This window comes from Nicotiana tabacum, chromosome 13, assembly GCF_000715075.1.
Source record: "Nicotiana tabacum cultivar K326 chromosome 13, ASM71507v2, whole genome shotgun sequence".
Classification (NCBI taxonomy): Eukaryota; Viridiplantae; Streptophyta; class Magnoliopsida; order Solanales; family Solanaceae; genus Nicotiana; species Nicotiana tabacum.
In genome coordinates, this window is record NC_134092.1 from 15,996,543 (window position 1) to 16,068,631 (window position 72,089).

Below are 72,089 nucleotides of genomic sequence, written 5' to 3' on the forward strand. Positions count from 1 at the left end.
TGCGTATCGATCCTCTAAACTCTACTAAGCCTGCTCGTGACACATGAGACCTAGGCAATCTAGTGCTCTGATACCAACTTCTCACGACTCAGAATTTTTACCTTCGGGACCGTGATGGCGCCTAACATTTCACTTGCTAGGCAAGCCAACGTTAGAGAAATTCTTAAACCAATTTCTTAAAATAGTTCAAATAAATAAACCAATTAAACTGAGATGAAACTAAAATGAAGTACGAAGTAGCATAATAACAAGCATATCTAAATACAACCCGGATCTAAAGTCATAAGTACACGAGCTTCTAGAAGTTCTACAAATAGAGTCCGAAATAAATACAACTGTTTCGAATGGAATGAACAATAAATACGAAAAGAGGAAGGGGGCTTCAAGGTCTGCGGACGCCAGCAGAGATCTACCTTGAGTCTCAAAATATGCCAATTCGAGTTAATGCACCTCACGTACAGCTGGGGCCATTACCAAAATCTGCACAAGAAGTGCAGAAGACAATAAATTACAAGGAAACAAGTCCCACCCACATGCTTTAACCCAACAACAACGCATAGGTACTTGTCACCTCACATATATGTTGTACCCACACATTTAAACACTTAGCAAATAGGCAAACAAAACCTAATCCCTCAAGTCAAGGTTAACCATGACACTTACCTCGCTCTGCAATCGACTCAAAGTCTAATCACGACCTTGCCTTTCGAACAAGCCTCCGAACCAACCAAATCTAACAAATTATTAACCAAACGATTCAAAATAAGCCTTAGGAACTACCCCACGAATGAAAGATGTTCAATTTAGGTCTTTATTTAAAAAGTCAACAAAAGTCAACTCCGAGCCCACTTGGTCAAACCCCCGAATTCGGACCAAAACCCGATTACTCATTTACCCCCGAGCCCGGTTATGTAATTTGTTTCGAAATCTGACCTCAATTCTAGGTATAAATTCCAATTTTACAAAAATTCCTAATTCTATCCAAATTTCCAATTTCTACCATGAAAATCCTAGATTTAAGGTTGAAATCTTATGAAATGTAGTGGGTAATCGAAAGAAAGTAGGTTAGAGTCACTTACCAATGAATTGAAGAAGAAAATCTCTTGGGATAATCGCCTCTAAGATTTTTAGGGTGGAAAATTTGAAAGAATGAACCAAAATTCCGTCTAACTCAGCTTTTGACTAGGCGCAGATGTCGCAATTGCGAACCCCGCAAATGCGAGATTTTCTTCGCAAATGCAAAATAACCCACACCTCTGCTAGCATCGCATTTGCAATGATTTGTTTGCAAATGCAAACTAGACCTTACCCCAAATGCGACCAAATTAATCGCAAATTCGAACTAGCTTCGCCCCAGTCCCCATCGCAAATGCGACCTACTTGTTCGCAAATGCAAACCTGCCTCAATCACAAATGCGATAGAGTACTCCCAAATGCGAGAAACCAGCCCCTTAGCCCATGCTCGTAAATGCAAAGTCTTCTTTGCAAACAACATAAACTAGAAGCAAAAAAGGCATGAGCTATGATTCTAAGTCCAACTTCACTCCGTAGCCTATCCGAAACTCACCCGAGTCCTCGGGGCTCCAAACCAAACATGTACACAAGTCCAAAAATATCATACAAACTCGCTCGCGTGATCAAAGCACCAAAACAACACCTAGAACTACGAATCGGTGTCACGACCCCAAATTTCCTCTGTAGGATGTCGTGATGGCACCTAATCTCTAAAACTAGGTAAGCTTAACAATGCGGAATAAAAATTTAAATCTGAAATAAATAAACTACAATTCAAACAATTTCAACTCCCAAAACCCGGTAGAAATAAGTCATAAGCTTCTAAGAATTTATCCTTAATGTCTCTATATAACAGAGTCTTAAAAAAAAATAAGGAAGCAACATAACAATAATAGAAGGGGACTCCAGAGTCTGCGGACGCTGGCAGATATACCTCGAAGTCTCCGTGCAGAGGTACTCACTGATATTTGGGCAGGTAAGAAGTACTTGGATCTGTACAAAAGATGTGCAGAAGCGTAGTATGAGTACACCACAGCAGTACCCAGTAAGTACCAAGCCTAACCTCGGCAGAGTAGTGACGAGGTCAGGTCAGGCCCTACTGGAGAATAGATAATGACATGGAAAAAAAATGTTTAAACAATTTAATAAAATAAAATGACTATGGAAATGAATCAAATAGTATGTCACATTTAATGACACCAAATAATTGCAAATAATATCTCATGGAATCAAAACAGAATTCCTTTCAACTTTATGAAAATCACAACAATTAATCAAAGGCAACTATGGCCATAAATCAATATCAACAAGGGCACTACCGAGGTACCGCCTCGTAGTCCCAAATCATAAATAAATTCACAATATCTCATTTCCTTATCTCACCGGGGGAGCCTTCACAATTTATTTTAAAGAAATTATTTTTCCCGAAATAGCATCTCGCGTTTTAGCCATCCTTATCACACCGCGTGACTTCTAGTAGTTTCCCCTACTAGTCACGCGTATCAAGCCACCCTTATCTCACCACATGCGTTTCAATACCCAGACCTTATACCACCGCATGCATATCAATATCACAATATATCACAATTTGCACTTCAAGTGCCCAAATATTTCAATTTGCCAAAATCAACGATATTTTTCACAATAAAGAGCTCACGGCTCATGCCAACATAAATCAACAATAATATTTTTTCACAATAAAGAGCCCACGACTCCATCACAATGAGTACAAAAATCTTACAAAAATATTCAGGAATAAATAATTTAGCAAAATAATATTTCAAAATCTTTATAAAGTTGCTTCAATACCAAATTTAAAATGTCAAATACTTCATATTAATAAGATTTAATTTAAAGAAAATCAATTTCAAATAATACACAGAATAAAAGAAACCAAGTTTCAACCAAACAGGTAAAACAATTAGCACGGAAATGTCAAGCAAATTTAAAGTATACAAATCAAATCAATGATAGAGAATATAACAAGATTTAATAAATTAATTAATATGAAATAGTGATCTTCACAATTTAAAAACATAATCCTTCACATTTAGTCCGTGTACACACTCGTCACCTCGTGTACACGACTTTCATCACGTTACAATTAATGCCAATCCTAGAAAAAAAATTTCCCACACAAGGTTAGACAAGTCACTTACCTCGACTTGCTCCAATTTAAGCAAGTAGTATACTTTTTCCTCGATTTTTCGATTCCGGTCGACTCGTATCTAGTCATAATTAATTCGATACAGTCAACAAAAATTATAGAATTAATTCTGTAAGAAAATACTATATTTTTCAATAAAAATCCGAAATTAACTGAAAAATGGCACGTCTCGGAGCTCGACAAAAGTTACAAAATCCGAAAGCCCATTTAACCACGAGTCTAACCATACCAATTTTATCAAAATCTGACCTCAACTCGACCCTCAAAGTTTCAAATCTTATTTTCAAATCCCTAAGTTCTAACCCCCGATTTACACCTCAAAAATATTAATCTAGTCGGATTATTTGATGATAATTCAATATTATGGAGTAAAAATAATCACAATGAACTTACCTCAAGTTTTCCCGTGAAAACCTTGCTCAAAATCGCCCAACCAGAGCTTGAAATGCCCAAAAAATGGCAAAAGCTCGGAACCCCTATGTTTTTGTACTGTCCAGGGATTTTCGCATGTGCGGCAACTTGGCCGCTTTTGCGCCAACCGCATGTGCGGAAAAAGTCTCGCATCTGCGCCTTTTCCCGCATCTGCGCGCCTGTTTGCGCTCCTGCGCAGGCCGCTTTTGTGCGCGTCCCTCCGCATCTGCGCTCACGCACGTGCGGAATTTCCCTCGCACCTGCGACCATTGCCCCATAGTCTATTTGCGCATCTGCGCTTGCCAGGCTCGCTACTGCGAGCTCGCACCTGCGGTAGAATTTCCGCAGGTGCGAATGCAGCAGAGGGCACAAACTTCAGTTATTTCTTCTAAGTCCGAATTTGATCCGTTAACCATCCGAAACTCACCCGGGGCTCTAGGGACCTCAACCAAATGTACCAACAAGTCCTAAAACATCATACAAACTTAGTTGAGCCTTAAAATCACATCTAACAACACTAAAACACGAATCACACATAGATTCAAGCCTAATGAACTTTAAAATTTCTAATTCCTACAAATGACTCCGGAACCTATCAAATCACGTCCGATTTACCTCGAATTTTGTGCACAAGTCATAAATGACATAACAGAGGTACTCAAATTTTCAGAATCGGATTTCGATCCCAATATCAAACAGTCAACCTCTCGGTCAAACTTCCCAAAAATTCAACTTTCGGCATTTCAAGCCTAATTCTACTACGGACTTCCAAATAAATTTTCGATCACGCTCCTAAGTCAAAAATCACCATACAGAGTTGTTGGAATCATCAAAATTCTATTCCGGGGTCGTTTGCACATAATTCGACATCCGGTCACTATTTAAACTTAAACTTTTAATTTTTCATCAAAATTCCATATCTCGGGCTAGGGACCTCGGAATTTGATTCCGGGCATACGCCCAAGTCCCAATTCATGGTACGGACCTACCAGAACTGTGAAAACACTAATTCGAGTCCGTTTGCTCAAAATGTTGGCAAAGTAAACTCAGTTAAGTTTTAAATCTCTAATTCATATTTTAATCTATTTTTCACATAAAAACTTTTCAAAAAATTTTACGGACTGCGCACGCAAATCGAGGAATGATAAATAGTGCTTTTTGAGGTCTTAGAATACATAATTAATTATTAAATTTAAAGATGACATTTTGGGTCATCACAATCGAACACCAAAATGAATGAAATTTTCAAGGAAACTTAAGAATTTTTGTTTTAACAACTGGACATCCGAATCACGTCAAATCAACTCCATTTTGCACCAAACAAGTCATAAATATAGTAATCAACCTATACCAACCTCCGAAACCAAAATCCGGACCCGGTAGCAATGAAGTCAAACTTCGGTCAAATCTATAAATTCTTTAAACTTTTAAACTTCAAATTTTTTAATAAATTATGATAACTCGAGCCAGGGACCTCCGAATTCGATTCCGGGCATACGCACAAGTCCCAAATCACGATACGGACCCACCGCGACTGTCAAAATATGGATCCGAGTCCGTTTTCTCAAAACGTTGACCGAAGTCAAGTCAAATAAATTTTTAAGGCAAAAATTCATATTTTAATCAATCTTTCACATAAAAGCCTTCCGGAAAAAGACACAAACTGCGTACGCAAATCGAGGAAGGCTAAAAGGAGCTATTTGAGGTTTTGAAATACAGAATTAAGGGTTAAAATTCTAGATGACCTATCGGGTCATCACACCTACCAATGAGGATGATAACATAAGACTATTAATTAACATGTTATATAAAAAGTATTAACAAATATTTTTTCCAAAAATAATAACTTACAACTTGTTTACACATCTAACGTCTGCGAACTATATTGCAATTTGACCAACATGGCTTCAAAATCGTACGTTTGCCACAGTAACACCTTGGTACGTCATTGCGTCCAGACATGTCGTAATGCTCGAAAATGAAAAATTAATCGAAAGTTGTTCTATTCGTTTCGTTACAACGCAAATAATAACTAAAATGCGCGAGGTTTTTATAGGCAGCTAAGAGTGATTTTAGGTACATAACACATATTGGTGAAGCGCTATGTATCAGGTGATAATGATTCTTTAGGGTACAAATGGGTGCAGCTTTTCAGATGGACAACTTTTTCAGGTTGACAGCTTTTTCAGGTCGACATGACAATATACATAACGCATATTGGTGACGCGCTATGTTTCGCGTGATAATGATTCTTTAGGGTACAAGTGGGTGCAGCTTTTCAGATAGATAGCTTTTCCAGGTCGGAAGTTTTTTCAGGTGACAGCTTTTTCAGGTCGATAGCCTTTTCAGATTGACATGACAATACACATAACGTATATTGGTAACGCACTAATATTTCGCATGATAATGATTCTTTAGGGTACAAGTGGGTGCAGCTTTTTAGATTGACAGCTTTTTCAGGTTGACGTGATAATACACATAACGCATATTGGTGATGCGCTACGTTACGCGTGATAATGATTCTTTAGGGTACAAGTGGGTGCATCTTTTCAGATCGACAACCTTTTTAGGTCGACAGCTTTTTCAGGTCGACATGACAATAAATATAACGCATATTGGTGATGCGCTACGTTTAATATACAAGTTCGTGCAAATTAGTTCTTCTTAAGTTGAACCAAGAGATCAGTATTCAAAGATCATGTGAAAAACCATTACAAACATCCATATCATAAATGCCACTAACATTTAATAAGTGGCTTAAGAAGAGGCAAAAAGGTGAAGGTAGTTCAACAGATTCACATAGAACACGTCATAACACAATCAATCCTTACCTTGAAAAAAATATTCTTGGTTGCTATACTGATTTGGTTGATGACAAGTGGTATGGTGTTCTACGTCCTTTGAAAAATAAGCCTATCAATATACAGACTGATCTCAAAGTTGCAGGGCATATTATTGAGGGCGAAGCGCATTCTACAAAGCCTGAAGGTATGCGAATTTGGGGCGAAAAACTGCAATAGGTTCCCCTTTACTCAAAACGGTGTGATGCACACCAGTGCGAACTTCAAAAATATTTCGCTCGCTACAATACTACAAAAATGTATGTCACTGTGCTCGCTTCCTATATTTCTCAAATCGTTTCATTGGTTATGGCATAAATTCAACACCCATTTCCATCAATAAAGATTCACCTCTAGATTTTTCAACAAATCTCTCCGCCATCTGCTTGAATGACATCTGAACTATGGTAGTGACATACAATCCACGTGCAGATTTCAATAACTCGTTGAAAGAATCTAACACATTTGTAGTCAGAATTCCCAATCTTCTACCACCATCCTTGTGCAGAGTCTATTTGTCAAGGCTTCTGGATCTTCCTGCCTAATCGCCTCCTGAATTTATACTCTTGGTGATCTGTTGTAGCCATCCATATTAAATTATGTAAGTCCTTGTTCGGATAAGCCCTCTGGAAGTTGGCCTTCAAGTGCCTAACACAGTAACAGTGGTAGGCGTACGGTTCCTTTCATGCACACAGATTCTGTACAAAACTTAAAATACCGCCATACTGATCAGATATTAGACGAATACTTGAACGTTGTCTGACAACGTGATCCTTCAAGTGGTTCAAAAAAAATTTCCACGTCTCTTGCCTTTCACTGGCACAAATAGCAAATGAGAGGGGAAATATGCTTCCATTAGCATCTACCGCAACGGCGATCAACAACTTAATATCATACTTTCCATAGACATGAGTGTCGTCTATGGATATTACCGGCCGACAATGCACAAAACCATCAACAGCTGGTTTAGATGCACAGAACACATATCTGAAGATGAATTCTTGTATTCCTGGACTCAGCTCAAGCTTCCATTCAACAACAGTTCCGGAGTTAAAGTATTGCAATGCAGCCATGTACCTGGGTAGAGCGGCAAAGGACTAATCCCAATTACCACAAACAATCTCAAACGCATGTTTACGCCCGAAAAATACCTTTCTTTTGGTAATGGTACATCCATATTACTGGTGGACAGATGTTATACACTCTTTAATCTTGTACCTTATGGATGATTCAATGTGTGAAATCAAGACAAGAGAAATCAAGTCAACATTCAAGTTAAAATTATTCCCACTGAATGTGTCCATTTCACAAGTGTGGGTGCCAATGTATTTTTCCACAATCCACATATTTGTTTTTAACTTTCTCGCACACAGCATCCATGTACAACCTTGAAACCATCTATGACAAATAACATTATATACTTCCGGAGATGACTCATGAACCACGATCTTACGACACTCTTTTATGTTATACATTCACACCGCCCTGCTTAGGCACGCTTTATCAGCAAAAAGCATATTCTTTGACAGCACTGTTGGTCTAGATACATCCCACATTGTTATCTAGATGTCGTCAAGATCCCTTGTGAGGGCATCCACATCCTGCATACTGGGTAACTGATCAAGGTAGGGAATATCCCTTGAATGAAACGACACATGGGATTCGTACACTCTCGGTCTAACGGGGGTGGAGTCTGCATATATGGAGCATGCTCATTGGTGGCATCATGATCCCTCGTCAAAGCAGGTTCATCATTCTCGTCCTCATCATCATCACCCTTATCGGGAAAAGGGTGTGTCATCTCCAGACTCATCATCATTATTGTCATAATCACTATCATCTTCTTGACTATGGGCATCTGTCAAATCCCGATTAAATATATCGTCTTCGGAAAATTGAGTAAGGACAGGACCTTTAAGTTGCTCGTTTTCACTATACAACCAATAAAATAATGAGTTTCTCAAATTCATCCAAACATTAAATATAAACTTTATCACTTAACTTATAAATCATAATCTGTTGTTATCCCATGATGCACATTATCCTGTTGCCGATGACTCTCGGATGGACCACTAAGATCCAACACACCAAAACTAGGCATATTCCAACTGCCTGTTGGTTCATAACTTATAAAATTCATATCTGGACGGTACCCCCTTTGGAATATATGAGTGTTAATATAAATACAATACATAAAAAAACATCGTAATACAAAGGAAAATTAAAATTTACCACTCGGCTTGTGGATTATGTAAACTTGGGGAGAAATTATGTCCTCGCTCCTCATTCGTCCGTGGAGATAAGTTTAGATTTGGCCATACTCTTTCAAACGGAACATATTCGGATAAAACTGCTCCATAAAAACCACCCGATGATTGAGGGTTATCCCTATTTTGCAGAACCTCAATATTATGAACGTCTAGCCTTGACGTACATTTCCAATATTTTTATCACAAAAAGTTCCCGGTGTTCTTCCGAAGTCCTCAAAAAATCTGTCAGAGTTTCATCGTCTTCGATGTTAAACTCAGCATAACAAGCAACCCCTTGCGGAGTAACAGAATACAGATATCTTCCTGTTACTTTAATATTAACCGAATATTTTCTCACACCTATTTTTTTACATAATAACGATATTAATCTATCGTACTCCATTGTAAGTGGCAACTTAACATGACACTGTGGAGAACAACTATATTGTACTGATTTATTTTCACCACAACCTCACCTCCCCCCAATATGATGAAACCCTAATTTTTCGCTCTTCGGACATTATGACAACATGCAAAATAAGTTAACGACCAAATATTTCGGAAGACCTGAAGGATCCTGAATGGATTTTTACCAAATGCTGAAACTCCTTATATAAGAGAAAAACTAGTGCCGGGGTACAATAATTGAAGGTATAGCGCATGCATAATAGGCGCTATATATGTAGCGCCTATTATGAATGCGCTATACCCTCAATTATAGGTGGATCAGTAAAGTTAGATAAATTATTGGTGGGATAGTAAAGTTTATATATAGCGCATGTATTACCGCGTTATACTTTAACGGATAAACGTACCGTTAAAATATAGCGCGGTGATTAACCACATTATATGTAAAATGGTACTCATATGTTTTTTTCACTTATTTTTGTGGACAACATTTTGATTCCGAACTCCAATTTTACTTCCTTTTGAATGTTCCAAATGGAACATGTGGGGTCTACAGCAACACAGTAGTCTCATGCATTATAATATTCCTACATGTTTGTTTTTCTTGTACTCCTTTGTAGGTGCATTTTTGTTGTGGCTATCTGCGTTTCACGAGTCCCCGCATAAATAAGGAATATCTCCGCGACCAAATAAATAATATGGAGTAATACTAGTAATATAATAAGTAAAGAAAAGAATTCAAGCATTTAAGAGAAGTTTTATCAGATGGAACGTTATGTTTGTATCAAAATGCTTACCATCATGTCAAAATTATAGTTGATAATAAAGACATAACTTTATTTCTTAATTGAACCTGTCAAGCAAGCGTCATATTCGATCATGACTCCGACCTAGATTCCCCGATCGATGCAAAGGCAGATTCAAAATTTCAAAAGAATGGGTTAATTATTGCGAAGAGACGAATCTAGAATTTACAGTTGACAGTTTTAAATTTAGTCTCTTACTCTAAATCCATTACATTTTTAATATTAAAGGTCCAAATTATATTCTTTTTAAAATTTTACTGATTTTGACATATATATCTATACTCTATGTCAAAAACAAAACCATTTAAAGTGGGATTTGAAGAGTCAGTTTTACTTGTAGAGGTAAACTCAATAATTACTGTACCATAGGAGTCTTTGAACATAAGTGCACGCACATATATTTAAGTAAATTTGAAGAAATATAACATAATATGTGATTTAGAAAGAGAAACCTAAGTTCAGGTGAACCCATATTTTAAGACCTAGATAAGCCCCTACATCACTTAGGCCTCATCATAGGCGGGATGCTGCTGGCGTTACACTCCCAGCACTTTTCATGCACAGCTAATAGTAAAGGCAAAAATTCATTTTTTAACCGAGCTCATCAAGCAAGCATTATAGTCAATTTTGCCTTGGACCCTGGTCATCCCCAACCCATCACATGGGCCTCGTCATACATAAGCAGGATGTTGGGCTTATGCATGTGAAGTGTAAAGGAAATTTTACCTCTTATAGTAAAGGTATACACCTTATTTATTATAAATTAAAATTATTTTCAAATATTATTTTTTATAGCTAACTTTTATATTTTATAGCAAAATAAGTAATTTATGGTATTTACTATCATTGAGACATGAAATACACTATTTATGTTTTTTCTCTCTCTTAGATAGCTGGACATACCTATTTTTAAGGGATTGCCGTTAATGTGTTCATGAATACATGGCGCGACTACATGCGAATACATGCGCGTACAGCTGTATTCATGAATACAGCAGCGCGAATACATGTGAATACATGTGTGTACAGTTGGATTGTCCTGATTTTAGGCGCTTTTTGCTGTTGTATTCATGAATCCATGTGGCGAATACATGTGAATACATACGCGTACAGCTGGACTGCCCTGATTTTAGGCGCTTTTTACTGTTGTATTCATGAATATAACAGCGCGAATACATGTGAATACATGCGCGTACAGCTGGATTACCCTGATTTTAGGCACTTTTTATTGTTGTATTCATGAATACATGGTGCGAATACATGTGAATACATGCGCGTACAACTGGACTGCCTTGATTTTAGTCGCTTTTTGTGAATACACTACCATAACAACTGAATAGTAGCTATAGGAAGTAATTATGTATATGGTAGTTATAAAAAGTTAATAGCCACTAAACAATAGTGGTTTCTGAAACTTTCTCAAGTGTAAATAGCTCATGCGTGGAAGGAAAGAATTTCAAAAATGGAAAATGATAAAATTCAAAAGAGAAAGATGAGATGGTGTGAGATTTAAATTTTTTAATTTTTTTTTTTTTACTTTCCATTTGGTGTCCGCATTTGAACTCCGACTAATTCGAATTCGTGCTGCATAGGAACTGTTAAAGGGGTAAAATTGCTCGCTACCAAGAATTTTTTCCATTACTAGGCTCAATCCAAGATTTCTAATTAAGAGAAAATGAATCATATTCATTCCACCATAATTTTTGGTGGTGAAAATTAATTATTATCTAATGCCATGACACTCAACGTACAAATTCAACCTCAACCAATTATAGTTGCTAGTAGGAGAAATAGTAGTTTAGATGTGCCAATTCATGTTTTACTATGCTTCCTTGTTGTTGTAATAATATCACTTTTTTATTGTGATGTTACCAACTTACCATTGGAATAAAGCTTCCCAACACACTACTTTATTGAAAGAAAAAAGCTCATTTATTTCTTTGAGTAGGATACTTATAAAAGCTTAAAGAACACAAAATCGATGTACTTGCTGTTCTCCTATAATAGGTAATCAATCATGTTTTAGAAACTTGTGGTATATATAATAAAGCTTATCGATCTTAGGCTTTTCCAAAGTTGGATATTTGACTTTTATTCCACTTAATTTTGGTTGGAACTTTGTTTATTTGATCCGCAAACTTTGGAAGTTGAAATCATTGCAAATTGAACATATTGCTTTACTAAGTTAATGGCGTTGTTTTTAAAAAGAAATTCAAATTTCGTTTTTTTTTTCGGTTCTTCGTAAAACTTTTTCAACCAAAATAATTACAGCAAATGTGATTGCACTCACTTTTTCCAATTCGAGATATATACATATGTAAAATTTCGTAGTAATGGATGTTATAGTGCTACTCTAAAGTTAATTACTTCAAACTCTAAATCTATTTTGGTCTTTGAATTGCTTCTTTTCTACATTGGTCTTCTCTTCTTTTTTTTTTCACCTTAATTTTGGTTATTACATGATTTCTTTTTTACTTTTCAGACAAAGGGAATTTCTAGTACTGTTTATTGTGTATCTTTAAACTGCATAGTGTAGGCTTAGTATAAATTTAAATAAAAAATTATTATCAGTTATAATCAATCCAATTTATTTGGGATCGAAGATAAAGTTGTTGTTGTCGACTAGTGTACGTGTCGAGATTCCAACCTACAAACCCCTTATAGGGTGTACCTTTAAACTTGAGAGTTAACTTTATCTTTGGGTCATAGGTCAAATTCTACTTCCTACACATGTTATACTAGAACTACAAGTAAAAAGGGTTGCAGACGCAAGATACAGGAAAGAGTCGTATATTAATGGGCAAGATATAAACAATTTACCCAAATACAAATATTAGTGATTGCTTTCACGGCTCAAATCTATAGATCACACGTAGAGATGTTAAATGGGCGAGTTGGACTGATTTTGGGGGGTCAAAATGGGCTGAGTCAATAAATTGACCCGCACAAAAGTAACATGGGTTGAGATGAGTTGGGTCAAGTTGGGCTAAAATTTGGGTCATACCCAAACCCGTCCAACTCTTACCGAACTTTAACTAATATGTACTATTTTTTATGAATTATTTAATAATCAAATAAGAATTTTTTTTCTTTTGTTATGGTCATATATAACATATTAAAAAAAATTGAGATATTTTAGCAAAGTTACTCATAGATTAATTTGGGCTAAAAATCAGTCTAATTTTTGATGTGTTGAAATGGATTGGGTCAAGATAGACTGAGTTCAACAAATGGGTGGATTAATAACCAGCACAACCTTGGACGGGTCAAATAGATTTGGGCTCAAATTGGCACCCCTATTCACACGAATACAACTTTACGGTTGCTCCAATGCTCCAATTATACTACTAGTACTACAAGTGATTAAAGGAATTCTTGGATATTCCGTTGTTTACTTATGTGTGTGGGTTCAATCCAACTAAATTTAGCCACTTGATTTTAGAAGAGAAATTTTAAGAAACTACTATTGTTTAGTGGTTATTAACTTGTTATAGCTACCATTTACTTAATTACTTCCTATAGCTATCTTTTCAGTTGTTATAGAATGTAATCGATGTATTCAAGTTATTGTATTCATGAATACAGTAGTAAAATTCGGCGAAAAAATAGGGCATGTCAGCTATCATTCACTATATTCATATGTATTCGCGAGCTGTATTCATGAATACAGAAAGGCATTTACGTAAAAATAGGTCTCTCCCGTTGTTTAAAAACGGAAAGTGAATCAATTAACGTGATAGACTCCTAATATAACTCAACAAACTCAATTATAATACGCAAAATTATTAATTCAATTAATGAAAAGATTTCTCAGGCGAAAAACACCCAAAAATCAGAGCAATATTCAGAGATTCAGTTCATCCTTGTTTTCATGGTATATTTCAAGGAAATTTTATCCTGCTGATATTGTTCGAGGTTCTGCTAGGAATTCATACAAGTACCTACAGAAATAGACTGAAATTTGATTTTCCAGATGGCAAGTTTAACTGTGCTACTGCGTCATTCTGGCAAATGGAACATTGAGAATAGCTATGTCGATTATTCGATTGATGGGATACTTATAAAGGAATATGCGTCGTACAATGATTTGGTTACTTCAATTTCGAAGCAACTTGCCATAGATTTGAGCTCAAAGTAAATTATATGAGATTTTCGAACCGGAAAGGGATTTGATTATTTCAAAAACTAATCAAAGAGAGGTCATGGCTGGATAAGTATATAAGGATAATTCCATATTGAAGGCGGTGATAGAGCAATATGCAATTGCTGAAAGGTTTCAATTCCGGGTTGATAGGTCTAATGCTATCAGGTTTGAGTGTTCTTACTTACAACCTCTTCACCAATATGTTGTATTCAACTATATGGATATGTATTCTGGCTAGTTGTATAATGTATTCATGGTAGAATTTTTAAAAATACAGCATGTATAATGTTGTATTTATAATATATGTTTTCCTTCATGCTATGTTTCTGTATCAGTATTTTTTGTAATTGAATGTTCTGAAATATTTATATGAGAACTTAAATATTTATATTAATGTATGTTTATACAATTTTTTACGCAATGTATTCAACAAAATTTTATAGTATATTCAATAAACATACATTGTATTTCGTTGTATGTTTTTATGTACAAAAATTTGTTGGCAAATGAAAATGATGTGTGTATGTAGCCAAATCAGTTGTAGGATCTGTTTGTATTTTATATCCATACATAACCAATCATATGTATAACACCAACGTATTTGTAGCTATACATTGTTATGTATTTTAGAGGATTGTGAATGGAGATTTACGGCTTCTAGTATTAACAAAACACAAATGTTCAAAGTGAGGGAGTTCAATGATAAGCATATATGTCCGTTGAAGGATAAGGTGTATGAGCAACGTCAAGCAACTAGTAGGTTAATTGGTGGTATGATTAGGTCCAAGTTTACTAATCATAAGAGGAAATACACGCCAAAGGATATAATTGATGATGTGAAATCAGACTTTGGTGTAGATGTTAGTTACATGTTGGCGTGGCGCGCTAATGAAAAGGCAGTGAATATTTTGAGAGGTGAACCAGTTGAATCATACAATAAATTACCAGGGTACTTGTATACACTGGATATGACATATCCTGATTCGCATATTAGAATGGTAAAATGACTGAAAAATGAGTTTATATATTTGTATATATCGCTGTATGCTTTTATAAAGGGGTTCGATTACTATAGACCCATCGTGGTTGTGGATGACAGACACCTAAAATTGGCATACACATGGACATTCGTCTCGGCTAGCACGTTGGATGGTGCAGGTGAGTCAGTTAAAAAATAAAATATATACGGATTAACATATAATATTGTAATTTGACTTCTTAATAAACCTTGAATGAAATGTTTTTTGTATGTATTCAATTATATTTACAAGACATATATTGCCACTAGCATATGGTGTTGTTGATTCAGAGAATGATGCTGCTTGGTTGTGAATCTTTGAGCAATTCAAGGTAGCTTATGGTGAGCGGAAAAATATGTGCATCGTTTTAGATAGGAATGAGAGCATCACCAAATTTGGATCGAGAGTGTATCCTACGGTACCCTATTTTGCTTGTATATGGCATCTATGGAACAACGTATATAAGAAATTCAAAAAGAGTCATGCAAAGTTGAGTGAGATATACTTCTCGATGGCAAAAGCATACACTCATGATGAATTTGATAGTCTAATGGAAAAGATAGAGAAGGTAGATATTCGGGTGAAAGAATACCTGGAATTAGCTGGATACAAAAAGTATGCTAGGTTGTATGCACTTGTTAATCGGGGATGGACTATGACATCAAATATTGCTGAGTCAATCAATTCAGCACTTGTATCAGCAAGAGAATTGCCAATATACGACTTCCTAGAAGAAGTTAGGAAGATGTTTGGACGTTGGAATTGCAGCAATCGGAAAGAAACTTCACACACGTACACAACGCTTGAGAAAAAAATACCAGGAGATCCTTACTTTGAATGAGGCACTGTCTACACGAATGATTGTAAGCTTTTTTTTGGTTATAAGTCCTTACATCATGTATTTTCGTCTGATATATCATGTATTTATGTCTGATACAATATCTACTTTTTTTTAAAAAAAATTCAAATTTCGTTTTTTTTCGGTTCTTCGTAAAACTTTTTCAACCAAAATAATTACAGCAAATGTGATTGCACTCACTTTTTCCAATTCGAGATATATACATATGAAAAATTTCGAAGTAATGGATGTTATAGTGCTACTCTAAAGTTAATTATTTCAAACTCTAAATCTATTTTTGTCTTTGGATTGCTTCTTTTTTACATTGGTCTTCTCTTTTTTTTTTTCACCTTAATTTTGGTTATTACATGATTTCTTTTTTACTTTTCAGACAAAGGGAATTTCTAGTACTGTTTATTCTGTATCTTTAAACTGCATAGTGTAGGCTTAGTATAAATTTAAATAAAAAAATATTATCAGTTATAATCAATCCAATTTATTTGGGATTGAAGGTAATAGTTGTTGTTGTCGACTAGTGTACGTGTCGAGATTCCAACCTACAAGATAGGGTGTACCTTTAATCTTGAGAGTATAACTTTATCTTTGGGTCATAGGTCAAATTCTACTTCCTACACATGTTATACTAGTACTACAAGTACAAAGGGTAACAGACGCAAGATATAGGAAAGAGTCGTATCTTAACGGGCATGGTATAAATAACCTATTCTAATACAAATATTATTGGTTATTTTCACGGTTCAAACCTATAGGTCACACGTAGAGATGTCAAATGTGCGAATTGGACTGATTTTGGAGGGTCAAAATAGGCTGCGTCAATAAATTGACCCGCATAAAAGTTACATGGGTTGAGATGAGTTGGGTCAAGTTGGGCTAAAATTTGAGTCATACCCCAACCCGTCCAACATTTACCGAACTTTAACTAATATGTACTATTTTTTATGAATTATTTAATAATCAAATAAGTTTTTTTTTTCTTTTGTTATGGTCATATAAACATATCAAAAAAATTGAAATATTTTAGCAAAATTACTCATAGATTAATTTGGGCTAAAAATCAGTCTAACTTTTGATGTGTTGAAATGGATTGGGTCAAGATGTGCTGAATTCAACAAATTGGTGGGTTAATAACCAGTCCAACCTTGGACGGGTCAAATAGATTTGGGCTCTAATTGCCACCCTTATTCACATGAAGACAAACTTTACGGTTGCTCCAATGCTCCAATTATACTACTAGTACTACAAGTGATTAAAGGAATTCTTGGATATTCCGTTGTTTACTTATGTGTGTGTTCAATCCAACTAAATTTGGCCACTTGATTTTCGAATATGTCAATTTTATGATATCGAGTATCTGAGATTACTTCGTTAAAGTATCTTGAAAATTTACCTTCACTTGTGACTTGTGACCTTTTATAAGCATTTGAACGATAACTTTCTATATATTAATGACGTCACAACTATAGATAAAATGGAACCTTGTGAAACATGAAGGAAAAGAAACATTTTAAAGGAAAAAAAAATCTTCTTTATCTCATTCCCACTTCTCGTTTGTTGTTTCCTTTCTGGTATACTTGGTCAGAAGAAACTGTTTTCCATAAGACATTTTTGCAGAAAATAATTCTCTATAAATCATCATTTTAATTACATTTTTGGTATTTGATCGAATATAAAAGTAGGTAACAATCATACAAGGTGCATATTGTGATCTGAATCATCAGTGGCCCATAGGCTTGGGCCTACACTAACTTCTGCGGTAGCAAATGTGATCCTTACACAAATAGCCGATCATATTCATTGTATACTTTTTTTAGCCATATATATAATTTATATATTGATTATACATAATTATATACATATAATACACAAATTATACATATACTACACATCCACTAGATATGTTTAGTTTAAGAAGTTGGGTGAGCGGTTATTTGGGTTAATTCTTAGTAGCGGAAATAGCAACAAAGCCCATTTGGTCCACTAATTCTCTTTGTCAGTTTGGACTGGATTGCATATCTATAAAAACGTAATACATATTGGGTTGGACACATGGGCGGACCTAGAGCATTGAATACGGGTTTTTGGGAACCCAGTAACTCTTGTGTAGACCCTGTATTTATATTAAAAAAGTCGCTAAATATTTGTAAATACCTAACTGTGAACCCAGTTATTATTGCATATTAATTTGAAATTACGGTAGGAACTCATAAGCCTCAAATCCTGAATCCGCCTCTGGTTGGACAGTATAGTGGTTAACACATCACACTTTATCTGGACTCGGGTTCAAATCATACTTATTTTTGGTCAATAATTATACACAACTAAAATTCAGTAGCTTAATTAACTTCTAAGAAGTGTTAATGGAATAGTGCGGTGGTTAAACACATCGCATTTTGGGATTGACTCTGATCACTCTATTGCAAGTGGTGCCAAATCCGGAGTGCATTAGATTTAGTAAAATGTCGTTATCCCTTCTTCTTTTTTTTTTTTTTTTTTTTTGCAGCTAACGAAAGGCAATGTTATTGAATTGAAAGCTAAGTTAAATTATTACATAATGGCGTTATCTTTAGGGCGAAGTGTATCAATAGCTACTTTTAAGCCTGTTATTTAAAGTATATCTACAATTTACAATGTATTTAAAAATTAGTCAATTCACCCAAATTTCAGTACTAATTATCCTGAATTTAAAAATTCAGGACTTAGTGTCCTGAATTTTTGAGCTGCTAATTTGAAATTCAGGACTAAGTGTCCTGAATTTTTGAACTACTAATTTAAAATTCAGGACATAAGATTCGAACTTGTGGACATGATTTTCGAACTTTAGGAAACGATGTCCTAAAGTTTGAGTTTTGAAGTTTAAACTCTAGGATGTCGTGTCCTGAAATTTAAGATAAATTGGATAATCTTTATATACATTGTAAACTGTAGATATATTTTAAATAGCATGCTTTAAAATGGCTACCTAGTGTCATTTTCATTTATCTTTAAGACCTCCATTGGCCCATCAGCTCCAGCCTATGCTAACTTGTTGGGTTGCAAATACAAGCCAAGCCCAATGCGTTCCACATGGTTTTTTTTTTCAGATTTTACATCCCGTGGCCCTTGGGAGGGAGATTTGCATAAATAGAATGATTTAAGGTCACATTTTATATTTTGTCACCATTAAACGAGGTTTTGCAAAAATAGCCATTTTCGGAGTATTATGTTGCTTTACTTACAAGTAAGATGTGCAGAATTTCTTCCTTGAGGACAAGGAAGCTGTTAGAGAGGGAGAACTGATACAATTTTAGGCTACAGGTTAAAATTAAAATAAGAGTTTATTTTAATTTATTTAGTGTAAATCAAATATATACATTTTATATTATATTCGTATATCCCTTCTTTATCTTTAGTCAATTGAACTAAACATCTACCAATAAAAATATATTAATTAAATACTTATGTCATTATTTAATCCCCATGTTATAATTACGTAGTAACTGATTATCTAACCAAGCAATCTCTTATAGTATTACATTTCCTTTCCTTTACAGTTTAGTCATTAAAAATGACAGCCTGATGCAAAAGATATTTCGTATTCGTACGGGATTCGAGAAAGAATTGCACCTTCCAAGCGCATGTTACGTAAGCAACCTACCTACCATGATTATTGTTGATTTAAAGGCTCGAACCCTGAACTATTTTATAGTTTAGTCTTTCTTTGTTTCTTTTAAATTTAAGGTTATAGTACATATTTAGAGATTAGGCCTAATAGATGTCCTTGTAGTTACTCTTTAAATCCTCTGTCGTGTATGATAAAAATTAAATAAAAAACAAAAATCCTCTGTCAATTCTGTTACGTGAGGTACCGTACGGTTGTCAGTCCAGTCCTTGACCACTACCAAAAAGGAACACTGAGCAGCTGGAATTGGGAAAATATATACAGTATATATAAATATCCCTTGTATGTAAATGTTTTATCTAAAGGCAATGATAGAATTTACTCGAATTTAGTTCGCCTTTACAAAATTTCTTCTTACTATTTTAATGGAGGTCACTGAACAGTTAATTCCTCAGCAATTTAACACTGATAAAGAGGAATCAGCTGAAGTGACGTTTATTAGGTCAAGGAAGTCAACTAAAATAGCTATGGAGAAATTAAAGGGAATTAATCAGCAAATGGCTGAATGGGATGAAGAAGACAAAAATAGAGGTAGAAAAAGAAGGGGTAAAAATGAGAAAATTGGGAGTGAAAAAAAGTGTAAAAGCCAGAAGCTTGAGGGAGAAGAAACAGTAGAAGCAGGATCAGAATCTGGAAGATATTCTATGCTGAAATCAAATATCAGAAACAGAAAGAGGAAGGATGAAAATGTACAAATATCTTAACCTTCTTAATACTACTACTAGATTCGAAAATATGATCATTTAATTTATGAATCTAAGTTATATATATATATGAATACTTTTCCAGCACGTTACTTGCTATTTATTCTAGGTTACAAATCCATGCTTATTAAGTAGAGCTACCTTTAATTTCATTTTAGGTGACCTAATAGTACAAATTATTTTACACCGGCAGTGCTTAGAACTAGATTACGCTGTTACATTTAATGGTATGATCATTTAATTTATTATTCCTCTATGTATGAGTATTAATAGGGGCGGAGCTATGTAGAGCCAAGGGGGTCCAACTGTATTGTGTGCAAATAGGCTATATATAATTAAACCGTTGAATCTCCTAAGATTTTAGCATAGTGGAATATGGGGTTCAAAATTTGCTTTTGGTGTCACACGTTCAAGTCCCAAGTGCGACATTCTAGTAATTTTTTAAAATCCCCTTGCATAAATTTCTGTCTCTGCCACTTAGTACTAATGGTGTATTGTCTTCGTTTTGCATTCAAAAACACGGGCAGGGGAATGAGATTGAATCAAATATGTGTCATCAGTGCCAGAGGAATGACAAAGGGAGGGTTGCTCGTTGCACCAACTGTAGAACAAAGCGATATTGTGTTCCTTGCATGACCAGATGGTACCCAAAAGCCTTGTATCCTCACTACGTTTTTAAGTGTCTTGCTTTCCTTTTTGGTCTGTTTTGGCAAGACTGTCACATTTCTATATTTAGTTAGTTATTAGTGCCCTTAATAACGCTCGAATATCATATGCTTAAGACCACAAGAAAAGGGTATTTTTGGTATATTATACACACCTTTAGTTTAAGAGCAAAAGATTCAAAAGTCTTCTGTACATTCTTAAACCTCATGCCTAGTCAAACTAAGAGACATTAAATCAAATGGAATATATTATTGGCTTTCATTTACATGAGTAATCTTACTGAGATTTTAAATGAAAGTTAGACTTGCGAAGAGCACTCTACACCTTGTGGCTTATTTGAGCAATTTTGTCTCTTGATGAGATATTGCAATTGTCACAATTGATAAGATGCTAAGCATGAAGAGCATTTTAACAACTTGAAGCTTCATATTGTCATATTCAACACCAATTCTCAATTGTGTAGTTTTCTTTTTGTGTTTCTCATGACTGCCTTTTCCCTTTATGATTAATAATAGGTACCATGGGATGCCTGAGGAGGCTTTTGCCGAGTCTTGTCCTGTTTGTCGTCAAATCTGTAATTGCAAAGCATGCTTACGCCTAGATGGGCCTATAAGGGTTGGTTTCTTTTGTTGTTTCCACTTTTATTAAGATACAAGTTAACAGTACATGCTGCACGCTTATCCGGAGTTTTGTTGCAGGCTTTGAAGAATTTACGATTTGAGATAAGTGAAGAAGAAAAGGTTCAGTATTCAAAATTTATCTTGCAAAAACTTTTGCCTCTCTTGAGAAGAATCATTGCAGAGCAAGTGATGGAGATGGAGATTGAAGCTAAGATTCAAGGTTCTATAATCTTGTTCAAAGATCAGATGCCATAACATATATATTTTTCATTCGATATGCAGTATACTTCTCATTTGGGAAACCTTAGTACACATTTTAGATTCTGCTAGGTGATATATAATGGCGCAGCTAGTAAAGATAACAAAATAGTTATATCTCTTCCATTTATTTGCACAGGGTTGAGTTTAAAAGGATTTGAAATGTTAAATAGAGTATGTTTAACATACTTTCTGTTTCCTAGATAAGGAAGAATAGTTCCATGTAGTGGTAGAGAGATACCAACTTCTTCCAAGAAAAACCGAAGGCATCATGCATCTTCATCTGTTTCCTATTGTAGCTAGAATTTCCCGTGTTTACTTGGGCAGGAATACGAGTGTCAAATTTAAAGCTGCAGAAGGAAAAGTGTCATAGGAATGAGCGCGTGTACTGGTAAATATGAAGAACCTCTTTTTTTCCATATCAATTCTCTTGGCATGATTTCCAAATAAACCGAATTGAGCAATGTTTGTGCAGCGACAACTGCAAAACATCCATTGTTGATTTTCACAGATTTGTTCCAGCTGTTCGTATGATCTTTACCTTACTTGTTGCCGGGAGCTTAGAGATGGTCATCTTAAGGGAGGTGAAGAAGTCATCATCGAATTCACAGACAAAGGGGATGCTTATTTGCATGGTGATATGACAGCTATAAATAGAACTTCAAGAAGGAGTAGATTTTCCCAGAACAAGAAGGTTGAAAATGATCCCGTGGGAGATTCCAAGTTTGCATATGAAATGGAGCCTAGGGATAATGGAGGGCTTCCGCCAGAGAATTCTGGTGGTCGTGCTGGTGAATGGAAATCCAATGTAGATGGCAGCATCCCTTGTCCACCGGAGAATTTTGGTGGCTGTGGTTAGGGAATTTTAGAGCTAAAGTGCCTGCTGTCAAATTCAAAGTATCCGGTCTCTGAGTTGTTGGCAAAGGCTGAATATATTGCCAAAATATGTGAATCGGAACACATGCCTGAAGTATCTCAGGGCTCATGCTTATGTATAAAGTTAGTTGATGAAACTGATATGCAGAAAAGTAAATTGCGCAAAGCAGCATCTCGTGAAGATTCAGATGACAATTATTTATTCTGTCCAGCAGCTAAAGATCTTCAGGAGGAGGATCTGAAGCATTTCCAGTGTCATTGGCTGAAAGGTGAGCCTGTGATCGTCAGTAATGTGCTTGAGACTGCGTCAGGGTTAAGCTGGGAGCCCATGGTTATGTGGCGAGCGTGTCGCCAGATGAAGAACTTAAAACATCCCCTTCTTTTAGATGTCAGCACCATCAACTCCTTGGATTGGTGTGAGGTCAGTTTAATACTTCACAATGATACATGAAGCAAAATTATGTACCCTTTTAGGGCGGGGAGGAGGAGGAGGGTTATTTACGTGCGTCTTAGTAATATCTATTTACCGTCTCAGTGTACTTCGTGAAGCATCAATTTATAGTTTTCCTTTCTCTAAATTTAGCTAGACAATGAAATATCTTAGTAAAATTGTTTTACTCTAGTTGCATGACTATATTGAAGAATCTCTCCGTCCCTTTTGCGTAATCTGTGGTTCTGTGGATGACAATATAACTGGGTTGCAAACTGAAATACAAATCAATATACAGAATAGATCAAAATCTAATGCTTGATACAAAGTTCAATGCTATGATTGTAACATCAATGCTAGGGGTTTTAGATCATTTGATGATACTAATTTAGGGTGGGATTTTCAAGCATCCATTTTGGATGTGCATCCTTTGTGCTTCCTTTTATGATAGATGATTCTTTTTTGCTTTTTGTACTTTTTTTTTAACTCATGAAACCCCTTTTTGTGTGAACCAATTATTGTAATAAACTTCTTGACAATGCATTGGAGTTGAGCTGGGAACGTTTGGTTATGTGGCGTGTTTGTCAATAAACAAAGAAGGTTTATCCAGTCATCTATTCTAGAACTGTGAGCGACAAGCTAACATTGTTGCACCTTATGCTATGCCTGATTATCCTAATAACCGCATGACTATGCAAGTTTACTAATTTCTCCATTCTGGTATGGATCTATCCATAGTTTTATAGTTCAAAGTCTTCGTAAAACACAATCGTGGCCCTATTATAGCTTAAAATTTTCAACTTCGTTTGACCAGAAGTCATGCTTGGGATCTTATTGAGTAGTTTTATAAGTGATCTCTTTTTGCTCTTTGGCAAGTGGTATTTGATCTAGTTCCAGAACTTGATCTCATTGTTGTATTTGTCAGCTGTGTGTCTTGTTCATTACATTATGCGAGAGTGAAGTGGCCAAATCAACAAATTGTTGCAAAATGGTTTGAAAGTATTTTAATACTTTCATCCCAAAAGAAAAATGCTTATCCAAAACTTGAACTATCTGCAACTGCATTTACAAGTAACCTCATTGTACGTTCTAGTTACTTCTCTGGATGAGTTTGAGGGTTAAAGGAACACGTCAACAAGAAGGCTTACTTATTGCACAGATTAATGGTGTTCAGTGTAATTAACCCTTAATGTTATAAATAGGATTGGGTGAAAGCCTTGGAGACCAGGGTTCAAATTCCAGTAGAGACAAAAACACTAGGTGATTTCTTCCCATGTGCCTAAGCCTTGGTGGACAAAGTCACCTGGTATCTGTGCTGATGGGAGGTAGTTGGTACTCAGTGAAATAGTCGAGGTGCGCGCGTTAGCACTGCACCACCATTTTAAAAAAATTAATGATATAAATCATCACCACTCTTACAAATCATCTAAATTACTTTGCACAGTAGTTAATCCTGTTTCTTGACATATTGCTTTCCGTTAAGTCTGTTTTAGCTCAAGTGCAGTGTCTCATTTAAAAATTCTAAGTCATATGTAATTAAGAATTTGACTATTTGAGTTTGTGTAAATATGGTTTGTGATAGGTGGAAATAATTGAGGCCTAGATTCTGGTAAATTATATTCTCCATGTTATCTTAAATTACTTGATCCTGGATACCATGCAGCTGGAGATAAATATTCACCAGTTTTTCAAAGGATACATGGAGGGTCGCTTTGACAGTTGTGGGTGGCCTCAACTCTTAAAGTTGACTGACTGGCCACCATCAGGTCTATTTGATGAGCGGCTACCGCGTCATGGTGCAGAATTTTGTAGCTGTTTACCATTTAAGGAGTATACACATCCTCAACATGGCTATCTCAATCTTGCTCCAAAACTTCCTGATAATTGTTTGAAGCCAGATTTGGGGCCTAAGGCATACATTGCTTATGGTTTTCCTAAGGAGCTTGGACGCGGAGACTCAGTCACCAAGCTGCACTATTATGTGTCTGATACGGTATGTCTGGCTCCTGGTGACATGCTGCTGGTACTGTAGAAATCTGGAGGTTTCTGAAATATTAACATGCACACAAACATTTTTGGGGCATTTTGATAAGTGACATTGAGAAACATACGATAAGGCTATCCATGTTCCTGCTCGAGGTCTAATGTTTTCTTGAAATTATCTTTTAGGTGTTTTTGTTGATGCACGCTCAAGCTGCCGTCCTAACAGCTGATCAACTCTCGGCCATAGAGAACCTGAAACAGAAGCACAAAGCGCAGGATCAGAAGGAATTTGCAACTGATGCTTACAGGACTCATGGGAGGATTAAGGATTGGGTCCCTAGTGTAAATGGAAAAACTGTCTTGAATGAGCTGAACGTTTCTCAGGAGAAGCAGAACTGTGATGGTTTGGAAGTGGAGAAAAGTAATAAAGCTGAGAAAAAGAAGTATAGCCAGCAAGGTCTAGAAGCAGATTGTGAAACAAATGGAGAGGCAGACCAATTTCAAAATAGAGAAGACGCAGATGGTGGTGCTCTATGGGATGTCTTTAGGAGGAAAGATATTCCTGAACTGGAGGAATATCTCAGGAAGCACTTTAGGGAATTTCGACACATATATGGCTCACCGTTGCCGCAGGTAAAGATAAGTGAGCAACTTTCATTTACTTGTCATTTTGAAGTTCCTAAAATAATTTATCTTTATCCATGTGCTGCCTCCCCCTGACTATAAGTGCACATTGTCATTTGTTGTTCCTCTCTCTTGGCTTGAATCTCCATAGGCTGAGTTATATTTTGAGTCTGTTTATGATGATCATCTTTTACTTAAATCAATAAGCAGTTAAAGTTAAGAAGCTCTAACTTGTTGCTCATCGCTAAAGATTCTCTCTACCAATCGCTAACGATATTTTGACCTTTATGTTTCGCTTCTTTATTATGTGGAATTGCCAATTTAAAATTCGGGTTTAACGAGCAATCATTTGTTATTATGGAGAGCTATTGACTGATGGTCGGACATTTTGCTATGTGGTGATGGTCACCATAATTACTATGGAGTAATGGCCTGATATTTTGGTTCAGGTGATTGTCATTGTATTTGTTGTAGACTAATCGTGCGATCGTAAGATATTGGTAATTGTCATTATAATCACTTTGAAATTTAGTGTGAAAACATTTATTTTACATTATAGGTCTTCAATTCTGTCGATAGATGTTAGCTATGTTGCTGGTTCCTTATATTTTATGGTTCAGGAAATACATCTCTTAGCTAGCGAAAGTTTCAATTGAAATTTGATATTGCATCAAACTCCTATATATTTGACCTAATGTCCTAATTGATTAATCCGAAAAGATTTTTTTCGTAAGTGGCATTATCACCTTGAAGAACTTCACTTCTACATTGAACACATAAGACCCTGACAGAGCTTTAAAGGGGAACTTGGTGGGAGATCTCTAAAGTTACAATTGCTCATTCAACCCCTTCTTTTTTTCTCCAGTACTAGGTCAACTACACCATATAAATCTGGATGGTGTTTGTCAGAAAGCTTTGTTGGTGGAGTGGAGAACATGTTAAAATCCTTGTCCTCGATGTGTCTTAAGTTTTAAACATTCTCCTGGAAGGTAGTGAGAATAAATTGAGGGTCCTTGCCATACACTGTTTTTTTACTGTGTGTTCTGCTTAGAATGCTTGTCGAAAAATCCTTGTATAGTGATTGAGTCGTGCTATTGTTTTTCCTGTCCTCCCTTTATGAAGAGATAAATGAATTTGTTCTACCATATCTCAGTTTGAATTTAGATACCTGTCTTATTCTTATTGTTCCATTGCAGGTTGTTCATCCCATTCATGATGAGACTTTCTACTTGAGCACAGAGCATAAAAGGAGACTAAAGGAAGAATACGGTCATATTATTCTCTTATTCGTTTGCCATTTCTTTGCACGGCACATTAGCAGTTTTTAGACTGCAGCCTTGCAATTGTTGTGCTCTCATACTTTCCTTTTGCAGGCATTGAACCATGGACTTTTGTTCAAAAATTAGGTGAAGCTGTTTTGATTCCTGCTGGATGCCCTCATCAAATCAGAAACTTAAAGGTATATAATTGGTTCATCTCTCTATCCCGAGTGTGGCTCATTTTTTCAGCCTTTTCTGACAGCAATTTTGTGGTATTAGGGAAGTCTGATAGCACATAGCATGATCACTCTCTTTTCCTGAAAAGTCTGCTTTTAGACCCGTCATAGTCTTTCATATTGCTTTAAAGTATCCTCTATCCAATTACAGCTTCTCGAATGGCACGTATCCTACTGCTTTATGCAGAGTGAGAAAAAGATAGAAATGAAATTGGGCATTTCCAACATGAGTGTCTACAAGAATGGATTTTATTCTGATAGCTTTTGGTGCATAGATGCTAGTGAGGTGTGCAAGAACACTCTGAATATGTAAACATCTGTCCATTATCATGTTGGTCTCTGTTGGTCAGAAGTCCTTTTCATATGTTACAAGGAAGGAGGTAAAAATCAAGCATCTGGTCTGGAATGAAGCCTGAAAATTTATCAATCAATCAAATGTCGAGATAGATAACTATGTCTTGATTTTCTCAAAGTACGCATCTTTCAGTAGTTTCTTCTTATGGATGTATCTTCCTGCACAGATGTGATTTACTCTATAGGATCTTAGCTTAGTGAACTAAGCTCGATGACTACTGGTGTGTTCATCTTTACAGTCCTGCATCAACGTTGCTGTTGATTTTGTTTCACCTGAAAATGTGAATGAGTGCATCCTTTTGACCGAGGAGTTTCGCCAGCTTCCCAAAAATCATGTTGCTAGGGAAGATAAGTTGGAGGTATGTCGATCCTTATTTCTCCTTCCCTTTCTTCTTCTTTTTTTTTTTTTTGGGATAAGTGGTGCTCTTGACATGCTTCTGCCCCTCTTAAGCATCTGTAACTAGAAAAGTGCAATCTTTTTTGATTCTATGTTCTTTTCCTCAGAAGCATGGTCAAGAGAATATCATAAAATGTGGATTCTAACCATAAGCACCTAAAGAGCACCACCTAGTAGAAAACTTTATGGAAAGGTAAAAGTCTAATGTCTGGAATATAGTTGTCTTGTGCAAATGTCACATGTTCTTGTTTCGTCGATCACCTTTTCCTAGATTTGTTTCTATTCATTTATTTATTTATGATATTTTATTCTGTTTTGGCATGGAAAAGCTCTCTAACCATTTTCCCAGCATCCTCCCTTTTATCTTCTTTTTCTTTTTTTTTTTTGATAAGAGGGAAACCTGCAGCTGCTACACTTGGTGCGCACTGGGTAAACCTCCCCCTGTGTAATAGCCTGCAAACCACACAGGGGAGGTAAACCGCACTAGGCAAGCCATGTGCGACAGGTTCAACCCAGAAGGCATTGAGGGGGATTCGATCCCAGGTCATCCGTATGGGTGACCGCCCTCCAAACCAACTGGGCAACCCCGAAGGGTTCCTCCCTTTTATCTTCTTACCATGTAGCATGACACGACTGTTTTGGTGATGTTGTAACCAATGTGTTTAAGCAGTTCCACCCTCTGTTCAGCCTTTCGCATTGGAGTCCTTGGTCTTAGATCCTTTCCCAAACTCCTTATTAATTACACTTATTTTTTGAAAATGAACTCCTTATTAATTACTTTGATATGAAATTAGATGTTTAAGTTTGTATGTCCTCATTACATGTTGCAATCTTTACAGTCTGCCTACATTGATGTTAAAACGATATCCATTTGAGAACTGGGTACATATTTTATTTAGGAAATGGTCAAATAAAGCATGTACTACGAAATGGAGCTACTTTGCCATCCGTTAGACTTTTGGTCTAATATTAGCCCTGCCATTAGGAAAAAATCTTGTTTTGCCCTCGACCCCAAAGGATCTCCAACCTGAGGGTAACTTAAACGATAGTCAAAAGTTAAGGGTAAATTTGGACCTTTTTTCTCGAAGAATTTGGAAACATGGAGTCCAATTTTAACGCAGGACCTCTGTTAATGGCGCAAGGGAAAGTACGTGACCATTTGCTAATGGCAATGGTATGAATGGATCAAAAGTGTAATGGAGGACAACATGGAGCAACTTCGGATAGTACAAGGACAAATATGGACCTTTTCTATTTAGTATCATATGGCATGTTCTTTTTCTCACTGCAAACAGTGTGTGCATGTTTAAACATTATGTAAATTTGCCTGTGCGGCTTCAGGTAAAGAAAATAATTGTTCGTGCAGTGAGCCAAGCAGTGGATCATTTGGAGAAAACAACATTGTAAGAATGCTGCTCCTTTTCACGAAGTTATGCCCTTATTTTCTATTTGTTTAAACATGAAACTTATATGTTACATTAAAAAAACTTAATTTAACCTTTTTTTATTTTATGTCTTATACGGTCAGACCTTTCTATAACAGTATTACTATATAACAACCATTCACTATAAAACCCAAATATCTTTTGGAACCAATTTCCAATTTTCCATGTTATGTTATAATATATGTTCTCTATAACAACACTTCGCTATAACAACCAAAAAAATCTGGAACAAACGAGGCTGTTATAAATATTTTACTGTACAGCTTTCCTTCCATCTCTCTATGCCTTTTAAAGCTTTTGTGTTCTGGTCTTATTATGGATATGCTTAAAGCATAATTTCATTCCTAATTTTGTTGCCCATGGAGCTTTTATCATCTGGTGTTGTCATTCTGGACATGCTTAAAGCTTTGCATCCTTGCAATTATCACCTACTCGGATAATGATTAATGCTTCTGTCTTGTGTTGAAACACATAACCATTTAAAGACAGTTTAGATACTAGTGGCTTTGTTTCCGCATAATGCATTTGAGGAAAAAAGAAGTTGGGAACTCTCCTCTATGAATCTCAAAAGATAAATACCCCTATTTTTTGTAGCTCCAAAGTGGGGAACCATCATGGTTAGTGCCGTTCCTTCCGGCTCTCTAGAGCATGCTAAGTACCCTTTGTTTATGTATACTTTACATCTTTCATTTTTTTCCTGTGGATGCAAGAAGGCACTCAGAATCAGGCATTGCTACCGGATTATCCTCATCAATTCTGATCGGCGGAAGTATAAATGTGAGCCAAAGTACCAACATCTTTCATTTCGGAGTGAAACTTCATTATTTAGCGTGTTTTTCATTTCCTCCTTTATAGGATATGCCAACACCAAGTATGCGAAAATATTCCTCCGTTTTGGAAGATCTATCTGGCAAGACTGTCAAAAGAGAAGAATATGTTGCTCCAACTGAGGATGAGAAACCAGGAACTGCTAAAGTTAATCTACATTCTCCACTTCCAGATTTTGTTCATTTGTCTTCAGCAAACAAGGTTCCCAAAAGAGAAGAATATGTTGCTCTAAATGAGGAGGAGAAGCCAAGAACTGCTGAAGTTAATCTACATTCTCCACTTCCAGATTTTGTTCATTTGTCTTCAGCAAACAAGGTTCCCAAAAGAGAGGAATATGTTGCTCTAAATGAGGATGAGAAGCCAAGAACTGCTGAAGTTAATCTACACTCTCCACTTCCAGATTTTGTTCATTTGTCTTCAGCAAACAAGGTTCCGAAAAGAGAAGAATATGCTGCTCCAAGTGAGGATGAGAAACCAAGAACTGCTAGATTTACTCCACATCCTCCACTTCCAGATCTTGTTCATTTGTCTTCAGCAGACAAGGTTTGCACCGTATTCCGATATTGATACAGATACAATTTCTGGTTTGAATTTTCCTTCTTACTTCTGTATAAATTTATCATAGAAATATACTTTTATTGGCAGGCTCAAGAAAGCACATCCTTTCCTAGTCAAAAGTTAAAGCAGTCCAATTCAGAAGATGTGGAATTCCACTCGGTTCAGTCATTCTCGAAGTCTTTTCCGGAGCAGTATTCCGGGACAGAATCAGGTCTCCGGACCAACAGTGCTTCAATCCAAACACTTACAAAATTAATATTTGATTGCTCAATCAGACTGTCTTTAGAGGCGTTGGCTGACCCAGTGAACGAAGAAGAAATGTGCGGTGCAATTGCTGCTTTAAATGAAGATCCCTCATCGTTTAGTGACGAACATGTCAAGCAATTGGTAAAACTTAAGCATGAATTCCCTATCATGGTTAAGAAATGGAGGGACTTGGCACAAGCTGTATCAAGTTACCAGGAATTCTTGACCAACTTTGAAGAGGATAGGAAAAAACTGGATGAGTGGAATAGATTAGAAGCAAAGTTGATGGCGGAGTATGTGAAAAAGGAGGAGCAAGCTAGAGAATTGGAAGCAGCGCTTCAAACTATAAAGACCAGGCAGAAACAAATCATGGACGAAAGACTAGAAGCCACCCAAGAGGCTCAACGCATTGTCTTGTTAGCTCAAGAAAAAGTTAGCAAGATCGATAGCACCAAAAGTAAATTGGCAACAACAAAGATGGAAATGGATAGCTTGAGAAAAAATTGGTCCAATTTCCAGTCTTCATTCCCTTAGTTATTACTTTCAGTTCCTTCTATAGTCACAATTATATTGTAAACTTTCTCTTGACTTATGCCTTCAGATAGGCCTCTTTTGGTTCCTAGGACTAAATATGTTTTGGAAGGTGAAGTTATTATAGTCCATATGTACATAATATACATGTAGCTGCTGCGGCAGATTTTGACTTTGACTTTGGCTTGCTGTTGGATTACTCTCTTACTTGTACATAAGAGAGTGATTCATTACAAGGATCAACATCAAAATTTCTATCCAGTCAGTAATAGAAAATTGGAAAACACAGCCTACTTTGCTCGCATTCCTAAGCTCGATTTCCCTTGATTTTCTGGATATGATTTACGTACATGGTTGTATAAGGTGAATCCAGATTCCTTAGTAGACAGAGGCGGAGCTAGGATTTGAAATTTATGAGTTCTGAATTCATCACCGAACTCATAACTCGTCTTAGTTACTGGATTCACAATTAAATATTTATACACTATATGAATTTTCTAATACAAATACAGGGTTTAAGCAAAAGTTACTGGGTTTATCGAAACTAAGGATCCACCAAACTATAGAGAGAACCAGGTTCTCTATTAGTTCCCACAGAACACACACACAACAATTAATAAATAACACAATAGAGTTTTACGTGAAAGACTCTCAGCTCACGGGATTAAAAACCACGACATACACTCGTAGGATTTCAACTTCACTACTGAGCAAACTTCAGATTACAAACTATTGTAATATAGGAATTAACCTCTTAATCCCTCACTAACTTGTAATAACTCTATTACAAGCCCCTTTGTAATAACTCTATTACAAAGCTTACAACTCAACTAACTCTCTAGCCAAGACACAAACACAAGATTTATGGTTTTACAAAAGGTTTCCTATACAATGCTTCTAACTAAGCTAAGTAGGAATTACAAGTAAATCACTTTAACAAAGGTACAAGACAACTAAGGACATATAATGACTCAATGCGGGAAACAAGCCATTTGTTATGTTGTTCTTTGTTCTTGACGCCTTGAGTGTCACTTGCAGGTTGGCAACATACTTGAGAGGAAGCTTGATGAATTCTAGAATGTGCAAGTGTGATGTTTTTCCTTTGCTTCATGTTAATATTGCATAAGTGACATCACTCGAATGATGTAAGCATGTCTGGTACAAGGGTATTCCCCATAAAGTGACTGGTGTACTGTATGCACTGTTGCGTGTGTGTTGAGGCACAGTTGCAGCCACTTTACAGTTGTGGGGAGTTAACTGGTACAGTCAGCAAGGGAACTGATGTCCATCTGTTCCCTCTGTTATTTCTTTGACTATGTGTGCTGGAACATGTCCCAGACTTGAGACTTGTTGATCTTGAGTACTTTGAGGATGTAGAGTATGTTCCCCATCTGGTTCTTAACATTAAGTTAGTTAGATCATCAAAACATAACATGACTCATAACTTATCAATTTTTTCCTTTTTGATGATGACAAACTTATAATTTGAAATTCCTCATGAGAACCAGAGTACCATAAATAGTACCCAAAAACAAAATTTGTATTCCCCCTGAACCTGTTTCCCCCTCTGTTCCCCCTCAATTACTTTTTCCCCTTTTGGCATCATAAAAAGAGTAGTCACAAGTAATAAGCAAAAAGAAGTCTGGCAAGCTTAACTCATGCCATATGTGTGCACACAAGCATGACTAAAAACAGAGCAGAAGAGCAAAGCATGCATAGCAAAAGGACGGGATATTCATTAACTTTGGAAATAAACAAGGAACAGTGCCAGTTGTTACATAATCATCCACAAAATAAAACAAAAAAAAGAAGTACCGACCAATAAACATATCCAAGCAAGGGAGACCAAAACAGAGGATAAACAATTTGATCTTGACACTTGGAAGGGAACGATTTTAAGGAGCACTGGAAGGGGGAGGCAGAGATTGAGAGGCAAGAGTTCTAAGAAGGATATCCATTCGAGCATTTGCAGACCCTTGCTCAGTGAGTAACCTCTCCTTTAGGTCCTCAACCTGTTTCCTGAGATTAGCATTCTCCTTGGTCAGACGGGCAACCTCTGCGCCTTGTGTACTGCTAGAACCAGGTGCCTCCTGGGCCTGACTAAGCTGTCCCTCAAGAATAACATTTCGTGCCTTCAACTTCCTTATATCTTCATTGGCAATGTTTTGAGCTTCAATCAGTTGAGAGATAGTGGAATTTCTGCCACCCCCTTCTTATCGATGCACTCACACTCTTCTAAGGTGGTCTTGGAGAAGGTATGCTTGCGAGTACCCGCTATAGCCTTTCCTAGAGGGACTTTGAAGAACTCAAATACTTTGGTGAATAAAAACCCGTAGGGCTGCCCATGATTACCATCCTTGAAATCTGTCACTTTCTTCATGTGCTCAATCATGAAACCCGGCAGATTGATAGTGGAGTATGCATCCAGTGCTTCCATGAGGAACATGTCTGCTTGGGACGTAATGGAATGACTTTCTGCATGAGGGAGCAAAACCTTGTTCACCATCTCGAATAACAGCTGGTACACTGGAAGGAGGAAATTCTTGTGTACCCATTCCCCCTGTTGTACTGCATCATCCTTCAAAATGACATTTCTGAAGTTTAAAGAACAAGTCCCCTCAATGGAGGATATTCCGTTAGTAGGCACTCCCAAGATGGTTCCCAGCACAGCCTCATCCATCACAAAGTCAACACCATTCACCGTCATGCAGATGTTGTCATCCTTGATTGTGAAAAAGTCGGCATATAAACTGTGCACTTCTACCTCATATACCTTAGGACTCTCATTTGTGAACATATGTGTCCACTGTTGAAAGTCACAGATATCAACCAGTTGGCGTATTCCTGTCATGTCAAGAATATCAGGGGCAAATGTTTTGCCCCACAACACCTTCTGATTTCTCAGATTTTTCCTTCCTCTATTCTTGGCCACACCCACCTTGGCCTTCTTTGTGAAACCAGGTTCCTCATTGTTACCAGCCTTCCGTTTCACTGATTTTCTCACACTCTTCTCATTAGCTGTAGATTTCTCAGACACCTTCTCAGACACAGATTTTTCAGACACTTTCTCAACAGACTCCTCAGCCACTTTCTCGCCAGACTTGCCCACTTCAACATTGCTAACCTCCATCACTCTCACAGATGACTCTTTCCAAGACTTTGGAATTGTAGGTTTCTTGGAGGACTTACAAACTAAGGAACTGGGTTCCTCTTCCACCTCGTCATCAACGTCAATAATAAGTGCTTTAGGCACTACCTCTTCATGTACTAACTTTCCACCCTTCACCAACTTTCTCCTCTTTTTTTCTTTTTTACTTTTCTTCAGAGCTGACTTAAGAGCTTCCTTCATTTGCAGCCTAGTAGTAGGTCTTTTAGGAGTGGGCATTTTGGGAGTTTTTCGTCTACTCCTAGCACTAATAAAGCTTGCAAAAACTATATTGTCATAGTCTTCTTCACTACCCTCATTCTCTTCCTCAGACAGAGATCTCATCTTAGGAGCGACAATGGTTAATGGCTCAGCATAGAAATGAGGAGAGGGAGCGGGATAAGTACTGACCTGGGGTTGTTTTGAAGAACAGAGGGTTTCATCCCAAGTAGGAGAAGAGGGCTCCTCTTGGGCGGAGGGATCAGGTCCCTCATGTGGTTCCCTAGTAGTACTTTCAAGTGCCAGATTTTCGACAGGCACCAGTTCCCTACCCTCTTCCTGTAGACTATCACCTTCCCCCTGAGACCCACTGGTTTTATACACACCTTTATAACCACCAACCAAACATCCCTAAGAAGCTATTGACAATATATTCTCTATGGTCTCTTATTTTTTTAACCCCAAAGTAAACTCAAAAGGTCAGAAGGCACATGAGGAATATTACCTATAGGATCTGTAACATTCAAATCAAGACCTGGGGTAGCCATTTTTGATTCATCACCAGTACGAAGCACACCTCGTTGTGTCTCAGAACTCTCTTCCAAACGCAGACTGAAAACTTCCTGATTTTCTTCTCCCTCTATTATTTCTCCCTCAGCCATTTTTTCCGGCGAGGCAGAGGGAGAGGTCCTAGCTACAAACCTCTTGGGATTCGAAGTTTTACGACTCTAATGAGAACCAGAACTTGATTGGGTTAGAGAAGAGGCGAGTGGTTGGGAATCTTGCTTATGGTTTGGACTGGGTGGCGTAGGGGACTTAGACTCTGTCACTGGTACTTCAAGAGATGAAGATACAGCGGGGACGATACTGGGGACATTTGAGGCTTCGAGATTCTCGGACATTATGGAGTGTAGTGAGAGTTTATGAAAGAATAGAGTGTTTTGTTGTTGAGAGAAAAGGGAAATTTTGGCTTTTGATGTGAACAGTTGTGAGAGTGACAGAGTTTGGGTTTATTAAAAGGGGGTGAGGGACCGGTTGGGAACAAGTATTGATTTTCTGGGTAGATGGGTCATTTTGTAATGGGTAGGACGCTTGGGTTCTAAAAAGGGAAAAAGGAGAAACTGATAATTTAATGACGTGGCACCTTTGTTAGCCGTTTAAAAAGATATGCATGAGAGTACAAAGGAACTACTAACCTGTGTCAAAGGAAGCAGGTTCCCTGACAGATTTTGTAAATGTGAGCCTCATCCTTTTACCAAAGTACAGTACATTAGCTCCTTGTTTGCTCTGTAATTGCCATGCGTGTCTACCTGTAACGGTATAGAAATGAGTTAGACCTTGCCAGAAAACACTTTTTAGTTGTTTTACCTGTACGTTTCTTTCATAGCCAATCAGCGAGGGACCAGGTTCTCAGCTTGATTTTATCAACCCAAGCACCAAGAGATTCTTTTCAAAGTGTTCTCTGCTCAGTGCTTTGGTGAATATGTCTGCAATTTGATCTTCTGTGCTTCAAAACTTCATGCAGATAAGCCCTTTTTCAACATTGTCTCTGAGAAAATGATGGCGCACATCAATGTGATTTGTTTTCTTATACTGAACTGGGTTATTTTCCATGTTGAGAGCACCGGTGTTATCACACAGTAGTGGCACACAATCAGAAAATACGCCAAAATCCTCTAACTGTTGCTTGATCTACAACAATTGAGCACAACAAGAGGCAGCTGCTACATACTCAGCTTCTGCAGTTGAAAGAGCCACTGTGTTTTGTTTTCTTGCACCCCATGAAATGAGACACGATCCCAGAAAGTGTGCCATGCCAGAAGTGCTTTTCCTGTCCACCAGATAACCAACATAATCAACGTCAGCATACCCAATCAAGTTGAAATTATCTCCTGAGGGGAAGTAAAGAACCAGGTCCTGCGTTCCCTTTAGATATTTCAGGATTCTCTTGGCAGCCTTCGGATAAGATTCCTTTGGATTTGATTGAAACATGGCACATAGTCCCACACAGAAAATGATATCTAGTCTGCTTGCTGTGAGATGGTCTCGTTCACAGGGAAATCGGGTTCATCCATGTCCAGACGAGTGGTAGTGGCAATAGGAGTATCAATGACTTTTGAGCTTTCCATTTCAAATCTCTTCAGAAGCTCTTTGATGTACTTCTGCTGACTTATCATTGTGCCCTTAGGAGTTTGCTTGACTTGCAGACCCAAGAAGGAAGTACAATATGAAGCTCAACCCCAAAAAGTGTGCATTCGGGGTTAGCTCGGGCAAGTTTCTTGATTTTATGGTGTCCAATCAGGGAATCGAGATCAACCCCGATAAAATCAAAGCTATCGAGGATATCACGGTAGTGGATAATGTAAAGGTCGTGCAAAGGTTGACGGGGCGGATAGCCGCCCTAGGATGATTCATTTCGAGATCCTCAGATAGGAGCCACCGATTCTTCTCGCTGCTTAAGAAGAAGATCAATTTTGCATGGACTCCGGAATGACAACAGACCTTGGAGGAACTAAAGCGGTATTTATCGAGCCCGCCACTACTTCACACCCCGAAAGTGGACGAACAACTTTACCTGTACTTGGCAGTCTCGGAGATAGCGGTAAGCAGAGTCCTGATCCGAGAAGAACAAGGTACGCAATTCCCTGTCTATTATGTTAGTTGGACCTTAGGTGAGGCCGAAACTAGATATCCACACTTAGGAAAATTAGCGCTTGCTTTAATAAGCGCCTCTAGGAAACTAAAACCATATTTCCAATGTCATCCAATATGTGTTGTAACAACTTATCCTCTTCGAAATATTTTGCACAAACCCGAGCTTTCGGGTCGATTGGCCCAATGGGTCGTAGAAATCAGTGGTTACGATATTGAGTATCGACCCCGAACCGCCATCAAGTCTCAAATCTTGGCGTACTTCCTGGCTGACTTTACGCCGGCCCTCGTACCTGATATTGAAAAAGAACTACTGATTAAATCGGGTACATATTCGGGAGTCTGGACCCTCTTTACGGGTGGTGCTTTGAACGCGAAGGGGTCTGGATTAGGCATCGTACTAAAATCACCCACAGTTAATGTAGTTAGAAAGTCCATCAGAACTACAAAATTGACTAACAAGGAGGCCGAGTATGAGGCCAAGATTGTAGGTCTCGAACTAGCTAGAAGCTTGGGGGCGGAGGTCATAGAGGCTAAGTGTGATTCCCTCCTCGTGGTAAACCAAGTGAACGGGACTTTTGAAGTCCTAGAAGACCGAATGCAAATGTACTTGGATAAACTATATGTGACTCTACATCAGTTTAGGGAATGGACCTTGCAACATGTACCTCGAGAACAGAACAGCGAGGCCGACACTCTTGCAGACTTAGGTTCATCGGTTGAAGACGCCGAACTCAACTCGGGGACTGTCGTACAACTCATGAAATCGATAATCGAAGAAGGTTACGCCGAGATAAACTCCACAATTTTAACCTGGGATTAGAGAAACAAGTACATAGAATACTTATAGAATGGGAAGCTTCCATCAGATCCAAAGGAGTCGAGAGCTCTGCGCACAAAGGCAGCACGGTTTACTTTGTCCGAAGACGGAATGCTGTTTAGAAAGACGTTCGATGGACCGTTGGCTATAGGTTTGGGACCGGGAGATACCGACTACATCTTATGGGAAGTTCACGAGGGCACTTGTGAAAATCATTCTGGTGCCGAATCACTGGTCCATAAAGTAATCAGAGCAGGGTATTATTGGACCGATATGGGTAAGGATGCAAGGGAGTTCGTTCGAAAATGCGACAAATGCCAAAGGCATGCGCCCATGATTCATCAGGCCGGGGAACTACTCCACTAGGTCCTGTCCCCATGGCCCTTCATGAAATGGGGAATGGACATCGTTGTCCCTCTCCCGTCACCTCCAGGTAAAGTTTAATTTATTTTGTTTATGACTGATTATTTCTCTAAATGGGTTGAAGCACAGGCTTTCGAGAAAGTCAGAGAAAAGGAAGTCATAGACTTTATTTGGGACCACATCATATGTCGATTCGGGATTCCCTTTGAAATTGTATGTGATAATGGAAAATAATTCATCAGCAGCAAAGTAACTAAATTTCTCGAGGATCACAAGATCAAAAGGATCCTATCAACACCTTATCATCCCAGCGGGAACGGACAAGCCGAATCAACCAACAAAACTATCATCCAAAATCTTAAGAAGATATTGACCGACGCCAAAGGAAAATGGAGAGAAATACTACCCGAGGTACTATGGGCATACCGTACAACATCGAAATCCAGCACCATAGCAACACTGTTCTCGTTAGTTTATGGCGCCGAAGCTCTGATCCCGATCGAGGTCGGAGAACCTAGCATTAGGTTTTGATATGCAATAGAGGAGTCGAATAACGAGACCATGAATACGAGCCTAGAATTGTCGGACGAAAGATGCGAAGCCGCTCTCGTCCGATTGGCCGCTCAAAAATAGCGGATCGAAAGGTACTACAATCGAAGAGCCAATCTTCGACATTTTAACATCGGGGACTTGGTGCTAAGAAAAGTTACCCTCAACACCCGAAATCCGAATGAAGGGAAACTGGGTCCGAACTGGGAAGGACTGTACCAGGTTCTTGAAATTATCGGAAAAGGATCCTACAAGCTCGGCACGATGAATGGCGAACAACTTCCGAGCAATTGAAATGTATCGCACCTAAAATGATACTACTGCTAAGGTACGACCCCTTCCATTTTTATTTATATTTTAAACTAACCCTTGCAGGTGTTACCAGAAATAATGATGGATTCTTCGACACGAAGCCTTTAGGTCTGAAAGCACGCGTTGCACTTTTTTTCCTTAGACCGGTTTTGTCCCAAATGGATTTTCCGGCGAGGGTTTTAATGACTCAACCATTGATCGTGCTAACTTAGAACAATTCAACGAGTATCCGAGGTTATTTTACAATCAACCTCGAATACTTGGAGGTATTGCCCTCGAATGTCAACTTTGATGCGAAGAAATTACTTCATGGAAGCAGGGTTTCGATAGAAAAAATTTGTAAGGGCCAAATGGTCAAACGAACCGTGCCCGCGTAGTTTGCTCGAGCCTTGGCACAGAACATGTACGCATGTATAATCATTTATAAAGAGAAGTATTTTCCTTTGCCGATAATTCATGCCTTAGAAATATTTTTCTACTTTACAATTTCATACTCTCGATCTATTATGTAAACAGGCTTAAGGGCCGACCATAACCAAAGTTCGAATAATTACCCCATGCTCAGATAAACAGGCTTAATGGCCGTCCGAAAAATAAACAAGACCAAATCATTAAAACTCCAAGATCATAAGACCTTTTAGGCAATCCTCAATTTTTATAGGCCAAGGACACCCCACTCGGGGACATACACTCCGGGCAAGCTCGAAGTAAAATGGAAAATAAGCCCAAGGGGCAAATCCCGAACAAAAAAGGCTAGGGCCGAATTAACACGGTTCAGAGACATCCAAATTTCGTAACAAAATAGGCCTTCGAATTCCCTCATAAACCAGTTAAAGGGCTACTTCTGGCAAAATCATAAAAGGCTTCGATAATATCAAGCCTCAAAAACTCTAATGAGTATAAAATTGTTCGAACTCCCGAACAGTTCCTTATTGCATGTTAAAGCATTACAAGTTTTGCAAATACAAATGATAAAAAACTTTTTCAAGCCGAAAAGGGGAGAAAGCCACAAACAATCATTTTACAAAGGCTATATCGGCCTAATACAAAAGCCTAAGGGGGCTGTTTTTGCTTTGAGTTCGAGAGACCATCTTCGCTCAAATAAAAAACCTAAGGGTTACCTTACTTCGAGTTCGAGCAAGTACTCACTCGATCGTAAAGCCTAAGGGCTATACTAGTTCGGTTTCAATCAAATTGTCTAAACCTCAGACCTTATAATACAACTTCATAATTTTATAAGGCAGAAAGGAAGAAAGTTTTAATATATATACACATCAAAAATCATTTACAAAGGCAACATGGCTCAATCAAATTTCTCTACAAAAGACCGAAACAGTCTTAAAAGAAATACAAAAAATACTAAAAGACTTAGTCATCTCCAGGAGCAGTATCTCCGCCCTCGAGGCCTCCTTCGCTTTCAGATCCGCTCATACTCCCGGTATCATCATTATCAGGAAAGGGCAACATTCTGGCTTCGGCTTCAAGCTCCTTAGCATTCTCGATCTCGGCTGTAAGATCGAAGCCACGAGCATGGATCTCCTCGAGAGTCTCCCTCCGAGACTGGCATTTAGAATGCCCGGCAACCCAGTTTGCTCGAGCCTGAGCAGCCTCGGCAACCTCTTTTGCTCAAACCTGAGCAGCTTCAGCATCGGACCAGTAGACGACCACCATTGCATCAGCATTAGCTGTGGTTATTTCGACCTCCGATTTGGCCGCTGCAAGTTCTGTAGCCAGTCTCTCTCGATCAGAAGTTGCTGAGCCTAACCGAGACTGGAACTCCTCGATTTTATTGGCTTGCACCAAGGCCTTCTCTTTCAAGCTTCGAAGTTGGATCTCAGCCGAGGCCAGTTGAGTTCGGGCAGCCTTCTTTTCTGAGGCAAGGCGGTCCAAGTTTTTTTCCTCTCCTCGGCCTCCGCTTTCACGACGTCCACTTCAACACGAAGCTGCCTGATTACATCGAGCTTTTGCTGGACCTGTGGGATCGAACTGTTAGCCATCACGCCCGAGTCAATGTCATTAACTTCAAAGATTCTTTTTACCTGCTCGGACAAATCGGCTTGTTCTCCCTGAGCTACTTCTAGCTCAGCCCGAAGTCCTTTTGCTTCTCCTTCTCTCTGCTCACTGAGAAGCTTGAAGGCATCTCTCTCCTCAGCAAGCCCTCAGATTTCGGCTTTATACCGGCTCAGCTCCCCTCGGGATCGGAGAATCACCTCGTGATGAAGCACATAGGCCTACAAAAATAGAAAGAAGGAATTATACAAGGAAAGAAAAATACAAGTATTGTACATCTTTGCAAATAGTTCGAGCCTTTGATAGGGGCGTATGCCAGACATTTTTTTTTAATTTTAAACCCCTCCCAAAATTAGGAGGATCTATAGTATTTTCATACTTCCCATTCAGCGTGACTCGGATCCAGAACCTAACGATCGTAAGTGGAGGTGTTTTTACCAACTGAACAAGTCTCACTTGTCTCGTATGCCAGACATTGATGTGTGTGTTTGTGGGTTAACTGTTTATTGGGATCCCACAAGCCACAACAGATGACTGTTAAACTTGTGATAAATAATGCAAAAAAGGATTTTATATTCTTTCTTGACCATGCTGAGATGTTGTTTCTAAGTCGACCATTTAGCTATTGAACTCTTTCCTTGTTTGTCTATGGTATAAGTAGTACAATTTCTTTTTAGCTTGATAAAATTGGGGTAAGATTTCGTACTTTATTCTTTCTAGACCATATACATTGAGTTTGTTATTGTTATTTGCTCAAACAATATTAAAAAACCTTATCTAGTCGTCAAGTACTGTATTTGTGTGACAGTAAAGCTAATAATTAATAAAAGTATTAATTCCTTAATAGTTCAAAATCGGGTCAATTGGTTTTTTGGCCTTTTACAAACTTGTTTTTAATTTTATGACTCTACCTCTTCTTTTTACATATGAGAGATTTACTTTTACACGTAAGAGATCTTTTATTTACACATAAGAGATCTAAAAAAGACATTTTCTTAAATTCAACATTCGTTCGCGAAGGAACCGGACTTTTGACGGGCCAGCCCTTTTTTATGCGCCGCTTTACCCTGAAAGGAAAATGAGCTTTGCTCCTCTGGGCGCTAGGCGCTCCCGTGGTTTGCGAGAAGGAAAAAGGATGTTGCATCTGGCACGAGATGATAAAGAGAGAGCTTCGTCTATCGATGAATAGCGGATTGACGGAGCTCTTGGCATTGCTTTGTTTTTCTCTCCTTTCCTATCAGCGAGTTCCGACCCTTCTGTTCGAAATTTCTTCATTTTTACTGAACCGCTTGCAGAATCAAATCCTGTTCCACAAGATCCTATATCAGCTATACATCCTCCTTGCATTTATGCCGGAGACGTCGCCAGTGCTATGGGCTTTGGCTTATGTAGATCAAAAATGATGAATGGGATTGTGGCACTCCACTCGCCGCCAATGCGGAAGGATGCCGTCGAAAAGAATGGAACACTGTTTCGCTCTGTTGGATGCGTCGGATCCCGTATAACAAGCGAGCTCTTTACCCTCAAATTCAAACATGTGGGCGCAAAATGCTATCCTGCTTTATTGTTACGTAGCAATAGAAGCCTGCTTATGCTGCTTCGGCGGCGCTTTTTCGCCTTCTCTTCGCTCTGGACAGGAGCGCTAGTGGACACGGGGAGGGAGCAGGCAAAGCGTGTCGTTCGTAATGGAAAGAAAGATACCACTACTTCGCCTCTTTGTTGGACCGCCGGCGCGAACACAGTGGTCTCTGACCAGGACCAGGAACCAATTCAAATTTGGATCTTGATATATCGGTGGTTTTTAACCATAGGCATTTTGCCAGGAAGTTGGTGGGCTTATCATGAATTAGGTCGGGGTGGCTGTTGGTTTCGGGATCCCGTAGAAAATGCTTCTTTTATGCCTCGGGTATTAGCCACAGCTCGTATTCATTCAGTAATTCTACCCCTTCTTCATTCTTGGACCTCGTTTCTTAATATTATTACTTAAGAAACGACTAGTGTTTAGCCAAGAAGGCCTAAAACCTCTTCAAAAATCTTAGATGATAATGTTCATATCAACAATAATAGCATACCCAATGTGATTCTACAAGTGCGGTTTGGAGAGAGTGAAATGTATGCGGACTTTATTTTTACTTTATGTGAGGTAAAAAATCTGTTTCTATTTCCAATGTGTTTCTTTTTTACATGCCCATTAAAAAATATTAATTAGGAAAGGGATTGGACTATTCTACCCTTATTTATGTCTTAAGATATAATCTCTGTTCATTGAATATTTATTCTATTTATGTGTTATCTCTATCTTCAAAAATAATTATTACTAAGGGTAAAAAAGGAAAAAAAAAATTAATTTTATCTTGAACTTCTAAAATAACAAATAATTTTAAAATAACTATTTTTAATAACCACGACTATTAATAAAAGACGGAGGGCGTAACATTAAGCACCACGTGTGATAAGTCCATATGAAACAATCCCTTCTTTATTAAACTCGTCAGACTTTAAATGAGCAATCCAAGATTTTGACCAGTCACACCCACACTCTCACATTTCCTATTTCCCAACATATATACAGTATTATTACTCCTATCTTTACAATTTAGATATACATTTTACTTAAAATACTCTGAACACTTTCTGAGTCGTTTAGGATTATAAATTTTAAAAGTCTTTATTTTTTCTTAAACTCCGTACTCATTCAAACAGATTCACATAAATTAAAACAGAGAGAATAATACATTTCGTATAGTTTCTGAATACCCAAATTTTAATTTAAAATGTTGAATTGAACTTATACAATTTAGCTTCAAAATTTGTCAAACTTATTCTCGGTAAACAAAATGTGTAATCTAAATTGAAAAAATGGAATGATATGTAATTTCTATTTTTTTCTTTTCTTAATACATATTATATTTAGGTTGGGAATTCTCTTCAATGGTCATTTAAATTAAGATTCACAACTTTTCTGAAGTTGGAGATGGTGGGATTTTCTTTTTTTTTTTTAAAAGGGAAAAATCAGATTCACAACTTTTCTGAAGTCCCATCCTCTAAAGATGATGTGTCAAGTTTTCTCCTTTTAGTATGTGAAGAAGTTGTACATGATCCAACTGTTCTCTCATCACCACTTTTGTAGCTCAAGCATGCTGCTGCTTCCAACACTCCAATAGGACTTTGAGGTACTAATGAGGCAGTAGTAGTAGTAATAGTAGTAGCAGTTGCCAAATCTTGAATCAGTTCAACACATTTCTGCACTCTGCCCTGCAAAATCCCAAAAAAAAAAAAAAAATTTAAAAAAAGGGTACCCCAGATAAGTTAAATATATAAACCAAGTTGTTGTACATTATTGCCTCAAGAATGTAGAGCAAAAGAAATGCTTGCCCTGCCCTTAAAAATCTACTCTTTTTATAATCGAAAAATTTCCGAGATTAGTGAGTAATGGACTCGCCTCTCTACCCCTCTCCCTCTCTACTTAAATACTAGACTTGCGTCCACGTCAGCATTCGAACTCGTGACGTGCGTTCAAACTCGTGACGTACGTCTAACCTACACATCATGTGCTACACTCTTCTGCTACACCAAAGCCGGGGCTCCCACAAAATTTACCTTGTCTAAGTGTAGGAAGAAGCAAGGCATTGCCTTATCAATGTCTTTTGCTTGCCTTTCCCCTGAAACAGACATTGCCACTGCTGCTGCAACTTCAGAAGACCTGAATTCCAAGAAATCAATACCTGCATTCAATCTCCCACCCATCAAACACTTAAAGATTTAGGAGCATATTCACTATATCCAAAGACTTAGAGTGAGGTTAAGACCTCTTATTATACTTAGTATCAGTTGCATTGATCTAGAAATCAACGGCCGAGATGGAATTTGATCACCATTCATCGTTCTTACAAAATGATCTATGAATGTGTAAAGTGTATAAGCTTGCATTCTCCACTTCAATGTGCTTAGTACCAAAAGTTCCATTCTTTGTATAGTTTTGCCTTCAAATACAAATTTGGGATCCCCTACCTGTTCCACAAACTCAAAATTTACTACATAATCTAATTCAAGAAATGAACTATTAACATGACAAATATCTCAATTTTGGATGAAAGTTTCATTCACCTGTAAATCAACAGTCAAAGGAACATTAATTTCTTCCATTTTGGCTGCAAGTGATAGACAGGCCACAGCTAACAATTGCACTGTCCAAGTTTTACTTCTCTATATAGCAAATTAGCCGAATGCAAACAATGAATTAGCATTCAAACTTCAAACAGAGGCAGAACAAAGTGATATTCATAGTGAACTTACTGGCAATTCATACAGGGATAGAAATCGATCCAAGTAATTTATCGACAAACAAAAACTCAGCTCTCCAAATCCATAGTGCATATGAGCCTGCAAAACACAAATCCCAATTCAGTAATCACTAGAGCAGAATTCTTGTAGTGTATTTCCTATGTAATACAAATTAGGATACCATATATAGTGTGAATATATACATAAAGAAATCACCTTTCATTCTTAATTGCTATAAGAAACTAAGTCAATGTATCACCATTTTCCAAATTAACAACAACAACCCACTATAATACCACAAGTGGGGTTTGACGACGGTAGTGTGTGTGTGCAGAGGCTGTTTTCGATGGACCATCGGCTCAGGAAAATACTTTCCGAAGTAAAATCCAAGAAAATCTATTAATACCAAGAGAAGTACATCAAAAATGTAAAAACTCAATTTTTAGTTTTTTTTAAAAAAAAGCAAAAACTTGAAACTCAATGATAAATCCAGCATTTTCCAAAATAGCAAAGTGAGATCAAATTAATGCAAACAGGGAGTTAATTAAAATGGGGTACCTACTAACTTAATGAACATTCATAAATTAATTAAAAGATCAACTCAATCAAAGAAACAAACCGATGCCAACATTATTGAAAAGGGAAAAAATCCAAGAACCAAATAAATAGAGTATGATTCAATTGATTAAGAGTTTAAGCCTAATAAAAACACCTTCCAAATCCAATCAAGAGCCTCTTTTCTCACACTCAAATCCAAATCCCCACTTCTCAATCTCTCCAAATAATCATCTTTAGGCAAAAACTCCATTTCCCTTTGCACCATAAAACTCAAGCATTCTTCACTTAAACTTGGCAAATCAATCAATGGCTCTGATCTAATACCATTGCTAAAGCTCAAGTCTTTACTGTTAGTTTCAATATTCTGTTGACTTATAGTCAAAGAATCAAGATCATCAAAACAAAGACTTTTTGTTTCTGTACATAAAAGATTTGAGGCTACACAATCATAAATGTTATCAGCCATTAAAGCAATACAAAAAAACCTCAAATTTACTATGCTATAATTAAACCCCTTTTATCAAAATCTTATCTTTTTACAAAATTTAATCCCATTTACATGAGATTGTTAAAAAAAGAAATTTTTAAGGATTTCTCAGAAACAGGGAAGAGACTATAGAAGGGAGAAAAAAAGTGATTGTGGGGGCTGGAGACTTACAAGAAAATGAGGTTTTTATATAGGAAATGAACATTTGTGTTTAGGGTAAAGGAGAGATTTTGGGGGAGAGAAGATGACTGCGGATTCTAAGCAGAAACGTATCTACCTGAAAAAAGGAAAAGAAAAATTAAAGGACCAAAAAAGCCCAAACAACAAAAAGATATAACCACCGAGAATTGTAGTGAAATAAATATGATCAATGCTGGAAATTAAAAAAAAACTAGTGGGATTCTTTTCTTTTTAATGGATCTTACACAAGTAAATTCTAATTGGATTGTAATATGTTATAAATATTATTTTAATTATGACTTATTTCACATAAAATAACAACAACAAAAAACTCAGTGTAATCCTACGAGTATGGTCCGAAGAGGATAGTGAGTGCGTAGTCTTACCCTTATTTTGTGCAGATAAAGAGATTCTTAATCACAACAGTATAGAAAAAGAAATACAATAGTGTAAAGTTAGGGAAGCAATAACAACATCAAGATAGTAGAAAAATCAAAACACAAGTAACATCATGTAGTAATAGAATTCTAAGAATATGAAAATACTAGAATAACGCAAATACTACTAGAATGAAATGAAATACGCTCAACTGTCTACTAATCTTCTACCCTAATTCTTGTTTTCCACATCCTCGGTAAGCTGAGGATGTCTTATGTCCTACCTAATCACATTTTTCCAATATTTCTTTGGCCTACCTCTATCTCTCCTAGAACCGACCATTGTCAATCTCTCACACCTCCTTATTGGGATTCAGACATCTTCTCTTCACATGTCCGAACCATCTCAGGCTCGCTTCCCGTAACTTGTCCACCACAGTGCTCACGCCTACCTTGTCTCGAATATCTTCATTCCTGTCCATGTCTCTCCTAGTATGCTCACGCATCCATCTCACATCCTCATCTCCGCTACTTTCATCTTTTGGACATGAGAGTTTTGACTGGCCAACAGTCTACCAAATACAACATAATTAGTCTAACCATCACTTTGTAAACCTTGTCTTTAAGTTTTGGTAGCACATTCTTATCATAAAAGACACCTGATGCTAGCCTCCATTTGATTCATCCCGTTCAAATACAATATGTGACATCATCATGATCTCCATGTTGCCTTGGATTACTGATCCAATGTACTTGAAACTTCCTCTCTTAGAGATGACTTGTGAATCCAACCTCACTTTCAAGTTAGTCTCTTGAGTAATGTTCGTGAACTTGCACTTGAAGTATTCTGTTTTTGTCATGCTCAACCTGAAGCCTTTAGACTCCAGGTCTGTCTCCAAACCTCCGGCCTAGTGTTAACTCCGTCTCGCGTCTAGTCAATCAATACTATGTTATTTGCCAATAACATGCATCATGGCACCTCCCCTTCAATGTGACCCATCAATACTTCCATCGTCTAAGACAAATAAAACGGGCTAAGAGCCGATCCCTGGTGTAACCCTATCACGGCTAGGAAGTATCTCGAGTCTCCTCCCACTGTCCTACCCCGGATCTTAGCTCAATTATACATGTCCTTAATCGCATTAATGTATGCTACAGTTACATCTTTAACCTCCAAACATTTCCATAAAACCTCCTTTGAACTTTGTGTGGGTAAAAAATTAAATAAAATATCTATAAAAGCAACACCAAAAAATTTTGTAAGAACATTTTTCTTCTATTAAATATTTTTCTTCTATCAAACTCACCAGATGGAGTGAGTTTGAACATTGCGTATTAAATATTTAATTTTTGGTAAAACAAACTTTACATGCTATTTGACAAACTACAAAAGAAGTACTATAAATTACTTGAATTCTTTAAATAATACTAGTTGGTAGTAACGTTCAAATCTTGATCTCAATAATAGCGTGCCAATTCTCATTTCCCTTCCTATCCCTCCATTATTTAGCAATAATTTTTTTAAAAAGGGAAAAAGGTCAAATATACCCCCTACTTTAGTATATTGTTCATATTTATCTTCCGTTATACTATCGGGTCACATATACCCTTACTGTTAGCCAAACTTTTTAAAAATACCATTCACCTAACGGAAAGTCACCAAATTAAAAAAATACCTATTTTTTAAAACCCATTAATAACCCGTTAAATCTTTTTTATTTACTGCACTTCTTCCTAACAGATTAGTCATCTCTTTCGTAGTCATTTGTTGTGAACCAAGAGCCCGCAGTGGTCCTAACTCTAGCCTTTGGAGGGGGAGAGGGGCAGGGAAATTTTTTCAGTATTTACAATTACACCAATTCAATAATAACATAACATATGTTTTCTATGAAGATGCACATTTATCAATTAACTATAGTAAAAAAAAAAAAGTTATTGTCATTTTGTGTTTATTAGTTAACCATGATAAATTAATATAATATAGTATAAATATAAAGTGTGATAAAAAAAAATTCCGTTCGAGAGTACCTTCTCACCTACCCTCTCGACCCACCCAGGGGCACACTTAGGAATCGAGCTATATAGATTCAACTTTTTAAGTTTTAGCATTTAACTTATTATTTTTCTAAAATTACAAGTTTAGATCTACTTATTTCATTCCAAATATAATAGAGTTTTATATATAAATTTACGTTGCATTTCAAAAAAATTAAATTCAGATGAACTCGTTGCCGCACTACTGCATCCGCCTCTGATCCCATCCCAACCTTGCGAGATGCCGTGCCTCGACATCAAACGCATCCGGAACATTAGGCGTAGCTTCTGCCACTCCACGATAAGTGCTGAGTTTTCTTTCTTCTTGGCGTGGTTTTGTTTTGGTGTATTATTAAATACAAATGTGAGTTGGCAAATATCCATTGGCTTTCACTCTATGTTTGTTTTTAAAATATTTGATAAGACCAACTCTGATCGTAATTTCTTGAAATCCTTAATGTGAGAGGAATTATTAGGGAAAAGAAAAAAGAATCAACATTGCACATCATTGTTTTATGTGCACGGTCACGTACAAACTTTTAGTTAGGTGCATACTTTGTAGTACAAATATTACCTAGAGTATACTCCAATATTTCCTTCTTCTTTCTTTCTTAATATATTCTTTTATATCAATTTCACAGCATCTTTTAACAAAAAGGAAAAGAAAGAAAGAAAAAAGACGGAATATGAAAATGGCCTAAACACAGTAGAAGGAGCACCCCATGTTTACGCCAATCCAATTAATACATAATACATGTTTTTATCTACCACTTTTATTATTCAACGATAGTTAATTAATACTACATATTTTCACTTTGATTGATGTAAACATCGAATGTGACTAAATATTTGTTGATAGTAAGAGAAAAAAAGTACATTTGTTCATAAGGGGTGAGGACCATGATTTGATATCATGGTCAAAAGTTCAGTTTCCTTAGAGGAAGATATGGAAGGGACATAAATGATCAAAGAATGATTGGCTTGAAGAAGAAATATTGGACCATTTGGACCAAAATCACTAAATATATCAGAACTGGGCATATATGCTGTTACTTTTTGAAGGAACAGCGCCTTCTGCCGTATTAGCTTCAATGATTTTTTGTGGGTTTTAGTATCACCATTTATGGCTTCTTGGAATTTGGATTTGGCCATTGGCCAACCAACATTATGCTGCACATTTGATTCTTTAATTCATCTCATTTCCCAGATTTCTCTGTCTCATAAGCTTCCAACCTTGTTTTTCATAAAAATCAACCCCACTCGTAAAGATAGGAGAGGGTTAATTAGGTGGTAAACATCTTTTACTTCCAATGTAACATTGAGGTTACGGTTTTTTAAAAAAAAAACTTCACTTGAAATAAACCTCATTAGTATGAGACGCGTCAGTTCTTTCTGTAATTTTTGCTACTTAAATGTCATTTAGAGAAGGGTTAATCAAGTAGTAAACACCTTTCACTTTTAACCTTGAGGTCACGGATTAAAAAAAAAAACTCTACCCAAAAAACCTCTCTCATTAGTATGATAAGTGTTAGTTCTTTTATGTGACTTTTGTTACTTAACTATGATTAAATGATATTATTAAACAAAGAACTAAGAGAGAGAAAAATATAGAAAGCAAATACCAAATATATGTTTAACGGGTGGGCCGGGCCGGGTTAAGAAAAAAAGGTGACGGGCCGATTTTCAATTCGAGCCGGTTACTGGTTTTTTCAAATCGGGCTTAACGGGTCCGGGTCCATCCACGTAAAAAATGAACCGGAAGGATTACGGGTCCAAGGGGCCGGGCCGGGCCGCGTTAGTGTTATTTTTTTTATTTTTTTTTTGTATTTTGTATAACTATCGTAATTTATATTAATATAAAGTAAAAATATAAAACAAAAAAACAATCTTCTTATAAAAAGAGTGTTTGAATAAAAAGATGCAAAGGCTTTAAAATCTTTATATTTGAAATTTTGAATATTTCATTAAGAATTTACGATAATAGAATACAATGAAAATGGAAAAAAAATTGCACTTATAATTTGCAAGTGTTTTTTTTATTTCAAACTTACAAATTGAAGTTTACATTTAACAACAAGTAAATTAACGAAAAAAGAGTAAATTCAAAGGTTTTGCATTGCCTTAGTAAGTTCTTCATAATCAATATGAACTTCTTGGCCATCTTCTCGAGTGTTAAATTCAGATGGGTTACCATGTGTTAATATATCTCCAAGTTTCTCATCTTCTGGTCTATGAACATCTTCACGTCCCTGATTTCTTCGTTCCGATCTAATCCAGTCTCTGAAACATACTAAAACTTCTAAAGCATTGCTTCCCAATGAGTGACGGGTGTCTCCAAGTTGTTATCTTGCTTGACTAAATGCACTCTCTGATGCAACAGTTGAAATTAGCACATTCAGCACGTCCCGAGCTATAGCGGAAAGAACAGAAAATTATTTTTCATTCTCATGCCGCCATCCCAACGGTACAAATTCCTTTGTGCGAGGCTCTTTTTGCTTTTGCAAGTAGAATTGAAGTTCATCAATGTTCCTGCTACTGGTTTGAGTGGTAGGAAATGTAGACCAAATATTAAAACCATCAAGGCCTTCATCATCATTCATAGTAGTAGAAGTAGTACAATGCATAGTGGGATTAACATTGCCTACATTAAGAGCAGCATCATCAACTATATTTGCATAATAATTATATAATTGTTGTAAATAATCATTTAGCTTGTTCATACAACAATATATATTTGGGGTTTCAGTTGGTCCAATCTCCATATAAGTATATAAAACATTGATTAATTGGTGACAATCAGACATCTTAATAGAAAGATTTAAAACAACATCAATTAAGTAAATCGGAGGAGTTGGAAAGAAATATTTTTTGAATTTTGTTTGCATTTTTTCAACAGCATCCTTATATTTTTTTGTTCTTAAATTCAGAGAGTAGAAAAGAAATTTCAGCTATATGTACTAAATTCATAGTAACAGTACGGTAATATGCTCCAGAAAATTCAACAGTAGTTGTATAAAATTTATGTAAAAATTTAACAACATCATTAATGGCCGCCCAAGTAGTAGTTGTTAACATACAATTTGGATCAGTAAAATATGCATTATCAACTTCAGTTATTGGCAATCTATATTTGTAGCAACATTTTATAAATAAGTATGTATAATTTCATCTAGTAACAATTTCGTCTGGCATGAATTTGGGGTTAAGGTTATGCTCAATGCACTTATTCTTAAATTTCCTAATTCTAGATTGTCTATTATTTCCTTGAATAACACAAACTGCTCTTCTAACATGAGTAATCTCAGTTAAAAATAAATCAAGGCCACTTTTAACAATTACATTATAAACATGATATACACACCTAACATGAAAATTTTCGTCGATGGTTGCAAATGCAGTCTTAATATTGAAATTGCGGCATTATTGTTAGAAGCATTATCAAAAGACATACACAATACTTTTTTCTTAAGATTATAAAATTCAACAACTTCGCAAATAGTAGTACTTGTAAACATAGTAGTATGACTCTAATCTTCATCATATTTAAAAGCGATAATACGTTTTTACATACAATAATTATCATCTATCCAATGACATGTAATTGTCAAATAATCATTTCCATTAGCAGCATGGCCAATATCAGAAGTTAGAGAAACTCTACAAGGAAGGTATTCAAACAAATAACATATGTATGTTTGATATTGTCCATGAAGTCTAAAGATATCAGATCTACAAGTACTTCTAGGGATACCTTTAAATAAAAGATTATAAATCCTTTGAATATACATAATAAGATATGATGAAGAAGCAAAAGAAAAAGGTAGACAACCCAAAGTAATCATTTTTGCTAACTCCTCACGATCCTTTATTTTATCATATTTCATAAGTCCTCCAGTACTAGGGTTTAGAGTTCCTTGATTTTGATCTAAATCAGAACCCCATTCTATAGGATGCTCAATTCTCATATGTCTACTAAGTGTTCTAGTCCTCCCCCCCTAATTTTCCTCCAGTCTTATGTTTAAAATCATCTTTACAAAGTCTGCAACTAACTCTATCAGTATTCTCTATTTCGTCAAAAAATTTCCAAACCTTACTTCTTTTTCTCTGATTAGTAGTCGGGGCCACATGTGGTCTACTACTAGCACCACGACCACTACCCATGCTACCAACTCCAATACTACTAGGTGTAAGTGGTGTCTCATCTTTAATTTCTAATTCATTATCTTCTATACTGAAATCTTCCTGTAATTATTCATAATCTATATTATTATCAGGTAATATTTCAGAAATATGTGTAGAGTCATTTAAATTACTACCAGATGTTGAATTAGTACCTCTTTTTCTATTTAACCGATTACCCCGATTAGCAACCTTATTACAAACTCTTTTTCCAACATTAAACATATTGTGAAAATTTAACTACTAGCAAAAATTAAATACTCAAATAAAATAGTAAATAATAGAAAGAGTTGGAGGGAGTGCACCGAATTCGATAATAAATTGAACACTTGATGATTTTGCAACTCCAATGTTACCACGAAGAAACATCAATTGTTCAAAGTTTGAAGTTCAATTGTTCAAACTTCAAATAATAAATAATACGATAAATTAAATTTCAAATAAAATGAGAGCCAAATAGTTGATTGCACTTTAGGTGAAGAATGAGAGAATGATAATTGAGAATATGAGTTTGAGAAATGAGAGATGAGTGAAGAAATGAAGAAGAGGGGGGGGAAGTGTATTTATAGTGTATTTATAGCTTTTTAAAAGGCTAAATTAGTAATTACTAAAAGTATTATTTTTTTAAAAATATTTTTCCAAAAAGGGCTATTTTTGCAATCCACCCGTTGGGAAAATACCAAATTGAAGCTGATCGTTGCCAATGATCATTTCACTTAAAACAAAATCAGATTTATAGCCGTTGAACCGATCCGGGTCGGGACGGTTAACTGGTTCAACAGTAATTTTTGTTGACCGATCCGGTTAACCGGATTTTATTTTATAAATGAAGCAACCCCCTAACCCAGCCCACCCGCTCCCTAACTACCGGTCCGGACTGATCCGGAAACGGGTCAACCCGGTGTGATGACCCAAAAGGTCATCTTATATTTTAGCACTCGAATCTGTGCTCTTAAGCCTTAAAAATATTATTTTTATCCTCCTCAATTTGCGTGCGCATTCTGGGCAGGTTTCCAGAAAGCTTTTATGTTGAAAATTAATAAAAATAAGAATTTATGCCTTAAAAAGTTAATTTTAGTTGATTTCGGTCGATATTTTTGGTAAACAGGCCCGAATCCGTGTTTTGTCTGTCTAGGTGGGTCCGTATTGAATTATGGGACCTCGGCGTATGCCCGAAATTGAATTCGGAGGTCCCTAGCTTGAGTTATGATTTTTTGATCAAAATTAAAAGTCTGAAAATTAATTATTTTTAAGAATTGATTGATGTTTGACATTGTTAGTTCCGGGTCCGTATTTTGGTTTCGGAGTCCGGTACAGGTTCATTATGATATTTAAGACTTGTCTGTAAAATTTGGTGAGAAACGGAGTTGATTTGACGTGATTCGGACGTCCAGTTGAGAAAATAAAAATTTTAAAGTGTTCTTGAGAATTTCATTTGATTTGATGCTAAATTCGGAGTTTTAGGTGTTATTTTGGCGATTTGATCGCGCGAGCAAGTCTGTATGATGTTTTTAGACTTGTGTGCATGTTTGGTTTGGAGCCCCGAGGGCTCGGGTGAGTTTCAGATAGGCCACAAGATGTTTTGGACTTGGGAAAAATCTAGTTTTCTGCAGATTTTGGTGTGTGGCATATCATTTTTCGCGTTCACGAAGGTCCTCTCGCGAACGCAAAGAGTAAACTAGTGAGGCTGGGACTTCTTCTTCGCGAACGCAAAGGCCTGGTCGCGAACGCGAAGTGATGGAGGATTTACCCTTCGCGAACGCGACTGGCTCATCGCGAATGCTAAGCACTTGGGGACCTGGGGGAGGGTTGCTCGTTCCTTCATCGCGAACGCGAGCAATGTCTTGCGAACACGAAGGCCAGGGGGAGTAACCATCACGAACGCGAGCAGGGTCTCGCAAACGCGAAGGCTTGGCAGCCAGAACCATTCGCGAATGCAACAGTGGCCTCGCGAACGCGATGCACACTGTCGCCCAGTGCATAAAACAGAATCAAACACGGGTTTAGGCCATTTCTTCAATATTTTTCAAGAACAAAACGGGTAGAGGCAATTTTCAAGAGTCATTTTCTTCCCCAAAGTATTGGTAAGTGATTTTAAACCATTTTCTTTCAATTACCCATTACATTTCTTGAATTATCAACCTAAAATCTAGAGTTTTCATGGTAGAATTAGGGGTTAGGGTAGAAAGCTAGGGATTTCGGAAATTTGGGAATTTAGACCTCAATTTGAGGTCGGATTCCAAAACTAATTACATATTCGGGCTCGGGGGTGAATGGGTAAATGGATTTTGGTCCAAACCTCGGGTTTTGACCAAGCGGGCCCGAGGTCGATTTTTTGACTTTTGGGAGGAAAATTTGAACAATTTAATTTATGCAATATAATTGATTTCTTTAGCAATATTTGATATTATTGAGTCATTTTTGAATATATACGAGTCGTTTGGAGGTGAATTCCAAAGGAAAAGCTGTGATCGAGAATTAAGTGGCCTTTATAGCGAGGTAAGTGTCGCGTCTAACTTTGGCTTGAGGGAATAGGTATTATGTGTTTATTTGCTACGTGTTTGGTTGTTAAATACGATGTATAGGTGAGGTGACGAGTATCTATGCGTCGTTGTCGAGTCGTAGCATGCGAGTGAAATTCTATTCTTGTCTATTTTGTAGCCTTAAATTCTACTATCCATGCTTAGTGGGTTACTTGAAATGTTGAATGACTTATATCTGGTCTCACTGAGATTTGGTAACTTTCGAATATTGATTCAAGGTTGAGGTTTCATTGTGCTATTGATTATGGGTAAAATACTGGTTTCTTTTTGATACTCCTATCTATCCGTTGTTATTGATTCTGTGATTTGTGAGGAGGAGTGTAAAGCACGAAGGGTGATGTCGTGCATGCATTATTTATATTGTGAGGAACAGTGTAAAGCACGAAGGGTGATGCTGTGTATATTATGAGAGGTTTAATGCACGAAGGGTGATGCCGTGCCATTCTATTTATTTATTTGGCGAGGTTGAGAGTAAATGCACGAAGGGTGATGTCGTGCCATTCTATTTATTTATTTGGTGAGGTTGAGAGTAAAAGCACGAAGGGTGATGCTGTGCAGTTTTCCTTTGCTGTTTTATTTGCTCAATTTGTTGAAGGATTTTTGGTTTAATTTTGTCTTTTCATTATTCTCACTCTTTATATTGTATTCCCCCACTGTATGTCCCCTTCCCATTATTTCTGTGCTATTTCTTTATTTACTGTTGTTGCCACTAGCATGATTATATTGTTCAGGTTATATGTGGGCGTCTTGTCCTAGCCTCATCACTACTTCGCTAAGGTTAGGCTCGGCACTTACCAGTACATGGGGTCGGTTGTATTGATGCTGCACTCTGCACTTTTTGTGCAGATTTTGGTACCGGCTCAGGTTGATCGAGATTTTGCTATTGGTCTGCTGTCCGGAGACTCAAGGTAGATCTGTCGGCGTTCACAAACCTTGAATTTCCCGTCTATCTTTTATGTCCTACTGTTTACTTTCATTCAAATAGTTGTATTTCTTTCAGACTATTACTTGTAGTAAATTCTATAATGCTCGTGAATTGTGACTCCAGATCCGGGTTGAGGTAGTTAATACAGTTTTATAATATTCCGCACTTATTATATTTCATCTTAGTTAATTATTGTTATTTACTGAATGAAAATAAGCAATTGGTTTAATGATTCTCTAACGTTGGCTTGCCTAGCAAGTGAAATGTTAGGCTTCATCACGGTCCCGTCGGTGGGAAATTTCGGGTCGTGACAGTTGGTATCAGAGCACTAGGTTGCCTAGGTATCACGATTCACGAGCAAGCTTAGTAGAGTCTGGAGGATCGGTACAGAGACGTCTGTGCTTATCTTCCAGAGGCTATGAAGTTTAGGAACAAGTTTCACTTCTATTCTTCTGTGTCGTGCAATTTTGCTTTCTCAATACTGATTGAACTCTTTTACTCTTATTCGCTCGCAGATGGCAAGAACACGTACCGCTTCCTTAGTTGAGCAGCAGTCAAAGCCTCCAGTGGCAGATCCTATGCGGGGATAAGGTTAAGGCCGTGCCAGAGGCCGAGGCAGGGGCAGGGCTCAGCCTAGAGCCCGAGCAGCAGCCCCAACAGTGGAGCCTCAGATAGAGCTTGACGAGGAGGTTCCAACCCAGACTGTTCCTACCGAACCAGCTCAGGTTCCGGAGGGGTTCATTGTTACCCTAGTACTTCAGAATACTTTGGTCTGTTTGGTTGGCCTTATGGAGAGTGTGGCCCAGACTAGCGTATTTCCCGTGGCACCAGCAGTCTCTCAGGCTGGAGGAGGAGCCCAGACTCCCACCACTCCCGCTCCAGAGCAGATAGCTCCCCAGTATCAGGCTCTAGTAGCTCAGCTAGTCGGATTAGTTCAGCCGGTTATTGCGGCACAGGTCGGAGATGGGCCAACTATGTCTTCTAAGGCTTTATGGAGATTGGACAGGTTTATCAAGCTCTTTCCTGTTCACTTCAGTGGTGCTCCTTCAGAGGATCCCCAGGAGTATCTTGACAGCTGTCACGAGGTACTACAAAACATGGGTATAGTGGAGACCAATGTGGTTGATTTTGCTGCATTTCAGATGACTGGTTCAGCCAAGAAATGGTGGAGAGATTACTTGTTGACCAAACCAGCTGGGTCGCCTGCTCTTACTTGGGACCAGTTCTCTCAGCTCTTCATAGAGAAGTTTTTGCCTATCACATTGAGAGAGGAGCGTCGCCGTCAGTTTGAGCGTCTCTAGCAGGGCAGTATGACTGTTACTCAGTATGAGACCCGTTTTGTTGATTTGGCCCGTCATGCTATTCTTCTGCTTCCCACCGAGAGAGAGAGAGAGAGAGAGAGGGTGAGGAGGTTTATTGATAGACTTGCTCAGCCTATCAGATTGCAGATGGCTAAGGAGACTGGGAGTGAGATTTCTTTTCAGGCGGCTGCTAATGTCGCAAGACGGGTCGAAACGGTTCTTACTCAGGGAGGTCAGGGGTCTGACAAGAGACCTCTTCATTCCGGTGAGTTCAACGTTGCCTCATCTAGAGACAGGAGTACTTTTGGTAGAGGCCATCCTCCCAAACCGTTTCATTCAGCGCTTCAAGCATTCCATGGTGCCTCAGGTGGTCGTGGCCCTCAGATGCATTATTCCGACCAGCTAGCCTACAGTGCACCACCAGCTCCTATTAGTGCACCTCCACTCCAGAGTTATCAAGGTATTATTCAGGTCGACAGGGTCAGTAGTCACAGCAGCTGAGGTTATGTTATACTTGTGGTGATCCGAGGCACATTGCTAGTTTTTTCCCTCGGGCAACGGGCAGCTCACAACATTAGAGTTCTCGTTCCATGGTTCTGGCACCAGTTGCTGCACCACTTGCTTAGCCAGCCAGAGGTAGAGGCCGGATTGTTAGAGGTAGAGGTCAGGCCGTTAGAGGTGGAGACCAGCCAGTTAGAGGCCGTCACATGGATGTAGTTCAGGGTGGTGAGGCCTAGCCCCGGTGTTATGCTTTCCCAGCCAGGCCTGAGGCTGAGTCATCTGGCGTTGTTATCACAAGTACTGTTTTAGTTTGCAGTAGAGATGCTTCAATTCTATTTGATCCGGGATCGACTTACTCTTATGTGTCATCCTTTTTTGCTTCCTATTTGGTTGTGCCCCGTGATTCTTTGAGTGCTCTTATGTATGTGTCCACACCAGTGGGAGATGCTATTGTTGTAGATTGTGTTTATCGTTCGTGTGTGGTCACCATTGGGAGTCTTGAGACTCGTGTAGATCTTCTACTTCTCGACATGGTTGATTTTGATGTCATACTAGGTATGGATTGGCTGTCACCTTATCATGCTATATTAGATTGGCACGCCAAAATGGTGACCTTAGCCTTGCAGGGGTTGCCTCAATTAGAGTGGAGAGGGAATCTTGGCCATTCTGCCAGAAGGGTTATCTCTTATGTGAAGGCTCAACATATGGTCGAGAAGGGGTGTCTAGCTTATTTGGTTTATGTCCGCGATTCTAGTGCGTTGGTTCCTTCCATGGATTCAGTACCGGTTGTTCGTGAGTTTCCATAGGTGTTTCCTGTAGACCTGCCGGGGATGCCACCTGACAGGGATATTGATTTCTACATTGATTTGGCTCCGGGTAGTCAGCCCATTTCCATTCCGCCATACCGCATGACCCCGCCAGAGTTGAAAGAATTGAAGGAGTAGTTGCAAGATTTTCTTGATAAGGGGTTCATTAGACTTAGTGTCTCGCGCTGGGGTGCAACTGTGTTGTTTGTGAAGAAGAAAGATGGATCGATGAGGATGTGTATAGATTATCGGCAATTGAACAAAGTCACTATCAAAAACAAGTATCCATTGCCGAGGATTGATGATTTATTTGATCAGCTTTAGGGTGCCCAGGTTTTTTCGAAGATTGATTTGAGATCTGGCTACCATCAGTTGAGGATTAGGGCATCCGATGTCCCTAAGACAGCTTTTCGAACTCGGTACAGGCATTTTGAGTTTCTAGTGATGTCATTTGGGCTGACAAATGCCCCAGCAGCATTCATGGATTTGATGAACCGGGTGTTCAACCCCTACTTGAATTCCTTTATGGTTGTGTTTATTTATGATATCTTGATCTACTCTCACAGCCGAGAGGAGCATGAGCAGCACCTTCAGATCATTCTTCAGACTCTGAGAGACAGGCAATTATATGCTAAGTTCTCAAAATGCAAGTTTTGGTTGAGTTCAGTTGCTTTCTTGGGTCACATTATATCAGCAGAGGGTATTCAGGTGGATCCTAAGAAGATTGAGGCAGTTCAGAACTGGCCTAGACCCACATCAGCTACAGAGATCTGTAGTTTCCTGGGTTTGGTGGAATATTACCGTCGATTTATGGAGGGGTTTTTATCCATAGCAGCCCCGTTGACCAGATTGACCCAGAAGGGTGCCCCGTTCAGGTGGTCAGACGAGTGTGAAGAGAGCTTTCAGAAGCTCAAGACAGCTTTGACTACGACACCGGTATTGGTGTTACCCACAGGTTTAGGATCTTATACAGTATATTGTGACACATTTCGTATTGGTCTTAGTGCAATATTGATGCAGGGTGGCAAGGTTATTGCATATGCTTCGCGGCAGCTGAAGGTTCACGAGAAGAATTACCATGTTTATGATCTAGAGCTGGCAGCCATTGTTCACGCGCTGAAGATTTGGAGGCACTATCTTTACGTCTTGCCATGTGAGGTATTCACTGATCATCGGAGCTTGCAGTATTTGTTAAAGCAGAAGGAACTCAATTTGAGGTAGATGAGGTGGCTGGAGCTATTGAAATACTATGATATCACCATATTGTATCATCCCGGGAAGGCCAATATGGTGGTAGATGCTTTGAGTAGAAAGTCAGTCAGTATGGGTAGCCTTGCATATATTCCAGTTGGTGAGAGACCGCTTGCATTGGATGTTCAGGCCTTGGCCAACCAGTTTGTGAGGTTGGATGTTTCTGAGCCCAGTCGTGTTCTAGCTTGTACAGTTTCTCGGTCTTCTTTATTTGAGCATATCAGAGATCAGCAAGATGACGATCCTCATTTACTTGTCCTTAGAGACACAGTGCGGCACGGTGGTGCCAAGCAGGTTACTGTTGGAGATGACAGAGTTTTGAGGATGCAGGGTCGTATTTGTGTGCCTAATGTGGATGGACTTCGTGAGTTGATTCTTGAGGAGTCCCATAGTTCCCGGTATTCTATTCATCAGGGCGCCGCCAAGATGTATCAGGACTTGCAGCAGCATTATTGGTAGAGGAGGATGAAGAAAGACATAACTGCATATGTAGCTCGGTGCCTAAATTGCCAGCAGGTAAAGTGTGAGCATCAGAGACCTGGTGGTTTACTTCAGAGGTTAGATATTCCTGAGTGGAAGTGGGAGCGTATCACTATGGATTTTGTTGTTGGACTCCCATGGACCCAGAAAAAGTTTGATGCAGTTTGGGTCATTGTGGACAAGCTGACTAAGTCAGCGTATTTCATTCCTATGGCAGTTACCTATTCCTCGGAGCGGTTAGCAGAGATTTATATTCGGGAGATCGTCCGTCTTCACGGTGTGCTCGTGTCTATCATTTCTGATCGAGGTACGCAGTTTACCTCGCACTTTTGGAGGGCAGTACAGCGTGAGTTGGGTACGCGGATTGAGTTGAGCACAGCATTCCATCCTCAGACGGACGGGCAGTCTGAGCGTACTATTCAAATCTTGGAAGATATGCTCCGCGCTTGTGTCATAGACTTTGGAGGTTTTTGAGATCAGTTTTTGCCACTTGCAGAGTTCGCCTACAACAACAGTTACCAGTCGAGCATTCAGATGGCTCCCTATGAGGCATTATATGGTAGGCGGTGTCGGTCACCAGTTGGGTGGTTCGAGCTGGGAGAGGCTCGGTTGTTGGGCACAGACTTAGTACAAGATGCCTTGGATAAGGTCAAGATTATTCAGGATCGACTTTGCACAGCTCAGTCCAGGCAGAAGAGTTGTGCCGACCGTAGAGTTTGTGATGTTGCATTCATGGTCGGAGAGAGAGTGTTACTTCGAGTATCACCCATGAAGGGTGTAATGAGGTTCGGAAAGAAGGGCAAGTTGAGCCCTAAGTATATCAGACCTTTTGAGATTCTGGAGAGAGTGGGAGATGTGGCTTACAGGCTTGCGTTGCCACCTAGTTTAGCAGCTGTTCATCCGGTATTCGATATGTCCATGCTTCGAAAGTATCACGGTGATCCGTCCCATATGTTAGATTTCAGCTCTGTCCAGTTAGACAAGGATTTGACTTATGAGGAGGAGCCGGTGGCTATTTTAGCCCGACAAGTTCGCCAGTTAAGATCAAAGAGTTACCCTTCAGTTCGAGTGCAGTGGAGAGGTCAGCTTATAGAGGCAGCAACTTGGGAGTCCGAGTCCGATATGCGGAGTAGATATCCCCACCTTTTCACCAGCCCATGTACTGTTCTATGTCCGTTCGAGGACGAACAGTTGTTTTAGAGGTGGAGAATGTGATGACCCAAAAGGTCATCTTATGTTTTAGCAATCGAATCTGCACTCTTAAGCCTTAAAAATCTCATTTTTAGCCTCCTCGATTTGCGTGCACAGTTCGGGCAGGTTTTCGGAAAGCTTTTATGGTTAAAATTGATGAAAATAAGAATTTATTCCTTAAAAAGTTAATTTTAGTTGACTTCGGTCAACATTTTTGGTAAACGGGTCCGAATCTATGTTTTGACGGTCCCGGTGGGTCCGTATCGAATTATAAGACTTGGGCATTTGCCGTAATCGAATTCGGAGATCCCTAGCTTGAGTAATAAATTTTTGATGAAAATTAAAAGTCTGAAAATTAATTTTTTTTTTTAACAATTGATTGATGTTTGGCATTATTAGTGTCGGGTCCGTATTTTGGTTTCGGAGCCCGGTAGAAGTTCATTATGATATTTAAGACTTGTCTGTGAAATTTGGTGAGAAATGGAGTTGATTTGACGTGATTCGGACGTCCAGTTGAGAAAATAGAAATTTTAAAGTGTTCTTGAGATTTTTATTTGATTTGGTGCTAAATGTGGAGTTCTAGGTGTTATTTTGGCGATTTGATCGCGCGAGCAGGTCTGTATGATGTTTTTAGACTTGTGTGCATGTTTGGTTTGGAGCCCCGAGGGCTCGGGTGAGTTTCGGATAGGCCACGGGATATTTTGGACTTGGGAAAAATCTGGTTTTCTACAGATTTTGGGGTCTGGCAAATCCTTCTTCGCGTTCGCTAAGGTCCTCTTGCGAACACGAAGAGTAAATTGGTGAGGCTGAGACTTCTTCTTCGCGAACGCGAAGGCCTGGTCGCGAACGCGAAATGATGGGGGATTTACTCTTCGTGAACGCGACCGGCTCATCGCGAACGCGAAGCACTTGGGGACTTGGGGGAGGGTTGCTCGTTCCTTCATCGCGAACATGAGCAATGTCTCGCGAACGCGAAGGCCAGGGGAGGGGGGGTCATCGTGAACGCGAGCAGGGTCTCGAGAACGCGAAGGCTTGGCAGCCAGTACCATTCGCGAACGCAACAGTGGCCTCGCGAACGCGATGCACACTGTCGCCCAGTGCATAAAACAGAATCAAACACGGGTTTAGGCCATTTCTTCAATATTTTTCAAGAACAAAACGGGTAGAGGCAATTTTCAAGAGTCATTTTCTTCCCCAAAGTATTGGTAAGTGATTCTAAACCATTTTCTTTCAATTACCCATTACATTTCTTGAATTATCAACCTAAAATCTAGAGTTTTCATGGTAGAATTAGGGGTTAGGGTAGAAAGCTAAGGATTTCGGAAATTTGGAAATTTAGACCTCAATTTGAGGTCGGATTCATAACTAATTACATATTCGGGATCGGGGGTGAATGGGTAAATAGATTTTGGTCCGAACCTCAGGTTTTGACCAAGCGGGCCCGGAGTCGATTTTTCGATTTTTGGGAGGAAAATTTGAGAAATTTAATTTATGCAATATAATTGATATCTTTAGAAATATTTGATATTATTGAGTCATTTTTGAATAGATACGAGTGGTTTGGAGGTGAATTCCAAAGGAAAAGCTGTGATCGAGAATTAAGTGGCCTTCATAGCGAGGTAATTGTCGCGTCTAACTTTGGCTTGAGGGAATAGGTATTATGTGTTTATTTTCTACGTGTTTGGTTGTTAAATACGATGTATAGGTGAGGTGACGAGTATCTATGCGTCGTTGTTGAGTCATAGCATGCGAGTGAAATTCTATTCTTGTTTATTTTGTAGCCTTAAATTCTACTATCCATGCTTAGTGGGTTATTTGAAATGTTGGGTGACTTATATCTGGTTTCACTGAGATTTGGTAACTTTCGAATATTGATTCAAGGTTGAGGTTTCATTGTGCTATTGATTATGAGTAAAATACTGGTTTCTTTGTGATACTCCTATCTATCAGTTGTTATTGATTCTGTGATTTGTGAGGAGGAGTGTAAAGCACGAAGGGTGATGCCGTGCATGCATTATTTGGTGAGGTTGAGAGTAAAAGCACGAAGAGTGATGCCGTGCAGTTTTCCTTTGTTGTTTTATTTGCTCAATTTGTTTAAGGATTTTTTGTTTAATTCTATCTTTTCATTATTCTCACTCTTTATATTGTATTCCCCCACTGTATGTCCCCTTCCCATTACTTTTGCATTATTTCTTTATTTACTGTTGTTGCCACTAGCATGATTGTTATAAATCTGTATTGCTATAATAAACAATTAAACTATTAAACTTTCTGAAATATATAAACAAAACAGAAATTTAGTAATACTTGTTTAACAAAATAAATTCTGAAAAAACAGTATAGGAATAAATCGAGCCCACTGAATACACAGTGTGTCCTTAAGGAAATTATTCCCCTCAAATACCCGAGGTGCTGGAATATCTCCTCCCAGGATAGAACGATTTAACTCACCGGAGTGTTGGTACCAAAAACGTCGGTGAACAGCGAGCCACTCGAAGGCTATAAAACACACTGGAATTTTTGTGCAGAAGAAGAAGAAGAAGATTAAAAAATTTCGTAAGGAAAGATTCTGGGATTCAAAGTATATTTATAGAGTTGCTGACATTGTTTCTGAAAAGGTTTGCAACCTTTCAAGAACAGGTTGTTTGAAATATTGCGGGAAAACGGATTTAAAATAATCCGGGAAAGAAAATAGGCCTGACCGGACCGGGTCGCGGGTCATGGGTTATTCCGGATTGAATTTTTTGTTAATTATTTAATTATTTAATTAAATAATTGAAAGGAATTTTGTCCAAAAAGATTAATCAATCAATCGATCTTTGACTAAATCCAAATCCAAATCCAAATCCAAATCCGAATCCGAAGCCGAAGCCGAAGCCGAGCCAAGCGAGCGACGACAACGACGACGCGAGGCTTGCCTTCTTCTTAACTCTTTAAGAGCTAGAAGAAGAGAAATTATATATATACCCATCAAAAGCCTTTTCTTCCTCTAATATAGGACAATGTCCCTTTGCCAAGGAGGAAAATTCAAATATTTCATTTTTTCTCCATTTCTCATTCACCCTCTTTAAGCTACACAAGCTTAAAATCCCAACAATCCCCCATATGAATGGGGAATGGCTATAAAATAAAGGAATACACGGATGCGTGTGTGTTTTACATGCAAGAATTAATTGCATCTGGATAAGTAGGTTTCCCTTTGAAATTTCCGTAGTGAACTTATATCGGATATACTCGGTCAATCGATAGATTTGATATCTTTGAACCGTCAAGCTTTGTTGTATACCTAGACAACATAAGTCACACAATCAATCCTTAACCATCTATGGTTCTCACAGTTGTGTTCGTTTCAGCCATGAATACCGCATGGTTTCATGAATGCTTAGAGAATGGGCCTTTACTTTTATTCCCCTTGAAGCGGCTTACACTTCACACTCACATAGGTGATTTCTAAACGTGTAATCCTATAGACACACTATCTGGTCATATCCTTCCAGACTTAGCAAATCATTAAAAACCTTTAAGCTTTGTTGACTCATCAAAAAGCCTTAATACTTTACCTCGATTTCTGAACATTGTCTTCATCACGAGAATGGGTTGAGTTATTTGACAATGTTGAACCATCATTCATAACTTTGTTTGATCTCTTTGAACCTAGCTCGTGGGATCTCCAGTCTGCTAGGTAGAGTTACCGCCATGATGACTTATCCTAGACCTTAATCCCATTCCCTTTGATGATCTTTCAACTGCCTCTCTAGATAGGCCTTTTGTAAGTGGATCTGACACGTTATCTCTTGACTTTACGTAGTCAATTGTGATAACACCACTAGAGAGTAATTGTCTAACGGTATTGTGTCTCCGTCGTATATGATGAAATTTTCTGTTATACATAACGCTCCCAGCCCTGCCTATTGCCGCTTGACTATCACAATGTATACAAATAGGTGCCAGAGGTTTGGGCCAAAATGAAATATCTTCCAAGAAATTCTGAAGCCATTCGGCTTCTTCACCGGCCTTATCTAAAGCTATGAATTCAGATTCCATTGTAGAACAGGCGATGCATGTTTGTTTGGATGATTTCCAAGACACTGCTCCACCCCCAATTGTGAAAACATATCCACTCGTGGATTTAACTTCAGATGATCCAGTGATCCAATTTGCATCACTATATCCCTCGATCACGGAGGGATATTTGTTATAATGCAAAGCGTAATTTTGGGTATGTTTGAGATACCCCAAAACTCGTTTCATTGCCATCCAATGTATGTGATTGGGATTACTTGTAAACCGACTCAGTTTACTAATAGCACATGCTATATCTGGTCGCGTACAATTCATGATATACATCAAACTTCCCAATACTCTTGCATAGTCCAGTTGTGAGTCACTTTCACCTTCATTCTTTTGAAGTGCATAACTCACGTCAATTGGAGTCTTGGCAATTTTGAAATCCAAATACTTGAACTTGTCAAGTACCTTTTCAATGTAGTGAGACTGTGATAATGCTAGACCTTGTGGAGTCTTGTGAATTCTGATTCCTAAGATCACATCAGCAACTCCTAAGTCTTTCATATCAAATTTGCTAGCCAACATGCGCTTAGTAGCATTTATATCTGCCATGTTTTTTCTCATTATCAACATATCATCAACATATAAACAAACAATGACTTCATGACCTGGAGTGTTTTTAATGCAAAACATTTGTCGCACTCGTTGATTTTAAACCCACTTGCCAACATTGTTTGGTCAAATTTGGCATGCCATTGTTTGGGTGCTTGTTTAAGTCCATAAAGCGACTTAACAAGTTTGCACACTTTCTTTTCTTTACCAGAAACCACAAAACCCTCAGGTTGTTCCAAGTAAATCTCTTCCTCTAATTCTCCATTTAAGAAAGCTGTTTTAACATCCATTTGATGGATTTCAAGACCATACACGGCCGCTAGTGCCACTAACACCCTAATAGATGTTATCCTCGTTACTGGCGAGTAAGTGTCAAAGTAATCAAGGCCTTCTTTTTGTCTATAACCTTTGACAACAAGTCTTGCCTTATACTTGTCAATAGTGCCACCAGCTTTCACTTTCCGTTTAAAAATCCATTTCGAACCTAAAGGCTTATTTCCCGGAGGAAGATCTACCAATTCCCATGTATGGTTATCCAAAATTGATTGAATCTCACTATTGACTGCCTCTTTCCAAAACGCTGAATCAGAAGATGACGTAGCTGCTTTAAAATTTTGAGGCTCATTTTCAAGCAAGAATGTCACAAAATCTGGTCCAAAGAAAGTAGATGTTCTTTGACGTTTGCTACGCCTTGGATCTTCTATACTTGGAGTATTTTCCTTTGGTTCTTCTCGAGGTCGCTTAGGTCTTTCACTTAGCGACTCACATTCAGTTTTTTACGGATAGATGCTTTCAAAGAATTTAACATTGTCTGATTCCATTACCGTATTAATGTGAATTTCGGGATTATCGGATTTATGAACCAAAAACCGACATGCTTTACTGTTTGTAGCATATCCAATAAAAACGCAATCAACAATTTTTGGTCCGATTTTAACCCTTTTAGGTAAAGGAACTTGTACCTTTGCTAGACACCCCCACACTTTGAAATATTTCAAGTTGGGTTTTTTCCTTTCCATTTTTCATATGGAATCGATTGCGTTTTGCTCTGGGGTACTCTGTTGAGTATTCGGTTAGCTGTAAGGATAGCCTCGCCCCCTAAACTCTGCGGTAATCCGGAACTTATTAATAAAGAATTCATCATTTCCTTTAATGTCCGATTTTTCCTTTCCGCAATTCCATTGGATTGAGGTGTGTAAGGTGCAGTAGTTTGATGGATAATTCCATATTCCGAACATATTTCTGCAAACGGAAATTCATATTCTCCACCCCTATCACTTCTAATCATTTTGATCTTTTTATTCAATTGATTCTCCACTTCATTCTTGTATTGCTTAAATGCTTCAATTGCTTCATCCTTACTATTAAGCAAATAAGCATAACAATATCGAGTGCAATCGTCAATAAAAGTAATAAAATACTTTTTCCAACCTCGAGATGGTGTCGACTTCATATCACAAATGTCAGTATGAATTAAGTCTAAAGGATTTGAATTCCTTTCAATAGACTTATAAGGATGTTTTACAAACTTAGACTCAACACATATTTGACATTTTAATTTATTACACTCGAATTTAGGAAATACTTCTAAATTAATTAACTTCTGCAAGGTTTTGTAATTGACATGTCCTAAACGAATATGCCATAAATTATTTGACTCCAATAAATAAGAAGAAGCTGAAATTTTATTCATACTGTCAACAACCATTACATTTAGTTTGAAGAGGCCCTCTGTGAGGTAGCCCTTTTCCAACATACATTTCATTCTTTCTTACAATAACTTTATCAGAAACAAATACACATTTGAATCCATTCTTAACAAGCAAAGAAGTAGAAACTAAATTCTTCCTAATAGTAGGAACATGAAGAACATTGTTGAGCGTTAACACCTTGCCGGAAGTCATCTTCAGGAATATCTTCCCATAACCTTCAATCTTGGTTGTTGCAGTATTTCCCATGGAAAGCTCCTCTTCGGGACCAGCAGTAGAGTAAGCCGCAAATGCTTCCTTGACAACACAAATATGTCGAGTGGCTCCAGAGTCAATCCACCACTCCTTCGGATTTTCAACTAGGTTGCATTCCGACAGCATTGCACACAGATTATCAATGTCATCATTCTTCTCCACTATGTTGGCTTATCCCTTCTTCTTATACTTTTTCGGAAGACGACAATCAGGGGCTTTGTGACCGGTTTTCCACAATTGTAGCAGCTGCTCTTGAATTTCTTTTTGTTCTGCTCCTTAGTCTGTCCAGAAGACCTCTTTCTCTTCTTACTTTTTGGAGCAGTCTCCTCAATGATATTAGCTCCCATGATCGTTGAATTTGCATGAGACTTCTTCTCGACTGTTTTGTTATCTTCCTCAATCTTGAGACGAATCACAAGATCTTCCAACTTCATTTCTTTGGGCTTGTGCTTAAGATAGTTCTTGAAATCTCTCCACGAAGGAGGCAATTTTTCAATCATTGCAGCCACTTGAAATACTTCATTCACGACCATACCTTCAGCAATAAGGACATGAAAAATAAGTTGAAGATCCTGAACTTGGGTTCCAACAGTTTTGCTGTCTATCATTTTATAATCTAGAAACTTGGCAACCACGAACTTCTTCAAGCATGCATCTTCAGTCTTGTACTTCTTCTCAAGTGCGTCCCATAATTCTTTCGAAGTATTCATTGCACTGTACATATTGTACAAGTCATCCTCTAAAGCGCTTAAGATATAGCCTTTGCAAAGAAAATCTATCTGCTTCCACGCTTCAACAATCATGAATTTTTCATTGTCCGGCATGTCCGCAGCAGGCACTGTAGGTTCTTCACTAGTGAATTTCTGTATACCAAGTGTGGTAAGTCAGAAGAACACCCTTTGCTGCCATCCTTTGAAGTTGGCTCCAGAAAATTTCTCCGGTTTCTCTGCCGGTGGAACAGCTTGATGAGGCTATCGTCGTTGCCGCAACAGTCGCAGAAGAATTTCCGTTATCAATTGTCATTTCTCACTGTAAACAACAGAAGAGTTCAATTAATGGAAAAACCATAACAGTAAACAATACTGTTATTAACAACAACAAGTATGTATAATAAATAAAATCGAAGTTTTTATATACTGTTTCACAGAAAACGATGATGTTTTTATATTTTTCAAATCGTTTTCCGAATTTCAATACTCTGATGAAGTTTTTATATCTTCAAATCAGAATAGTAAAATTCAGAAGGATTTAAAATAATCCGGGAAAGAAAACTGGCCTGACCGGACCGGGTCGCGGGTCATGAGTTATTCCGGATAGAATTTTTCGTTAATTATTTAATTATTTATTTAATTAATTAATTAATTAAAAGAAATTTTGTTCAAAAATATTAATCAATCAATCGTTGACCAAATCCGAAGCCGAAGCCTAAAGCCAAATACGAAGCCGAGCCGAGCGAGCGAGCGACGACGGCGGCGCGAGGCTTGCCTTCTTCTTAACTCTTTAAGAGCTAGAAGAAGAGCAATTATATATATACCCATCAAAAGCCTTTTCTTTCTCCAATATGGGACAACGTTCCTTTGCCAAGGAGGGAAACTCAAATATTTAATTTTTCCTCCATTTCGCATTCACCCTCTTTAAGCTGCACAAACTTAAAATCCCAACAATGATTATACTGTTCAGGTTATATGTGGGTATCTTGTCCTAGCCTCGTCACTACTTCGCCAAGGTTAGGCTCGGCACTTATGAGCACATGGGGTCAGTTGTACTGATACTGCATTCTGCACTTTCTATGCAGATTTTGGTACCGGCTCAGGTTGATCAAGATTTTGCTCAGGTTGTATTTCTTTCAGACTATTACTTGTAGTAAATTCTAGAATGCTTGTGAATTGTGACTCCAGATCCGGGTAGTAGTAGTTATTACAGTTTTATAATATTCCGCACTTATTATATTTCATCTTAGTTAACTATTGTTATTTACTGAATGGAAATAAGGAATTGGTTTAATGATTCTCTAACGTTGGCTTGCCTAGCAAGTGAAATGTTAGGCGCCATCACGATTTCGTCGGTGAAAAATTTCGGATCGTGACACCCAGTCCGTTTGACAGGCTTAGATATATCGTCCATTGAATGATAGGGTTATTTTAAATAATGATTTGTACATTTATTTCAATTGGCTATATAAATAACAAATAAAAGTTTGAAGAAAGATGAGTTTGTGACACAATGGAAAACAAACGAGTAAAACGTAATAAAGCGCGTGATCTTTCCTAATTAGAGCGATCAGAGAGCACGTCTAGTTCTTTTGATAGTAGGTGGTAGTTAGACTTGAACCTAGACATATGCATACTCTAACGGGGAATTTTCAGAAATTACTATTGTTTAGTGGTTATTAACTTCTTATATCTATCATATACATAATTACTTTTTATAGCTACTATTTAGTTGTTACGCGACTGTATTTGTTGTATTCGCGCTACTGTATTCATGAATACAATAGTGGAATTCACTTAATAAATAGGGGAGTCTAGCCGTTTAATAACGAAAAGAGGATCAATTAGCGTGTATCACTCCTAATTTAACTCAACAAAATTAATTCTACATAAATTTCACTGCTATTATACTGTATTTCACGTATTCACGTGGGTAATCAAGTAATAGGTGTATACCGTTCTATTCAATTCGACTGCATGCATTTTATTAAATTTACATATATTCATTATTCACTATTATACATTATATACAATTCAC

At 37.9% G+C, this 72,089-nt stretch overlaps 2 protein-coding genes and 1 pseudogene across 3 annotated transcripts; 2 read left to right on the plus strand and 1 right to left on the minus strand.

Moving 5' to 3' along the window:
* The first annotated feature begins 15,569 nt into the window (after positions 1-15,569).
* On the plus strand, positions 15,570-15,899 carry LOC107819353 (uncharacterized). The gene has a single exon (XM_016645460.2). The coding sequence runs from the start codon at positions 15,570-15,572 to the stop codon at positions 15,897-15,899; it is 330 nt and encodes a 109-aa protein (XP_016500946.2).
* A 3,857-nt stretch (positions 15,900-19,756) lies between these two features.
* Positions 19,757-31,892, plus strand: LOC107819356 (lysine-specific demethylase JMJ29-like; annotated as a pseudogene).
* Positions 31,893-44,456: 12,564 nt separating this feature from the next.
* LOC107819355 (cyclin-D4-1) lies at positions 44,457-47,314 on the minus strand. Of its 2 annotated transcripts, none has more exons than XM_075227754.1 (6): positions 46,657-47,314; positions 45,957-46,043; positions 45,768-45,866; positions 45,482-45,671; positions 45,261-45,385; positions 44,457-44,915 (listed from the first exon to the last, which is right to left on the minus strand). In XM_075227754.1, exons 1-6 carry the CDS (start codon positions 46,966-46,968, stop codon positions 44,679-44,681), a joined length of 1,050 nt encoding a protein of 349 aa, XP_075083855.1. In that variant the 5' UTR covers positions 46,969-47,314; the 3' UTR covers positions 44,457-44,678. The 2 variants fall into 2 exon arrangements, with proteins under 2 accessions (XP_075083855.1, XP_016500948.2); XM_016645462.2 differs by having other exon boundaries at positions 45,470-45,671; positions 46,657-47,310.
* Between the last annotated feature and the right edge of the window lie 24,775 nt (positions 47,315-72,089).

What these genes read in the sequence shown, in the direction of transcription:
- LOC107819355 (XM_016645462.2), bottom strand. Translation starts at nt 46,968, where the DNA reads ATGGCTGATAACATTTATGATTGTGTAGCCTCAAATCTTTTATGTACA. An exon ending in CTCTTGATTGGATTTGGAAG is followed by an intron (nt 46,044 to 46,656) that starts GTGTTTTTATTA and finishes TGTGTTTTGCAG; the next exon opens with GCTCATATGCACTATGGATT. An exon ending in GATACTAAGTATAATAAGAG is followed by an intron (nt 45,386 to 45,469) that starts GTCTTAACCTCA and finishes GATTGAATGCAG; the next exon opens with GTATTGATTTCTTGGAATTC.
- LOC107819353 (XM_016645460.2), top strand. Translation starts at nt 15,570, where the DNA reads ATGGCAAAAGCATACACTCATGATGAATTTGATAGTCTAATGGAAAAG.